This window comes from Schistocerca americana, chromosome 7, assembly GCF_021461395.2.
Source record: "Schistocerca americana isolate TAMUIC-IGC-003095 chromosome 7, iqSchAmer2.1, whole genome shotgun sequence".
Taxonomy (NCBI): domain Eukaryota; kingdom Metazoa; phylum Arthropoda; class Insecta; order Orthoptera; family Acrididae; genus Schistocerca; species Schistocerca americana.
Window position 1 is genome coordinate 602,995,108 of NC_060125.1, and position 72,089 is coordinate 603,067,196.

The window sequence follows — 72,089 nt, forward strand, 5'->3', positions numbered from 1 at the left end:
TTATTACATACATACTCCAAACAAAAAAAAAAAAAAAAAAAAAAAACACGCACCATTAAGGAGCTATGCAAATTGGTAACAAATTGATGCTGATGTTGATATCGACAGAAAATGCAAAATTGCACGCTTTGGCGGCCGATGGATGAATGCTTGACTTAGTTCTACCATGCAGCTGGTAAGGACAGGAAACAGAGGACATGTCGATAGAAGGGCGTGAAGTCTTTGGCAATTTCATTCCGTCTTCTCAGTTGGACAATAAGTACACAGTCGTGTGAAGTTAGCACCCCTTTTTCGAGAAATATACATTTTTTTCACAGTTCTTGATGGATGTAGCATAGTTCTAGAGTTCTTTGTACAAAATTTCAATAGTTCTGCAGAATTTAGCGACGAAAACAACAATACTCGAAAAAATTTTCGTATCGAAAATGTTCTTTGGCAGTTTTCGCAAAATGTAAATAAGTACAAGAGTTCTGAGCACAGTTCTGAACAGAGCTCCAAGAGTTCTTTCGAAAATCCAAGTAACATTTTTTTGTGCAGCTAATAGTTTACCAGATAATTGCATTTTAATGAGAAAATCTTTTCACTTACTGTGAAGTTGGCACCCTTTTTTTCAGAAATATATATTTTTTCAGAGTTCTTGATAGATATGGCATAGTTCTAGAGTTCTTTGTACAAAATTTCAATAGTTCTGCAGAATTTAGCGAAGAAAACAACTATATTCGAAAAATTTTTCGTATCGAAAATATTTTTTGTCAATTTTCGCAAAAATTAAACTTGCATAACAGTTCTGAGGACAGTTCGGAACAGAAACCCAAGAGCCCTATCGAAAATCCCAACAACATTTTTCTATGGCGATAATGGTTTGAGATAAATTGATTTAATGTGGGACACACTTTCTTTACGGATAATATAAATATACTCGTACAACAGTTCTGATGACAGTTCTGGACACCACGTGAAGAGTTCTATCGAAAATCCTACTGAAATTTTTTTGTGCAGGTAATAGTTTAAGAGGTAATTGCAACTTAATTAAGAATTCCATAAGAGCTCCTACTGTGAAGCTGGCACCCTTTTTTTCAGAAATATATATTTTTTTCAGAGCTCTTGATAGATAAGTCATAGTTCTAGAGTTCTTTGTACAAAATTTCAATAGTTCTGCAGAATTTAGCGACGAAAACAATATTAGAAAAAATTTCGTATCGAGAACATTCTTCGTCAATTTTCGCAAATTGTAAATAAGTACAACAGTTCTGAGCACAGTTCTGAACAGAACTCCAAGAGTTCTATCGAAAACCCAAGTAACATTTTTATGTGCAGCTAATAGTTTACGAGATAATTGCAATTTAAAGAGAAAAACTTTTCACTTACTGTGAAGTTGGCACCCTTTTTTTCAGAAATTTATATTTTTTTCAGAGTTCTTGATAGATATGGCATAGTTCTAGAGTTCTTTGTACAAAATTTCAATAGTTCTGCAGAATTTAGCGACGAAAACAATATTCGAAAAAATTTTCGTATCGAAAACATTCTTCGTCAATTTTCGCAAATTGTAAATAAGTACAACAGTTCTGAGGACAGTTCTGAACAGAACCCCAAGAGCTCTATCGAAAATCCCAACAACATTTTTCTATGGCGATAATGGTTTGAGATAAATTGATTTAATATGGGACACACTTTCTTTACGGAAAATATAAATATATTCGTACAACAGTTCTGATGACAGTTCTGGACAGAACCCCAATAGTTCTATCGAATATCCTAATTACAATTTTTTGTGCAGCTAACACGTTACGAGATAATTGCAATTTGAGGACGGAATCTCTTCACTTACTGTGAAGCTGGAATCCCTTTCTTGAGAAAGATATATTTTTTCAGAGTTCTTGATAGAAATGTCATAGTTCTAGAGTTATTTGTATAAAATTGGAATAGTCCTGCAGAATTTAGCGAGAAAAACAACTATACTCGAAAAATTTTTCTTATCGAATACATTCTTTGTCAATTTTCGCAAAAAGTAAATTCGTACAACAGTTCTGAACAGAACACCAAGAGCGCTATTGAAAATCCTAATAATATCTTTTTGTTGCGATGGTAGTTTATACGGTAACTGCTTTGATGTTAGACCCACTTTCTCCACAGAAAAAGTAAATTCGTTCAACAGTTTTGATGAACAGTTCTGGTTAACACCTCAAGACTTCTATCGATAATCATAATAACATTTTTTGTGGTTATAATAGTTTGTATGGTAATTGATTAATTGTGGGGCACTCTTACTAAAAAAAAAAAATTATGTCTGTTCGTATGCTCTGATGCCAGCTCTGGATAGCATTGTAAGAGCTCTATCGAAAATACTAGTAACATATTCTGTGCAGGTAATTGTTTACGTAGTAACTGCCTTTATTAAGGAATGCTTATGAGCATTTCCCGTGAAGTTTGAACCCCTTTTACGATAAATATAAATTTTTTTCACAGTTCTTGATTTATATGCAATAGTTCTAGATTTCCCTGCTCAAAACACGAATAGTTCTACAGAATTTCGGGAAGAAAACATTAACTCGGCAAAATTTTGGTATGGTAAAAAATTCTTTGTCAGTTTGGAAAAAATAAATTTGTATAACAGTTCTGTTGGCAGTTCTGGATAGCACCGGAAGAGTTGCATTGAAAATGATAAGAACATTTTTGTGGCGATAATAGTTTATACAATAATTGTTTTAATCTGATACTCACTTTATCTAATATAGCCAAATTCGTAGAATAGTTCTGATGACAGTTCTGAATATCACCCACAGAGTTCTACCAAAAACTATAATAACATTATTTGTGACGATGACATTTTATGAGATAATTAATGTGGGACTCACTTTTGTCATGTAAAAGTAATAAATTCGTACAAAAGATCTGATGGCATTTCTTAATACGACCCTAAGAGTTCTACCGACAACTGTAATAACATTTTTTGTGGGGATAACAGTTAATGAGATAATAGCATTTTCGAGAGACCCACTTGGTCTACATTATAATAAATTGGCACAACCCTTTTGCTGACAGTCCTGGATAGCACCGAAAGAGTTCTTTTAAAAACCCTCATAACATTTTTATGGTGCCAGTAGATTATGAAATAGATTGTGTGTTCACTCTGCAGTGGGTGTGCGCCGATGTGAAACTTACTGGCAGATAAAAACTGTGTGCCGGCCGGGTCTCTAACCTCAGGCTGTGACGAAAGAAGATCGTCACAATATCCTTTCGTCCAGGAGTGCTTCTTCTGCAATTTTCGTAGGACAACTTCTACGAAATTGGGAACGCAGGAGTTAAAGTACTGCTGGAAGTACAGCTATGAGTACGATCGTAAATTCTCACTTTTATTTTGAAAAACCGAAAATCGAAAACCCGGATGTATATTCTACTAAATACAAAAAGTCTAAATGTTCAGCACTATACAAATGCCAGTATACCTTCTTAAGACTGACTGTAGTAACTGTAGGTGGAAGCGTGGGATGTGCACGCTTAGATTATTCAAGGAGAGAAGGCTCGTCAGTGCAAAACAAACAGATGGCTGAGAGAGCAGATACATTCACACGCGCCACTAACCAGATGGTGTCACACCTGTCGAGAATCGCACCAGGGGCACAATGAGCTGTGGTGGAGTGCTGTTGGCGTGGTTACTATGCAACTTACTTGATGGGCATCAATACACCGTTATATTAATGTACAATACTTGAGAAACAATGTCATTCACACACTCCGAGTTCCTTATCACTCAGTACTAGACTAAATTACCGGCCTAGTGATAAGCAGCCTATGTACCTCACCGACTACACATCTTCGTGTTATAAGAAAAAAAGAGAAAAATACCAAGGGACACAAAATATGAATCCGGATAAACCGGAAATCCGGATTACTGAGGACCAAATAAACGAGGTTCTTATTTACAAATTTCGAACTTCTTATTAACTTTAATACTGTATCCCCTCAACATTATAACACCTCTATCAGTCATGTATTGAATTAGGATTTAAACATACTACTTAGTTCGTTTGTACGATATATTCAGTAAATATACTTACATTTCTATACATTGTAAAGACTTTTAACTCTCGCTGTAGTGTAACTCATCAAACTTCCACACTTCCTTTCTAACTAGAACAAATGCTTGCAACAATATTAACGACAGCAATTTCAAATTTATTCGTTACACACAGCACATGCTTTTATGTATCCTAGCGGCTGGTGATGTTGCCACATAATTGTCACCCATGAGGGTCCTGGGCATATTTTTAGCTGTTAGTGGGTCCTGGATGTCATGAGAGCCCAAAACAATTACTGTTTTACGTAATAAAATTCATCTGGTTCTTCCTGATTCTAAAAGTATACACTTCATGTGTGCCTTTCATTGTTGTATGATTCAGTATCGACGCTAATGCTCTCTTGATGAGATATGAGCCGATTGCTCGTTTTTATCCACTGTGCCCTTTCATATTTCATTTCAGCGATTAATTTATTTGTTTATCACCGTAGTAAGTAGTACAAAGCTAATCCAGAATGTAAACTGCACTTAAATTCTGTTTGAACTGTTTAATAGTCGGTGTCCGCTGTCTGAACGTCAAATTTCAGATCAATACACTGCGCGTGGTTACGTTATTTTATAGAAATTTTATTATTGTAAGTGGGAAGTACTAGATAGTGTTGAAGATCCAAAGCATATTGTTCGAAGAGCATAATATTATTCGAAATTTACCTGTACCAATAGGTGCAGCCAAAGCAGCATTTGTGATGCTGTAATTACCTCATAGATAACGATATTTGTCTATTGTAGTTTTGTATTCCAATCAGAATTTTAAGAGCATCAAACCCTCATTTCAACGTGAGAGAGGGGTAAAATCAATAGATGATATTGAATTGAAAGCCTTCATGAGTCTCTTGTTTCTAATTGTTGTTAACAAAAGTAACAGATAAAGCCTGGAAGATCTGTGTGGAACTGATGGTGATGGCATTGAAAAATTTCACCTCGCAAATGAACATAAAACGTTTCAAATTTATTCTGGAGAGCCTTAGATTTTACAGTCGCGCTATTCGTGATGAAAGGAGACAATTAGACAAGCTAACAGCTATTCGGGAAATATTTACTGTGTTTGTACGCAACTACCACAAATCTTACACCCTTGGAGAAAATGTTACAGTGGACAAGAAGCTGGAAGGATTCTGTGGAAGGTACAGTTTTCGCCAATATGTATCAATCAAAACAAACGAGTATGGATTCTTAAGTGTGGATTCTTAAGTATTTTACCTGTACAATTTGGAAATATACGCTGTGTTGCAACCAGAAGGATTTACCAACTGAGCAATAAACATTTTGATGTTGTTCTGTGACTGTGTGAACCTATATATCAGTCAGGTCGAAATGTGAAAGCGGACAACTGGTTTACTAGTACTGGAATGATAATAGAGCTATGAAGGGAGAATTTTTCTTTTGTTGGCATGATGAAGAAAAACAAGCGTGGAGATTTCTCTAGAGTTTGCTATCAGTAAAAGAAGGGATGCCCACATTTCTTTTTTTGGCTTCCACAAGACTGAACTCTAGTTTCCTCCGTACCTAAAAAGGGGACGTGTGTGATCCAGGCATCACGTTTGCATGAAGATAATTCGATAGATGCTGACATTGTAGATAAACGGGAGCCGTCCACCGTAAATTTTAAAATAGCGTTAAGCGTGGTATTTTCACAGCGGATAAGCCGAATGCTTTGTACAACGCTGCAAGAAATGTGCGCCGCTGGTCAATGGTTGTATTTTTGCAATGATCAGTACCGTTGGAATCTATGCACAAGTGATTTATTGCGGCAACAGTAAGAATTGTATCAGAAGGAAAGGGTTCCTGAATCAGCTATGTTATACAATGTTGTTTTCTTCGCTAAATTCTGCATAACTATTGAAATTTTGTACAGAGAACTCTATAACTATGACTTATCTATCAAGAACTCTGAAAAAAATATATATTTCTGAAAAAAAGGGTGCCAGCTTCACAGTAGGAGCTCTTATGGGGTTCTTAATTAAGTTGCAATTACCTCTTAAACTATTACCTGCACTAAAAAATTCTACTAGGAATTTCGATAGAACTCTTCACGTGGTGTCCAGAACTGTCATCAGAACTGTTGTACGAATATATTTATATTTTCTGTAGAGAAAGTGTGTCCCACATTAAATCAATTTATCACAAACTATTATCGCCATAGAAAAATGTTATTAGGATTTTCGATAGAGCTCTTGAGGTTCTGTTCAGAACTGTCCTCAGAACTGCAGTACAAGTTTAATTTTTGCGAAAATTGACAAAAAATGTTTTCGATAGAAACATTTTTTCGAATATAGTTGTTTTCTTCGCTAAATTCTGCAGAACTACTGAAATTTTGTACAAAGAACTCTAGAACTATGGCATACCGGTCAAGAACTGTGAAAGAAATACACATTTCTGAAAAAAAGGGTGCCAACTTCACAGTAAGTGAAAAGATTTTCTCCTTAAATTGCAATTATCTCGTAAGCTATTAGCTGCACATAAAAATGTTACTTGGGTTTTCGATAGAACTCTTGGAGTTCTGTTCAGAACTGTGCTCAGAACTGTTGTACTTATTTACAATTTGCGAAAATTGACGAAGAATGTTTTCGATACGAAAATTTTTTCGAGTATTGTTGTTTTCTTCGTTACATTTTGCAGAACTATTGAAATTTTGTGGAAAGAACTCTAGAACTATGGCACATCTAACAAGAACTGTGAAAAAAATGTATATTTCTCGAAAAAGGGGTGCTAACTTCACACGACTTAAGTACACCTCACAGACAGGAGCGTCAACAACATACGCAGACGTCAGCATTGGAGAGAGAATGTGTAGCTAGACCCAAAAAAGTCGGAAGGAGTAATGGCCAGATCGCTTGACATTTGGATAGGAGTGATACCACTATTTTGCCGGGAGTGGGTAAACCATGGCCGAACATAGCAAGAGGGTCGCCGAGCAGATGCGCAAAGCTACAGGCCTATATCTCTGACATCGATATGCTGTAGAATTTTAGAACATATTTTTTTGCTCGCGTATCATGTCGTTTCTGGAAACCCAGAATCTACTCTGTAGGAATCAACATAGATTCCGGAAACAACGATCGTGTGAGACCCAACTCGCTTTATTTGTTCATGAGACCCAGAAAATATTAGATACAGGCTCCCAGGTAGTACCATTTTCGTTGACTTCCGGAAGGCTTTCGATACAGTTCCGCACTGTCGCCTGATAAACAAAGTAAGAGCCTACGGAATAACAGACCAGCTGTGTGGCTGGACTGCAGAGCTTTTAGCAAACAGAACACAGCATGTTGTTCTCAATGGAGAGGTCTACAGACGTTAAAGAAACCTCTGGCGTGCCGCAGGTGAGTGTTATGGGACCATTGCTTTTTACAGTATATACACTCCTGGAAATTGAAATAAGAACACCGTGAATTCATTGTCCCAGGAAGGGGAAACTTTATTGACACATTCCTGGGGTCAGATACATCACATGATCACACTGACAGAACCACAGGCACATAGACACAGGCAACAGAGCATGCACAATGTCGGCACTAGTACAGTGTATATCCACCTTTCGCAGCAATGCAGGCTGCTATTCTCCCATGGAGACGATCGTAGAGATGCTGGATGTAGTCCTGTGGAACGGCTTGCCATGCCATTTCCACCTGGCGCCTCAGTTGGACCAGCGTTCGTGCTGGACGTGCAGACCGCGTGAGACGACGCTTCATCCAGTCCCAAACATGCTCAATGGGGGACAGATCCGGAGATCTTGCTGGCCAGGGTAGTTGACTTACACCTTCTAGAGCACGTTGGGTGGCACGGGATACATGCGGACGTGCATTGTCCTGTTGGAACAGCTGACATATTTAATTTTTCCCTCGTGAACGGAATATATCCTACTGCATGGAAAAGAAGCCTAATTCGACCCATCCCTAAGATCGAAAACCCGCAACTGCCTAGTGATTACCGACCAATTAGCATACTGCCTGCTGTTTCCAAAGCACTTGAATATATTGTTCATGACCAAATCACTGAACACTTGCATGAATTCAGCCTATATGACAAATTTCAATCCGGTTTCCGTAAACATCACAGCACAAACACTGCTCTAATTAAAGTAACTGATGACCTGAAATATACCATCGACAATCGAAAGGCAACAATATTGACGCTACTGGACTTCAGCAAAGCTTTTGACACTGTTAACTTTGACATATTGCTCAGAAAAATGCAACAGCTTAATTTCTCTGATAGTGCAATGAGATGGTTTGAAAGCTACTTAAAAGACAGACAGCAATGTGTTGTCTGCGTAAATGAAAAATCTTCCTGGAAACATGTTTCCTCGGGAGTGCCACAAGGATCAGTCTTAGGACCACTCTAGTTTTCTTTATATGTCAACGATATTTCGTCGGTTCTGTCCTCCTGTAAATATCCTTTCTATGCCGACGACCTCCAGCTCTACCTAAGCGTCAGACCTGAAGATGTAAACACTGCAATCGCTCAGATGAATGATGATCTGTCTTCAGTAGTGAGATGGGCGAAAAACCTGGGGCTTAAACTAAATGCAAAAAAGACGCAAGTAATCTTAATAGCCCATCAGAAATTAATAAGTTCAGATTTCCGCGAACGGCTACCTCCTATTCTGCTCGACGGTACTCCAATACCATATCAGAAAACAGTGAAGAACTTGGGCGTAACTTTGGATGAGCATCTCAACTGGGCGGAGAATACAGTCGCAGTGTGCCGAAAGACGTCTGCTTGTCTCTATGCTCTCAAAAAGTTTCGGAACATATTTCCACAGGACTTGAAACGCCAGCTCGTGCAAGCACTCGTTCTACCGAACCTCCACTATTGTGATGTGATTCAACAAGGCATGTGTAGTGAAAACAAAAGACGGCTAGAGCTAACCATGAATGCCTGTGTGCGTTACACCTGCAACATTCGCCGATGTGATCATGCTAGTGCTTCATACTCCGAGCTAGGGTGGCTGCGGCCGGACAAATTGCGTGACTACCACACTCTATGTCTACTCCACCGACTCCTCATCGCGCAAGCACCCCAGTACCTTGCTTCAGAGATTAAAAACCTGTCATGTCATCATAATCGAAACACGAGGTCACTCTTATTTGGTATCCTAACTGTGCCCACTCACAAAACAAAAACTTTTGCAAACTCCTTCTCAGTTGCCGCTGTCCGCCTATGGAACAAACTGCCCCTTACCTTGCGCAAAATTCGATCTCCTGCTGCTTTTAAGAAGAAGTTGAAGCATTTCCTACTATCATCCTCACAAAGTTCTCCACAAAATTAATGTACAAGGACAATCCCCTCATCTGTCAAATAGCAAAGCTAGCGTCTCCTATCTTGCTCCTGAGATGCCTTCCTCTTCATCTTTCTCTATTAGCCACGCAATCTTCTGTTCCTTTATATTTCCTTAATTATGTTTCATCATGTCTCTATTCTTCTCCTCCCTTCACCATGAGTCTCCCTCATACTCCGTGCTGCCGGCACTCCTATCTAAAATCTGTCTCTTCAATAATGTCTAATTATAACAGTACTTGTGACCTAAGAATATAAACTCTATATGTATGTATTTTTCCAGGTGTACCTTTCAAATTGTTTATTTCACTTTTTGTACTAGATGTAGTTTAACATGCCTACTAAAACATATGAATGTAAAATAAGTAGAATGCCTGGTTAGATGTAAGAGAGGGTCTGATGGCCCTAATCTTGCCAGGTTAAATAAATCAATAAATAAATAAATAAATAAAAGTTCCCTTGCCGGTCTAGGAATGGTAGAACGATGGGTTCGATGACGGTTTGGATGTACCGTGCACTATTCAGTGTCCCCTCGACGATCTCCAGTGGTGTACGGCCAGTGTAGGAGATCGCTCCCCACACCATGATGCCGGGTGTTGGCCCTGTGTGCCTCGGTCGTATGCAGTCCTGATTGTGGCGCTCACCTGCACGGCGCCAAACACGCATACGACCATCATTGGCACCAAGGCAGAAGCGACTCTCATCGCTGAAGACGACACGTCTCCATTCGTCCCTCCATTCACGCCTGTCGCGACACCACTGGAGGCGGGCTGCACGATGTTGGGGCGTGAGCGGAAGACGGCCTAACAGTGTGCGAGACCGTAGCCCAGCTTCATGGAGACGGTTGCGAATGGTCCTCGCCGATACCCCAGGAGCAACAGTGTCCCTAATTTGCTGGGAAGTGGCGGTGCGGTCCCCTACGGCACTGCGTAGGATCCTACGGTCTTGGCGTGCATCCGTGCGTCGCTGCGGTCCGGTCCCAGGTCGACGGGCACGTGCACCTTCCGCCGACCACTGGCGACAACATCGATGTACTGTGGAGACCTCACGCCCCACGTGTTGAGCAATTCGGCGGTACGTCCACCCGGCCTCCCGCATGCCCACTATACGCCCTCGCTCAAAGTCCGTCAACTGCACATACGGTTCACGTCCACGCTGTCGCGGCATGCTTCCAGTGTTAAAGACTGCGATGGAGCTCCGTATGCCACGGCAAACTGCCTGACACTGACGGCGGCGGTGCACAAATGCTGCGCAGCTAGCGCCATTCGACAGCCAACACCGCGGTTTCTGGTGTGTCCGCTGTGCCGTGCGTGTGATCATTGCTTGTACAGCCCTCTCGCAGTGTCCGGAGCAAGTATGGTGGGTCTGACACACCGGTGTCAATGTGTTCTTTTTTCCATTTCCAGGAGTGTATAAATGACCTAGTAGATAGTGTCGAAAGATCTATGCGGCTTTTCGCGGATGATGCTGTAGTATACAGAGAAGTTGCAGCATTAGAAAACTGGAGTAAAACGCAGGAAGATCTGCAGCGGATAGGCACTTGGTGAAGGGAGTGGCAACTGACACTTAACGTAAAAGAAGGATCCTTTATTGTATGATTATATGATAGCGGAACAAACAATGGTAGCAGTTGCTTCTGTAAAATATCTGGGAGTATGCGTACGGAACGATTTGAAGTGGAATGAGAGGGTGCGTTTCTGGATGAGGTATCGAATATATTGCTTCCCCCTACTTATACCTCCCGAGGAGATTACGAATGTAAAATTAGATAGATTCAAGCGCGCACGGAGGCTTTCCGGCAGTTGTTCTTCCCCCCGAAGCATACGCGACTGGAACAGGAAAGGGAGGTAATGACAGTGGCACGTAAATTGCCCTCCGCCCCACACCGTTGGGTGGCTTGCGGAGTATAAATGCAGATGTAGATGTAGAAGAACGAACAAGCAGTCAACCTAAGGAGACGACAGAACGAGGGGATTCAACAATCGTCAGAGAGGCACTCAGAGCCCCGAATTCGTCATCAACATCGACCCAACGTGCAACTGCAGCTTCGGTGAGCACAAGGACCAGTAGTAGGCGGCTCACAGAGGAGAGGCTGAGCTGACGGCGCCTGTTGCGCCGACTAGCGTTGATCTCTGAGCACCAGCAAGCCCGGTTGCAGGGGTGTCGGGGGCATTCGACCTCGAATCTCAGTGGCTGGGGTGGTATTCTCTTCAGTGAAGAGTCCCACTACGAACCGAGCCCCCGCGGAGACGTGCCTCGAGACGCTCCTGACAGTGCTGGGACGCGAGTCTTACTGTCTCCCGCCATACGGCCTATAACGATATGTTTACGTAATGTGTATACATAAACATACAGTTGTCCCCGGTCGTAGTCGCTAATTATAACAATATGTTTACTTTTGTGCTGTAACATATAGCTATAATCAGCGGTGGAAATATATTTGCAAACGCCGACCGTGTGCGGCTGTTTCTTGTTGAATCGTCTGATCAGTCGGAAGTTGCATTGCAGAGGAGAGTAAATGCTTATTCAAAATATAATTATTTTTTGGTTAGCTCGACATGAATTTCCTAAGGGACCGTAGTTTATCATGCATTTACCAGTAGAATATGGCGCGGAGAAAATATTTCGCCGCATACAACTTCCGTCCGATTTCGACGAAAGAATTCGTGACTGTGAACTCTCTATTTGGCAGAAACATAAAGAAAATTAAATAACTTCATGAAGGAGTGAGACATAGGTTCTATATTAAATAAATAGTCCATACACCAATTCCATTTAAATCTGAATTTATGGCAATTAATAGATGAACTTACACTACAATGAAAGATTTAACAAGGATGCCGTTTTGACTGGCACTTCTCTTCTCGTAATAAAATTAATTCCTTTGACGTTTTCACATACACGTCACACAATAAATCTACTGCTATGCAGTATTGCACTTTTAGTATTGCACATTTACTTTACACTAAAATAGTATTACTTTTAACGATAATAATACGGCGGCAAGACATGCGCGTCCGACACAAGTTACAAGAGACAAGAGAAGAATGAGTAACTGTTCATCGAGAATATCTCGTGCATCAAAAAAAATGTGTAAAAGTGTTCTTCTTCTGTCCGTTTTTCGCGCCGCGGTTTTCAAAGTCAATAACTCACTGCATCTCTGACGGTACTTCGACAATAAACAAGTTACGTCACGGGTCGTTCACCTTTTACATTCTCGCAACATTATTTGCTAACTGTAGCTGTTGCCGAACCACTGCTCGATTAGTAAATGATTTAAAATGATAAGGCAATCACATAATGTTACAGGTCCGATAACCACCAGTGACGGTCTGGTGTGCTACTGTATTTCTTTTCATAGCAGGACCTCTTCGCTTGTCATCCGTGGCACCCTTACAGCCATGGAGGTAAAAATAAGTGGAGTTGTCATGACGTCACAAACTTGAAGCCGACTCAAGTGAAGATCCACCATGTTTTCTACCCAAAACATTCGCTTCTGGTAGTTTGATTCCGTGTAGTCCTGAAGTGTTTTGATAAAAAATGCCGGCTTGCGTCGCTTACTAGTGTAATAATCGTTCTGATTGTAGTCTAAAGTTTAAACAAATCTCATTTCATTCGTAAGTGGACTTATTTAAGCGCTTTTTTCTTATATATACTTGAAATTCTAATGCACTGTAAAGTTTTACAGTATGGGTTTAGTTCTGTGATTTGACTTTAGATTTCGTTCAAAAGGGCTCTGAGCACTATGCGACTTAACTTCTGAGGTCATCAGTCCCCTAGAACGTAGAACTAATTAAACCTAACTAACCTACGGACGTTACACACATCCATGCCCGAGGCAGGATTCGAACCTGCGGCCGTAGCGATCGCTCGGTTCCAGACTGCAGCGCCTAGAACCACACGGCCTCTACGGCCGGCTTAAATTTCGTATCAATCCAACGCGAAGACCTCTCTGGAGTTGAGCAATATACTTGGTTTTCATTGTTTGCTTATTCTCAAGTAACTGAAAAGTCCTGGCAAGAAATATCCTGGAAATGGTGACTAACGTTTTAAAATGCGATAATTTAATATAAAAGTAATGTAATTACATGTAGTTAATTAAATCTTCAGTAACCTGTTACAGTCGTTAAATTATAAGTACTTAAAGGGCTACATATTTCTTAAATCAAAGTTCCCTATCTAAGTCCAGGCTATTTAGATCATTTCATTAATCACTGTGTTGTCGTGTTACCCTGCAAGTTGCTGTTATCTGCCGCACGGAATGTCACTTGGTAGGTACAGTTTAAAAACAAAGCAGATGTGTAAACTACAATGGACCTGACAATCTTAAATTCCGTTTTCCTTCGTAATTTAACGAATCTTTCACTTTGTTGACATGACAGCTGGCTTGTTTATATCATCCCTGCATACAACTATGGGACACAAAAGGAAATAACGCAAGTTTCTTGCAAACTTGAGAATTTAAAATTTGCATTTGACTTGAAAATGCAACGAATACAAAATCGGTGCCTCTAAACTATCAGTCATTGCTTTTGGAGTTCTGGCTTTATCAATTATCGACACAAACACAATGAAAGTGAACAGAAATGGATTACGAAAGCACGCTTTTCATAGCACATACTTCTCTTCTCGGTTATTCGAAGTGTATAAACAAAAAGGAATTACAGTACTGAGGCCGGAACCGTCACATTTTCGTGTCGTATTACTGCATCGAATACGCATTTAAGACCAGAAAAACGTTTGAAGTTGCATTCCTTATACTGTGTTGTTCACTAAAACAGTGTAACATTTACTATATACAGAAATAACGAACGAGAAGGAATTGTAAACACTCGACTCCTAATGTTTTGGGGGATCCAAGATGGCGACAAGCCCCACCCACTGGCTTCAAAACAACGTACAGCGTAAGTCTGTAGCGCCATCTCCCCTTATTCTACCTCCATGTTTACAGCGCAGCAAAATAACGCCCGCCCGCACAGAGTCAGAGTTTGTACTGCTTGTCTCCGTTCTTGTCAAACCTTAGTCTGGCCAGCTAGATCGCCGGATCTCTCCCGAATTGAGAACGGTTGAAGCATTATACGAGGGTAAGTCATTTATTATCTGCAATTTAGTTATATATTTGTTTATTTTGATAGTACTGTATTTTTACGTTGATGACCCATGCTTTGTTTAGTTGTCGTTATATCTTTGCAATTTTCAAGCACCTAGGTTAGTTTCGTTATCGCTGCCGTGCTGTTAATCATGGCTGCTCCGCTTTCTATTTGCACCAAAGAAGAGCAACGTTCAGTGATCCGTTTTTCGTGGTCGCAAGGCATATCAGGGGCCGAAATTCATCGACGACTTTCGGTACAGTTCGGGAAGAGTGTTTTGCCACAACGGAGTGTCTACGAATGGATTGAAAAATTCCGAAATGGTCGCACAAGTGTTACGCACGATGAAGGAGCCGGACGACAGTTTACCGCCACAAATGAAGAAACCATTGAGCGCTCACGTGAAATGATTCTCTTGGACACACGATTAACTATTGACGAAGTGGCACGTCGTCCGCAAATTAGTCACGGTTCTGCCTACGAATTCTTTACAGACGAATGGAATAACTGGTAGAAGCCGACCTCGGGGAAGATCAGTTTGGATTTCGTAGAAATGTTGGAACACGTGATGCAATACTGACCCTACGACTTATCTTAGAAAATAGGTTAAGGAAAGACAAACCTACGTTTCTAGCATTTGTAGACTTAGAGAAAGCTTTTGACTATGTTGACTAGAATACTCATTTTCAAATTCTGAGGGTGGAAGGGGTAAAATACAGGGAGCGAAAGGCTATTTACAATTTGTACAGAAACCAGATGGCAGTTATAAGAGTCGAGGGGCACGAAAGGGAGGCAATCCTTGGGAAGGGAGTGAGACATGGTTCTAGCCTATCCGTGGTGTTATTCAATCTGTATATTGAGCAAGCAGTAAAGGAAACAAAAGAAAAGTTCGGAGTAGGAATTAAAATCCATGGAGAAGAAATAAAAACTTTGAGGTTTGCCGATGACATTGTAATTCTGTCAGAGACAGCAAAGGACCTGGAAGACCAGGTGAACGGAATGTACAGTGTCTTGAAAGGACGATATAAGATGAGCATCAACAAAAGCAAAACGAGGATAATGGAATGTAGTCGAATTATATCGGGTGGTGCTGAGGGAATTAGATTAGGAAATGAGACGCTTAAAGTAGTAAATGAGTTCTGCTATTTGGGGACAAAATAACTGATGGTGATCGAAGTAGAGAGGATAGAAAATGTAAGCTGGCAATGGCAAGGAAAGCGTTTCTGAAGAATAGAAATTTGTTAACATCGAGTATAGATTTAAGTGTCAGGACGTCGTTTCTGAAAGTGTTTGTATGGAGTGTAGCCATGTATGGAAGTGAAACGTGGACGATAAATAGTTTAGACAAGAAGAGAATAGAAGCTTTCGAAATGTGGTGCTACAGATGAATGTTGAAGATTAGATGGATAGATCACATAACTAATGAGGAGGTATTGAATAGAATTGGGGAGAAGAGAAATTTTTGGCACAATTTGATTAGAAGAAGGGATCGGTTGGTAGGACATGTTCTGAGGCATCAAGGGATCACCAGTTTAGTATTGGAGGGCAGCGTGGAGGGGAAAAATCGTAGAGAGAGACACTAAACAGGTTCAGAAGGATGTAGGTTGCAGTAGGTACTGGGAAATAAAGAAACTTGCACAGGATAGAGTAGTATGGAGAGCTGCATCAAACCAGTCTCTGGACTGAAGACCACAACAACAACAATAACTGCCTACGAAATCATCCACAACAGACTTGGGTTTCATAAAGTTAGTGCAAGATCGATCCCAAAACAACTCACACAGTTGTATAAACAAACGCGCTTGAGCATCTGCAAAACACATTTGGATCTATGGGAACGAAGGGGACAACTTTTTAGACAGGATCATTACTGGTTACGAAACATGGATCCATCATTACGAGCCAGAGAGTGAACGGCAGATTATGGAATGGGAACATCCAAATCCACCGTGCAAGAAAAAGTTCAAGATCCAACCGACCGCAGGAAAGCTGATGATTACGGTATTTTGGGACGCACAACGTCCAGTACTGGAACATTAGGGGTAAAGGGGCACAACAATAAACAGTGTACGTCACAGGCAGACGCTTACTGCCAGGCTAAAGCCTGCAATTCGAAACAAACGCCGAGGATTGCTGTCAAAAGGTGTTGTGTTGTTGCACGACAACGCCCGTCCGCATACTGCTGCCCACACTGCTGAAACGCTCCAGAAACTCAAATTTGAAGTAGTGGATCATCCTCCGTATACTATCGATCTTGCCCCTTCTGACTATCACTTGTCTGGTCCACTCAAACAGGCATTAAGGGGCCTTCGATTTCGCTCGGACGAAGCAGTGAAAGAAGCGGTGCATTCCTGGCTCGTAGCTCAACCTAGAACCTTCTTTTATGAGGGCATCTGGAAGCTTGGACAACGATGAACCAACTGCGTTGAAACGCAAGGAGACAATCTCGAAAAATGATGTTCTTGTAACTTTCCTATTTGATTACAATAAAATTTTATAACTACTTTGCGGATAATAATTGATCTACCCTCGCGCACAGGGCGATCGGGATTTTGACGATCTAGACCCACTCGCCAGAAACGCTTTCGTTCAAACTTTTAGACGCTGAATCGATGGAAAATTTTAAGAACGATTAGACAGGCGTCGTCTCTCCTGTCTTCTGATTGGAGGAGGTGGATGGTGCCGTTAAAGAAGCCGTCTTGTTGACTGATCAGTCAGTTCACCGCCTCCAGGTTTTTTCGGTCTGTGTGCTCGGAGGCGAGGCAGTTTGGTTTTATGTCAGAACAACAATATGGGAGTTGAGAGTCCTCCTTGACCAAAACACTTTGTTATTTGATTATTTATTTATTCCTCAAACAAGTTTCAGCAGTGGGTTCTTTAAATCTAAAACATGCAGAAAAGTAGTATAGTTATAGAAACACTGTAACACATAACGTTTTTTTACTGTTCGTTTTCTGAAATATTGTTTTCTTTGGATATTTTCATACTACCTTATTTATTGTACGTTATGGCATGTTTTTAAGATTAGATTAGATTTACTTTCATTCCAATTGATCCGTAGTAAGGATGTGTCCTCCAGGACGTAGAACACATCATAAAAACAATACTACATGACAAATATTTACAACTGAAACAAATAAGCTAATTTACCTTCCACAGGTCCCAAGTGGAATGATCGTCATTTTTTTAATGAACACTATATAAAGAATCATTTTACAAACACTAATGCACTGAATTTAAAATAAAAAAGTTTTTTTTATTTATAAGGTAATAAACATGTAATGGAACTACTATAATACTTATTTACGATGAACACATTACTGCACTGAAACGGTGCAGAAGTTAGATTGTACTTACACACACACACACACACACACACACACACACATACACATAGACATACACATACACACACTTATTTACAATGAACACATTACCGCACTGAAATTGTGCAGAAGTTATATTGCACTTATACAAATCAGTTGGTTCTTCTGAGAAATTCATCAATGGAGTAGAAGGAGTTGGCCACCAATAAATCCTTTAGGCTTCTTTTAAAGTGAATTTCATTGGTTATTAAGCTTTTTATGGCTGCTGGCAAGTTATTGAAAATGTGTGTTCCTGATTAATGCACACCTATTTGTACAAGAGTAAGTGACTTTAAATCCTTGTGAAGGTTATTCTTATTTCTAGTATTGATTCCATGAATTGAGCTGTTGGTTTGGAAAAGTGATATATTTTTAATGATACATTTCATTAAGGAATAAATATATTGCGAAGCAGTAGTTAGTATCCCTAGTTCCCTAAACAGGCTTCTGCAGGATGTTCTTGAGTTCACACCACATATAACTCTTACTGCACGTTTTGTGCCCAGAAAACTTTAGCTTGGCTTCATGAATTACTCAAAAAATAATCCCATATGACATTATGGAATGAAAGTAAGCATAGTATGCCAGCTTTTTCATTTTTATATCCCCTATGTCTGACACAATTCGCATTGCAAATAGAGATTTGTTAAGATGCTTCAGCAGTTCTGTGGTGTGCTCCTCCCAGTTGAATTTATTATCAAGCTGTAATCCCAAGAATTTAACGCTGTCCGATTCTTCTATCTGCTTGTCATCGTATGTTAGGAGTATATTTGAGGTACACACAATTCTGAACTGCATGTAGTGTGTTTTTTCAAAGTTTAGTGACAAAGAATTAGCTAGGAACCAGTGATTAATGTCCACAAATATGTTATTAGCCAATCTTTCTAAGACTACACTTGATTTGCTATTTATTGCATAAGAATTGTTGGAGCTGTTTGCGGCATATTTTCTGTGCATTTTCTGTTGCCGTTTTTCTCAGTGTACATCATGTCATCTGCAACGGTGTGTGCGGTTGTTAGTAAACAAATACTAAAACGTGGGCTTACGTATGTTAGCGTTATACACTTGGAGTTGCGGTAGTGTTGTAGATACAGATTTGGTGTGTACTGGGCTGTTACTTAGTTAGTCGTGTAGTCACGTTCGTTGGACGGCGTGCGGCTAATTCTATGCACAGAATAACCAAACTTTCGCACTTTGTTTGTGATCCAAAAACATTACGCCATCTTCCTATTCGCGTGTGTCGTGAGAAATGTATCGCATGTTGGGAGAACTGTAGTGGGAGTTCTGACGACTTCTGTTCCTTATTTATGTCTCCGTTGGTGATGGGTAACTGGTTCTTTTGCATGTGTGTGCTTTCTGTTTTGTGTCCTGAGTCAGTTCTCTCAAAGCGGTAAAGAGTGTTTTGTTGCAAAGTGTTGGGTTTTCGTTTATTACGTTTTTCCCTTCCACTGTATGTTGTAATTTTCTCCTATTGCTGGTTGTCGATATAGACTGTTGCTGAGTTTCACTAGGTGTAGATCGCTTTCGATATTAGTAGGGTATTGGTTTTTGTTCATTAGGTGTTCTGCGAAGGTCGAATGTGTGCTGTCACCCTTTACAGCTCTCATTTGCTCTGTGTACCTCGTTCCAAAATTTCTGCTTGTTTATCCTTTGTATTGGGCCTGACAGCAGTTACATGTGAGTCAATATATTCCAGCATTCCTGATTTTTTTTGTCTGGTCTTAGCCTTTTTTGAACTGTGTTGTTTGTTCTGAATGTTTCAAGATGTTTACAATTGTTTTGTGCTATTTTGTTATTGTATGTTAGTGTTTACCAACTGTCTCTTTTTCCTGGTGTGGTGTGGTCTTCTGTGTTGTCTGTGAGTTCTACCTCTGGGTTTGCGTTTAACTATACTCAGATGGGACAGAACTTGCTTTTACCTGGTCGTTATTTTCTTCTTGCATTGTGATTTTGTTTGCATTTCGTGTTTACTTTCCGCTGCGAGACACAAGCCAGTTTTGCCCATTCAACTTTGGCTAGGAAGTCGTGTATTTTATCTTCGCTAATTCTGTGAATGTCTGAGATTTTGCGTGTGAGCGTATGTTCGTCCCTGTTGAGCCCATGATACAGTCTACTTCCCGTTCACTAATAATGATTAATACTAGAATGACATTTTCACTCTGCAGTGGGGTGTGCGCTGATATGAAACTTCCTGGCAGATTAAAACTGTGTCCGGACCGAGACTCGAACTCGGGAACTTTGCCTTACGCGGGCAAGTGCTGTACCATCTGAGCTACTCAAGAACGACTCACGCTCCGTCGTCACAGCTTTACTTTTGCCAGTACCTCGTCTCCTACCTTCCAAACTTTACAGAAGCTCTCCTGAGAACCATGCAGAACTAGCACTCCTGAAAGAAAGGATACTGCGGAGACATGGCTTACCCGTAGCCTTGGGGATATTTCCAGAATGAGATTTTCACTCTGCAGCGGAGTGTGCGCTGATATGAAACTTTCTGGCAGATTAAAACTGTGTGCCGGACCGAGACTCGAACGTAGGAGACGAGGTACTGTCTGAAGTAAAGCTGTGAGGACGAGGCGTGAGTCGTGCTTGGGTAGCTCAGATGGTACAGCACTTGCCCGCGTAAGGCAAAGGTCCCGAGTTCGAGTGTCAGTCTGGCACATAGTTTTAATCTGCCAGGACGTTTCATGATTAATACTGTTTGTTCTTACGACACCAAATCGTTAGAATCTTATTCACTTTCCATGTTCAATGCAGTCAATGTGTACGCTCTATTTTGTAAATAGATGTCCTCACGGTTATAATTTAGTTCGTTCAACTTCGCATCAACGAACACACCTGCAAGCCATCCTTCCCCCTGACCTCACGCATCCTGTAATAGAAATGTTGCTGGGCAGTACCGAGTAAAATTCTTTCCTTGATGAGTCGATTTGACTACCGGTAGTTACGTTACCGTTGCGCGCTTTACCTTGTGAAAAGAGCTGGGCCTATAGTCAATCAATATTTCTGGAACTCGATGCCACTTGGCACTCAGGACAAGGTAGAGAGTGTTAAGCACTGTATTTGTTGAATAGGAAACTCGCGGCTGTGGGAAACCGCATAGTAGGACGAAAGATCTTCCTACTGAAAAATTAACTATCAATATTCAAACGTTTCGGAAAGCCAATAAACAGTAGGAGTCTTTCAACGTAGTGGTGAGTTAACGTACATTTAACGACAAACTATACGACTAACAACTAACATTATGAAAGACGAGACAGCAAGTTGCCATTATCTCCCTCACAAAATTTTGGTAGTTTTAGCATCTACGATGGAAAGTTATGACTTTCAAAAACGTATCAGGAATATAACAGAATAAGTCGTATTAAACCGCAGTTCTTATCGGCTGCTACATTCATAACCTGTGGAATGTAAATTGCCAAATTACGCGGTCTACCTTCATGTGCATACTCGACAAACTACTGTACAAAGCACAACGGACCACTAATCGTAACAGCATTACGAACTTTTTTTCCTGTTCCGCTCGCGTATCGAGAGATGGAAGAATAACTGACTGTATGGCTCTCGACACCCCTTGGGTCCCTCATCTTATCCTGACAATCCCTACGCCACGAGGTGGGAGCATAATTCGCGAACAGTCTTGTTCGACTACAGTTTGTTCTAATTAAGCTACATTTCCTCTAAAACTACATCTCTTTCTTTCAAGGATACTCATTTCCATTACCCGAACACTTCTGTTAAACTTAGGTATGGGCTATACAGACCTGTTGCAACCGTAAAAGCGCATCTCTGAATTCGATCGATCGATGTCTCTTGTCAGAAAAGGACTCCAAACACTGGACCAATATTCTAAAGTGGTTCCCCCAGCATCTTGCGTGTTATTTTCCACAGAGGCGCACCCTGCTTTCCCAGAACCCTCTCAAGTCACTCTAAATCTCCCAGTCATCTTCCCTAACACTGACATTACGTGATCGTCCCATTTTATATCACTTCTTAACATTACCCCTGAACAGCTATACCATGTGCCTTGCACAAATAGTAAACTAGTAATCAGACGCTATCGTGTCATTTCTCTTTGTTTCATTTATCCACATTTAAAGACAGCCGCCATTAATCTCACCAAGTCTTTCTGCAATTTCTTACGACCGATTAAACAACGATATTTTCCAGTTTTTCTCTGGATTGATAGGGCTCGCCACGATTCCTCTCCCGTGCCAACCTGTGCATCTGAGGGTAGCACTAGCAACCTACATCCTCAATTGTTTGCTCGACGTATCCCAGTCTCTGTCTTTCTCTACATAGCTTTTACCCTCAATCGCTCCCTCTAGTACCATGGAAGTTATTCGCTGATGTTTTAACAGATGTCTATCATCCTGTTCCTTCTTCTTTTCGATGTTTGCCGTATATTTCTTTCTTCGCCGATTCTCCGGAGACCCTCTTCATTCCATGCCTTATCAATCCACCTAATAATAATAGAGTAAGTTAGGTTAAGTTATGTTAAGTAGTGTGTTAGCTTAGGGACCGATGACCTAAGCAGTTTGGTCCCGCAAGATCTTACCACAAATTTACAATTTTTTTAAAGTAGTTTTTGGTAACTGCTTTGGAGTTCAGGGTAAACACGGGTCTACAGAATGTGTGTGCTCGGGAAAATAATACGATCTGACGCAATGTCCGGCGATTTCGAAGTTTTTGTCTGGGGTCAGCAAATTAAGTGTTGGTAGGCATACCCGGCATATTTAGCTTTCTTGATTATTGTAAGTGGTACTCGTACACTAATATAAATCCAATGTATAGTAATAAATAATAAGATGCCCATTTTAAGTTAAATGATGCGTATTGGTTTAGATAGTAAGCTATTTGCCGCTCTTATCCTTTTGTTAAAATGTGTTTGAAATACATTGCAACCTATATTACTACATAATTTTACAAAGGCTGGTTGAATCTGTTGAAGTAATATATCCGCTTATTTCTGAAGTAATTTTATCCAGTGTAATATGATATTCCATTGGGGAGGGGGGAGGTGTTATAACCCCCATACCCCCCCCCCCCCTCCTTGCCACTGCCCCTGATGACGGGCATTATTAAATGCTGTGGTTATTAAATGCCGTGGTTAACTTTGGAAGCGATCAGTCCCAACCACTCTGATCTCTACTATGATAAGCTGTAAGAACAGACATCAAGTTTCTATTAATAGACATAGCACACGAGAGATTTGGATACTAAGGTGTAGTTGTTATACGTTCGTTTCCGATCCGAAAACGGACTTCTTTAAAACTATGGGCCATAAAAGAAGTAGCATTATCAGTTACCAAACAATGGGCTGGTCCGAAGGAACCAAAAATACATCGCAAGTTTTGTATTACCACTTGAGACATAGCACCCTTAGTAGATAGCAGCCATGCAAAACCTACATTGCTATTTTCGGCCAGCTCACTAGCGGCACAGATACTATAATTCTACTCTCTGTACCTTGACAAATAAATTGCTCGAGAATATTTTCATGCTTTTCATACATACCTAAATGTCCACCAACCGGTGGCTCGTAACAACATCAAAATACCAAACAAAACAATTCCTTCAGGAACACCTACCTTATATTTATTAACAGTGTGTGACTTACTGTAGATGAACTTCCCTCTTAAAATATAGGACTTTACCTGCTCCCCTATCTCTAATTTATCATTAATTTCCCTGAGTTACTCATCCTGATATTGAAATTCTCCTATAACATGCAATAACTTGGGAATTTGCATTAAAATCGGACTTACCGGAGGAATCTGACCTCTATCTTCCATGGCCTTATCATTCACTTGGTTATCTTTACCCTGAACGAACGTTCAGCTCAAGCTATCTTCCACAAAATTATCTGACCCCTTGCACTTGTGCACCTCAAATTTCAAACTTAGACTGTGGGTTGCCCACCAGACGATATCCGCAGTTTTTCGTGGCCTAGAAGGTACAGAGCGGAGATGTTGGTTGTCCATCATAATGTTCCGAACAGTAGCAAAATTTGTCGATTTCGAATAAAACTGCTAATATTTTACTTCATTAACAGAGTATTTGGTTTCTAAATTACTCATTGCCCTTGAGGCATGCGTAACGACCTTACCACCTTCTTGTTTCTGAAGCAAAACAGCTGTTACACCCAATGCTGATGCATCAGTTTGTGGAATAGATTCGCCGTTGAAGTATTTCAGCGCTAAAATGAATGCTGATTTCAAGGCTTCCTTCAATGCCAAGAAATAGAATTTCTGTGAGGGACCCCGGAGATATTTGCAACGTTTCTTACATAATTCATTCTGCAGTGCGCCTTATCAGCAAAACTGCCAATGAACTTTCTAAAACAACCAGAGGTAGCCACAAATCTGGCAACTTGTTTAACAATTTGTGGGCTAGAAAATTGAGTAATTACGCCCACTCTTTACAGATAAATTAGAATTTCCTCCCCAGAAAATATACGCCGTAAAAGCTTCATGGATAAACAGGCAGAATCTACCTTCTGCAGGTTAATCATCAGGCCCGCCTTTCTTAAACGTCCATAAACCTCATGGATACCATCGATATGCCCTTGAATGGACCTCCTATACTCGTATATCACCAGGTCGTCAAGATTGTGGTAGAGTTAAACAAATTTAAAGTCAGAAAACACGTTGTTGTTGTTGTGGTCTTCAGTCCTGAGACTGGTTTGATGCAGCTCTCCATGCTACTCTATCCTGTGCAAGCGTCTTCATCTCCCAGTACTCACTGCAACCTACATCCATCTGAATCTGCTTAGTGTATTCATCTCTTGGTCTCCCTCTACGATTTTTACCATCCACGCTGCCCTCCAATGCTAAATTTGTGATCCCTTGATGCCTCAAAACATGTCCTAGCAAACGATCCCTTCTTCTACTCAAGTTGTACCACAAACTTCTCTTCTCCCCAATCCTATTCAATACCTCCTCATTAGTTACGTGATCTACCCACCTTATCTTCAGCATTCTTCTGTAGCACCACATTTCGAAAGCTTCTATTCTCTTCTTGTCCAAACTAGTTATCGTCTATGTTTCACTTCCATACATGGCTACACTCCATACAAATACCTTCAGAAACGACTTCCTGACACTTAAATCTATACTCGACGTTAACAAATTTCTCTTCTTCAGAAACGATTTCCTTGCCATTGCCAGTCTACATTTTATATCCTCTCTACTTCGACCATCATCAGTTATTTTACTCCCTAAATAGCAAAACTCCTTTACTACTTTAAGTGTCTCATTTCCTAATGTAATTCCCTCAGCATCACCCGATTTAATTTGACTACATTCCATTATCCTCGTTTTGCTTTTGTTGATGTTCATCTTATATCCTCCTTTCAAGACACTGTCCATTCCGTTCAACTGCTCTTCCAAGTCCTTTGCTGTCTCTGACAGAATTACAATGTCATTGGCGAACCTCAAAGTTTTTACTTCTTCTCCATGAATTTTAATACCTACTTCAAATTTTTCTTTTGTTTCCTTTACTGCTTGCTCAATATACAGATTGAATAACATGGGGGAGAGGCTACAACCCTGTCTCACTCCTTTCCCAACCACTGCTTCCCTTTCATGCCCCACGACTCTTATAACTGCCACCTGGTTTCTGTACAAATTGCAAATAGCCTTTCGCTCCCTGTATTTTACCCCTTCCACCTTCAGAATTTGAAACAGAGTATTCCAGTTAACATTGTCAAAAGCTTTCTCTAAGTCTACAAATGCTAGAAACGTAGGTTTGCCTTTTCTTAATCTTTCTTCTAAGATAAATCGTAGGGTTAGTATTGCCTCACGTGTTCCAACATTTCTACGTAATCCAAACTGATCTTCCCCGAGGTCCGCTTCAACCAGTTTTTCCATTCGTCTGTAAAGAATTCGCGTTAGTATTTTGCAGCCATGACTTATTAAACTGATAGTTCGGTAATTTTCACATCTGTCAACACCAGCTTTCTTTGGGATTGGAATTATTATATTCTTCTTGAAGTCTGAGGGTATTTCGCCTGTCTCATACATCTTGCTCACCAGATGGTAGAGTTTTGTCATGACTGGCTCTCCCAAGGCCATGGAATGTTGTCTACTCCCGGGGCCTTGTTTCGACTCAGGTCTTTCAGTGCTCTGTCAAACTCTTCACGCAGTATCTTATCTCCCATTTCGTCTTTATCTACATCTCTTCCATTTCCATAATATTGTCCTCAAGTACATCGCCCTTGTATAAACTCTCTATATACTCCCTCCACCTTACTGCCTTCCCTTCTTTGCTTAGAACTGGGTTGCCATCTGAGCTCTTGATATTCATTCAAGTAGTTCTCTCCAAAGGTCTCTTTAATTTTCCTGTAGGCAGTATCTATCTTACCCCTAGTGAGACAAGCCTCTACATCCTTACATTTGTCCTCTAGCCATCCCTGCTTAGCCATTTTGCACTTCCTGTCAATCTCATTTTTGAGACGTTTGTATTCCTTTTTGCCTGCTTCATTTACTGCATTTACTGCATTTTCTCCTTTCATCAATTAAATTCAATATTTCTTCTGTTACCCAAGGATTTCTATTAGCCCTCGTCTTTTTACCTACTTGATCGTCTGCTGCCTTCACTACTTCATCCCTCAGAGCTACCCATTCTTCTTCTACTGTATTTCTTTCCCCCATTCCTGTCAATTGTTCCCTTATGCTCTCCCTGAAACTCTCTACAACCTCTCGTTCTTTCAGTTTATCCAGGTCCCATCTCCTTAAATTCCCACCTTTTTGCAGTTTCTTCAGTTTCAATCTGCAGTTCATAACCAATAGATTGTGGTCAGAGTCCACATCTGCCCCTGGAAATGTCTTACAATTTAAAACCTGGTTCCTAAATCTCTGTCTTGCCATTATATAATCTATCTGATACCTTTTAGTATCTCCAGGATTCTTCCAGGTATACAACCTTCTTTTATGATTCTTGAACCAAGTGTTAGCTATGATTAAGTAATGCTTTGTGCAAAATTCTACAAGGCGGCTTCCTCTTTCATTTCTTCCCCCCAATCCATATTCTCCTACTATGTTTCCTTCTCTCCCTTTTCCTACTGACGAATTCCAGTCACCCATGATTATTAAATTTTCGTCTCCCTTCACTACCTGAATAATTTCCTTTATCTCGTCATACATTTCATCTATTTCTTCATCATCTGCAGAGCTAGTTGGCATATTTTAAACTTGTACTACTGTAGTAGGCATGGGCTTTGTGTCTATCTTGGCCACAATAATGCGTTCACTATGCTGTTTGTAGGAGCTTACCCGCACTCCTATTTTTTTATTCATTATTAAACCTACTCCTGCATTACCCCTATTTGAATTTGTATTTATAACCCTGTATTCACCTGACCAAAAGTCTTGTTCCTCCTGCCACCGAACTTCACTAATTCCCACTATATCTAACTTTAACCTATCCATTTCCCTTTTTAAATTTTCTAACCTACCTGCCCGATTAAGGGATCTGACATTCCACGGTCCGATCCGTAGAACACCAGTTTTCTTTCTCCTGATAACGACGTCCTCTTGAGTAGTCCCCGCCCGGAGATCCGAATGGGGGACTATTTTACCTCCGGAATATTTTACCCAAGAGGACGCCATCATTATTTAATCATACAGTAAAGCTGCATGTCCTCGGGAAAAATTACGGCTGTAGTTTCCCCTTGCTTTCAGCCGTTCGCAGTACCAGCACAGCAAGGCCGTTTTGGTTAATGTTAGAAGGCCAGATCAGTCAATCATCCAGACTGTTGCCCCTGCAACTACTGAAAAGGCTGCTGCCCCTCTTCAGGAACCACATGTTTGTCTGGCCTCTCAACAGATACCCCTCCGTTGTGGTTGCACCTACGGTACGGCCATCTGTATTGCTGAGGCACGCAAGCCTCCCCACCAACGGCAAGGTCCATGGTTCATGGAGGGTTCAGAAAACATATTGTCGTTTAAATGACAGAGCACCGCCGCATCTGAGGTCAAACTAAAGCGGACGCCACTGAGCTAAAAAAAAGAAAATAAATAAATAAAGTACCATTCAGTTGCAAATGTCGTAACAGACTCTGACCGTTCCTCCACCAGTGTGTGATTATACGCTTTATTAGGGCCAAAAATAGTAAAGGCACGCGCTTCTTTAAAGCACACAGTGTAGGAGTGCAAGTCGGGCAGCAGAACAGATCTTAGCGCGACCTTTTCGTTCAGATCCCGGAAGTCCACCAACGGCTGAGACTCACCTTCAGATTTCGGAACTAGAAAAATCTGAACAGCTTAAGGAAATTTCAAAGACCAAATTACTCCTCGTCGTATCACATTATCCACCAGCTCTTTTAATATCTTCATCCTAGAGGATGACTGCCTACACGGGGCTTTCTTCACCAGGACATTGCCATTCAAATGAATCTGATATTCTGAAAGATTGGTGACTCCCAATTCTTGCATTAAAACATTCGGGAATTCAGTACAAACTGCGCTGATCTGCACATTAACAAACTCATCTAAATCTACTAACTACTTGTATAACGCCGGCCGGAGTGGCCGTGCGGTTCTAGGCGCTATAGTCTGGAACCGAGCGACCGCTACGGTCGAAGGTTCGAATCCTGCATCGGGCATAGATGTGTGTAATGTACTTAGGTTAGTTAGGTTTAATTAGTTCTAAGTTGTAGGCTTCTGATGACATCAGAAGTTAAGTCGCATAGTGCTCAGAGCCATTTTGCTTGTATAACACATCCAGCTCCTCCATAGTAATTACACCTGAGCTAGTTTTCTTATAAGCAACGATTACCATACCCTTTGCCCATTCGGGCACAACTGAAACTGAACTTCTGGTATAAACTTAAGGAAAAATTTGCTTACAGTCTAACCAGGAATCAAACTAACCTTGGCGATGAAACCAGCCCCGAAAACACAATTGATGATGAATTCTCCACCACCTTAATACAGACCTTCCACACATAAACATCAATAGTCATCTTGACCACACCTTTACACTCAGGCTGGCTTTATCCGTTGTACAATGCCATATCGTATCAAACTATACCCCCACCCGTCAAGAACCATGGGCCTTGCCGTTGCCGTGATGTGGCTTACATGCCTCCCCAACAAAGTAGCCGTACCGTAGGTGCAATCACAACGGATGGATATCTGTTGAGAGGCCAGACAAACGTGTGGTTCCTGAAGAGGGGCAGCAGCCTTTTCAGTAGTTGCAGGGGCAACAGTCTGGGTGATTGACTGATCTGGCCTTGTAACAGCTACGAAAGCGGCCTTGTTATGATGGTACTGTGAGCGGCTGAAAGCAAGGGGAAACTACAGCCGTAATTTTCCCAAGGGCATGCAGCATATCTCTTGGGTAAAATATTCCAGAGGTAAGATAGTCCCCCATTCTGATCTCTGGCCCTGGACTACTCACAAGGATGTCGTCATCAGGAGAAACAAAACTGGCGTTCTACAGATCGGAATGTGGAATGTCAGATCCCTTAAGCAGCAATTAGGCTAGAAAATTTGAAAAGGAAAATGGATATGTTGAAGTCAGATATAGTGGCAATTAGTGAAGATCGGTGGCAGGAGGAAAGCGACTTCTGGTCAGATGAAAACAGGGTTATAAATATAAAATAAAACAGGGGTAATGCAGTAGTAGCTTTAATGATGAATCAGAAAATAGGAATACGGGTAAGCTACTACGAACAGTATAGTGAACGCATTATTGCAGCCAAGATAGATGTGAAACCCACACGCACTACAGTGGTACAAGTTTACATGCCAGCTAGCTAAGCAGACGACGAAGGGAGTTTACATGCCAACTACCTCCGCAGACAATGAAGAGAAAATGTATGATGAGATAAAAAAGAATTACCCAGACAGTTAAACCAGACGAAAATTTAATTGTGATGAGAGACTGGAATTTGACAGTAGCAAAAGGGAGAGAATGAAAAGCAGTAGTTGAATATGGACTGGAGAAAGGAATAAAAGAGGAAGCCACCTGGTAGAATTTTAGACAGAGTATAATTTAATAATCGCTGACACTTGCTTTAAGAATAATGAAAGAAAGTTGTGTACGTGAAAGAGACATAGAGACTCGGAAAGTTTCAGATTGCTTGTATAATGATAATACACAGATTTGGGAACCAGATTTTAAATTGTAGGACATTTTCAGCTGAAGATGTGGACTCTGATCACACTTTATTGCTTATGAACTGTAGATTAAAACTGAAGAAATTGGAAAGAGGTAGGAAATTACGGAGATGGAGCTTCGGTAAGTTGAAAGAACCAGATGTTGTTCCCAGATTTAGAGGGAGCATTAGACAACATTTGTCTAGAAAAGGAGAAGGAATACATTAGAAGAAGAATGGGTAGCTTGGAGAGATGAAATAGGGAAGGCAGCAGAGGATAAAATAGGTAAAGAGAAGGCCTAGCAGTAATCCTTGAATAACACAGGACATATTGAATTTTATTGCTCCAAGGAGAAAATATAAAAATCCAGCAAACAAAGCAGATGAATGGAAATACAAACATATAAAAAATGAGATTGACAGGAATTGCATTTTTTTCTTCAAAATTCTTTATTGAACATAATGAGAATTACACACACGAAAGAATGGTGTTTTATCTACACAACCTACTTTTTCCACGTAATCTCCATCCCGTTCTATGGCCTTCCTCCAACGCGAATCAAGGGCGTGCATGTCCTGTCGGTAGCAATCCTTGTCCTGGTGGCGGAGCCAGTGCTTCACTGTGTGAATCACCTCCTCATTGTCTTCAAAATGTCTACCATGATTGGCACCCTTTAATTGCTCAAAAAAGTGGACGTCCGAGGGGGCTAGGTCAGGGCTGTGGTGTGGATGAGGTAACACTGTCTGCTTCACGATGCGTTCAGCGTCCTCAGACTTGTGTGGGGCCGACCATTATCGTGTTGGAGCATAACATCTCCTGGGTTACTGTGACGCCTAAGTCGCTGGAAGCGCGTCTCGAGTTTTGTTAATGTGTTGATACATCTTCTGAATCAATGGTACAGCCTCTTGGGATCACGTCAATGAGAATCACACCTTCACAGTCCCAGAACACAGTCATCATGACCTTACCAGTGGAAGCAATTGCTTTTAATATTTATCCGTGCGGAGTGCGAATGGCGCCATTCCATCGACTGTCGTTTTGTTTCGGGCTCAAAGTGGTGAACCCAGGTTTCATCATCTGTTTCAGTCCGGGACAAGAAGGACTCCCACTCAGCTTCAAAACGTTGCAACAGATCAAGACAAACGTATTTTCTGTGCCATTTGTGATCCACCGTTTGACACTGCCGGACTGATCTTGTGCACATTTTTGAATATCCAAGAGTGTGGATAATTGCATCCACACTTCCTTTGCCGATTGACAGATGCAGTGACAACTACCGCGCGATTGACGTCATCACTTCGCTGCAGCATGCCAGGTGTGGCAGCCGTGGATGGTCTCCCGTGGTGGAGCTTCGCCTGCTGATGACCTCACCCTCCGTGCCCAGCGACTAACTGTACTTCTGTCGACAGCAGATGCTACATAGACTTTGCACAAGCGTTTGTGAATGTTCCCCACAGTTTCTTCCTCTACAGTGAGGAATTCAATGACGGCGCGTTGCTTGTAACGTACATCACCTACACACGCCATTTTGAAATGCAGCTACGCTATCTGTCGGAAGTGACGGAAACTTGACGCGCTCGCTGAGGAGACTTCAAATAATACAGACGTAACGTTCCGCATTCGTAGAATTGTTTTCGGCTGAGAAAAAAAATGCGGTGCATTACTTTCCGGGCAACCGTCTTATCATTCGGAGAAAGATGGATACCGCCTACAGGAAAATTACAGAGGCCTATGGAGAAAAGAAGAGGAAGTGTATGAATATCAAGCACTCAGACGGTAAACCAGTCCTAAAGAAAGAAGGGAAATCTGAAAGGTGTAAGGAATATATAAATGGTCTGTACAAGAGAGACGAATTTTAAGGCAATATTATAGAAATGGTAGAGGACGAAGATGAAGATGAGGCGAGACATACGGTACTGCGATAAAAATTTGACAGAGCACTGAAAGACCTGAGTCGAAGCGACCTATTTTGAGTTACCTGTGTGGATACTAATTTACTTTTAGTTTAATTTCTTGCGTGTTTGTGTGATTACTAGACAAACTTACGTATTACACTACTGGCCATTAAAATTGCTACACCACGAAGACGACGGACTACAGAGGCAAAATTTAACCGACAGGAAGAAGATGCTGCGATATGCAAATGATTAGCTTTTCAGAGCATTCACACAAGGTTGGTGCCGGTGGCGACACCTACAACGTGCTGACATCAGGAAAGTTCCCAACCGATTTCTCATTACAAAAAGCAGTTGACCGGCGTTGCCTGGTGAAACGTTGTTGTGATGCCTCGTTAAGGAGGAGAAATGCGTACCATCACGTTTCCTACTTTGATAAAGGTCGGATTGTAGCCTATTGCGATTGCGGTTTATCGTATCGCAACATTGCTGCTCGCGTTGGTCCAGATCCGATGACTATTAGCAAAATATGGAATCGGTGAGTTCAGGAGGGTAATACGGAACGCCGTGCTGGATCCCAACGGTCTCGTATCACTAGCAGTCGAGATGACACGCGTCTTATCCCCATGGCTGTAACGGATCGTGCAGCCACGTCTCGATCTCTGAGTCAACAGATGGGGACGTTTGCAAGACAACAACCATCTGCACGAACAGTTCGACGACGTTTGCAGCAGCATGGACTATCAGCTCGGAGACCGTGGCTGCGGTTCCCCTTGACGCTGCATCACAGACAGGAGCGCCTGCGATGGTGTACTCAACGACGAACCTGCGTGCACGAATGGCAAAACGTCATTTTTTCGGATGAATCCAGGTTCTGTTTACAGCATCATGATGGTCGCATCCGTGTTTGGCGACATCGCGGTGAACGCACATTGGAAGCGTCATCGCCATATTGGCGTATCACCCGGCGTGATGGTATGGGGTGCCATTGGTTACATGTCTCGGTCACCTCTTGTTCGCAGTGACGGCACTTTGAACAGTGGACTTTACATTTCAGATGTGTTACGACTCGTGGGTCTACCCTTCATTCGATCCCTGCGAAACCCCACACTTCAGCAGGATAATGCACGACCGAATGTTTCAGGTAATGTACGGGCCTTTCTGGATACAGAAAATGTTCGACTGCTGCCTTCGCCAGCACATTCTCCAGATCTCTCACCAATTGAAAACGTCTGGTCAATGGTGGCCGAGCAACTGGCTCTTCACAATACACCAATCACTACTCTTGATGAACTGTGGTATCGTGTTGAAGCTGCATGGACAGCTGTACGTGTACACGCCATCGAAGCTCTGTTTGACTCAATGCCCAGGCTTATCAAGGCCGTTATTACGGCCAGAGGTGGTTGTTCTGGGTGCTGATTTCTCAGGATGTATGCACCCAAATTGCGTGAAAATGTAATCACATGTCAGTTGTAGTATAATATATTTGTCCAATGAATACCCATTTATCATCTTGCATTTCTTCTTGGTACAGCAATTTTAATGACCAGTAGTGTAATAGCAATGTAGTATTACGTACCCGCACTTGTATCGACGTTTGTTTTCAAACCTTGTATCATACAGGTCTTTTTTATTTGTTTTGGCTACATCAGGCTATTGTCGGCTAGACGCTCAGTGAGAGAGGACCTGCATTCCTGCTGCAGATAAAGGCGAATACCCAGTTTGTTTGAAAGTTATGTTTACGGGTACTGTGAGATGACACAGATTCTCATAAAAAGTGACTTACCTTACATTTTGTCAGTGTTCTTTAGGTTCAACTCTCATATTTCGTGCATGTCTGTGTATTTATAAGGCTGTATTTGGTATGGATGGCAACTGTGATTGCTGTGTTTAGATGAGAGCAGAGTTGGTGACCTTACGGTCACAGCTCCAGGCGGCATTGGCTTCAGCCACACAGCTTGAGGCTACTTCCTATGGGCATCGCTGTGGGGGGCCAGGTGGGCCAATCCAAGGCTGTCCAGCATGACCCATGTGTCCCCCTGATCGGTCCACTACTGTGGCCACTCCAGGTACTGGCCACACTGAGGTTGATGCCTCACATGTGATCGAATGGGCGGTCGTTCTAAGGTGAGGCCAACCATGAAAGGCTTTCTTGGGGTCGGATGGGAAGGCTTCCCTGGTTCGTCTGAGGAACAGGTATCGCGCGCTATTTGTGGCTGACCAGGTCCCTCGTCCAGATGAAGTCTCCTACCCTGTTCCAGAGGAATCCTGTCCGCCAGCAAAGTTTGGACATTCACAGACAGTTGGATTACTGTCAGTTGTGAGCTCCATCGTTAGGCTTCTAATGAGACTTCTTACGAATATGGCTGTGAAGGAGGAGATGGAATCCAATGTGCACTCTGTGTGCATACAGGGAGGAGTCATTCCAGATGTGGAGTGGGTGCTTCCAGATGCCATGAAGAGCACAGCTTCGAGCCAACTGCAGGTGGTGGTTCGTGTTGGTACCAACGATGTGTGTCGCTTCAGCTGCCAGAGACTGTTATCGTGTGTGTTTGAGTTGCATTTGAGTGATTGACGAAGGCCTTGTTGGACGAAAACTTATGATAATCTTTTTGTTGTGCCTATCTGCGACTCAGCATCTCCGCTATATGGTGAGTAGCAAGTTATCTTTTGATTATATACACTTATATGGATGTTCTTTCGGACATGTCTGAAAGAACAGACACCATTGATGACCTGCAGCCGTCTAGAACGAAATTAAAATTAATTTTTAATACCTTCAGCTGCTGACGGGCGTTGATGTATATCAACGGGGACAGGTGCAAATGTGTGCCCCAACCGGGACTCGAATGCGGGATATCAACGCCCGTTTGCAGCTGATGTATATCAACGGGGACAGGTGCAAATGTGTGCCCCAACCGGGACTCGAATGCGGGATATCAACGCCCGTTTGCAGCTGAAGGTATTAAAAATTTATTTTAATTTTCATAATATATTACGTCCTGGATTTTCCATTGTATGATTTATGGACAAATAGACAACACAGATACAGAAAGCATCGCTCTTGCGAAATACTACTAGCTCTTTACTCACACAAAGTGTTGGGTACTGCTGAGAAGGGATTTTAAATTGATTCCATATTTCTAGATTTCCAGAAGGCTGTTGACACTGGACCTCACGAGCGGCTTGTCATATTGCGTGCTTGTGGAATACCGTCTCAGTTATGTTGAGAGGCACCCACATGCCTTGCTCATACTGTGGCATCAAGCAGTCAGGCCTGCAAGATGAGTGGTCTGCCAAGCGAGTGGATTCATTCTTATTTATCGCGTGACATGAACTCTCGTACTCACAATTAAGTTACAAATTATCCTCCTGTATGAATAATACGCAACAGAAACGCACATCTGACTATCAGTGATTTACAGAACTCTGACTGTTCACTACGCACTGGCAATACCACATTTTCTTTTTGTCTTTTATTTAACGGCTTTATCAACACATATGAATGGCGCACACATTATAAATTCGAGACATCATGACAACATACAATTCGAAGGAAAAGTCCACCAATCTTTTTCTTTTCACTATTCCGATAAATTCTACAACCTAAACACACAAATTCTATAACCTACACCAATAACACATGAGAAATTCCGCCCAGTGGGCATGGCTTTACATTGGTGATTCTCTACCTTATGGTCTCGTAATTATTTAACGCTACAGTGCACTTTCTGGATAGGATGGTGGATCTTTTATTATATCTCACACTTCGACTCTCACAATCATCGTCACGAAACTTTCCTCCAGATCGAGCGGTACAGAAGGAACAAGCATAACCCACTAATCTTTTGAAACTACCTTGCTACTCTCCCATGCAAACCACACATACCCAAATTACATGACATACACCACACTACAACATGGAATACAATACAATAAATAGTCAGAACACTATCACTTTCAGCTTTCCCACTTCAATTAGTATTTATCCCAGTTTCACACGACACTGCCCCACTTTGTAATTCTACTTTCCTACTATGAACTCTGGAGGTATATGCACGTCTTCCTGTACAATGCAAGCCAAGTGGCGTTGCTGGATAGATGGCCGACTCACCTTGCTTCTCTCTCAGAGTTTGAATCTAGCGTCACACGGAATCATATCACGCAAAGTAATATTAAGAACATATTCATCACACACGCGAGTCCTCAACTGATACCATGGACGAGTACTTCTCTTTATCCTTCGTCTCATACACAGATTGAGACTCACACAGTACTCACCACGTGGAAGTACTCGTCTCTAATTTCAAGTCCTGCACACGCCATTACTTAAATATTTCAACTTATTCTACACACGCTATTTCTTAAATATTTCAACTTATTGTACACACGCTAGTAATTCAGCTTAACTTAAGCACACGGAAGTATTTCAACTTATTGCTACACGTGGTTTCATTGTGACTGTTGGTCACTTCTGAAGATTATTACAATCCCATTAATATTACCTGCCTGACATTTAATTCTCCCCACAAAAGTTCCTGAAATAGAGAAATTATTATTTCAAACTACTCTTAAATATTCCACATGTATACCATGTCCCCACTCTTTTGTCTTTACGGAGCACAACTAAAACAGGTCTTAACAGCACAAGATCCAGCGGCAGAGTCCCGAAAACATGGCCGTTCTTCAGGTCCTCTCGCACCTCTGCTGAAGTGGGGGAGCACCTTGCTACCGTATTGGTCAGCCACATTTCAGGCACTCAAAGCTCAGGTAAATTTCATCTCTTTGGTCCCACCAAAGGTGGCCAAAGGATCGTCTCAAAGATGATCATATATTCACATTCACTATCTGCGGTTAGCAGACGACCATACATTCATTCATTTCACAGATCTCACCAAACTGGATGTAGGGATTTACTTTGTGGGAGTGTACATGTGATCAATTAAATAAATAAATTGTCATTATTTCCCACACTGGTATCCGGCTTCGCTGTATTAATTGAAATTGAGTTATTTTACAAAAAAAAAAGTGTTGTTCTGACAAAAATAATGAAGTATGTTGTACCTATTTTCAATGTCGGGCGGTACTGCACCCTTTCAATATGAATGGATTGATTTCCTGTCAGAGAGGTCACAGTTCGTAGTAATTCACGGAAAGCCATCGACTAAAACAAAAGTCATTTCCCAGGGTAGTGCTCTGCTGTTCCTTACCTATAATCGTATAAACGATTTAGGAGGCAATCTGAGCAGCCGCCTTAGGTTGTTTGCAGATGATGCCGTCATTTATCGTCCAAAAAAGTCATCAGAAGATCATAACAAACTGCAAAACCATTTCGACAATACATCTATCTGGTGCAAAAATTGGCAGTTGACCCTAAATAATTAAAAGTGTGAGGTTCTACACATGAGTGCAAAACGTAACCCATTAAACTTCGGTTACACGATAAATCAGTCTAATGTAAAGGCTGTGAATACTACTAAATACCTTAGAAGTACGAACAACTTAAATTGGAAAGAACACATAGAACATGTCGTGGGGAAGATGAACCAAGGACTGTGTTTTATTGGGAGAACACTTAGAAAATGTAACACATCTGTTAAAGAGACAGCCTACACTACGGTTTTGGAGTATAGCTGCGCGGTCTGGGTTCCTTACCAGACTGGATTAACCGAGTACATCGAGGAAGTTCAAAGAAGGGCAACACCTTTTGTATTGTATAGGGGAGAGAGCGTCCCGGAAATGGTACAGCATTTGGGGTGGACATCACTAAATCAGAGGCGTTTCTCGTTGCAGCGGGATCTTCTCACGAAATTTCAATTACCAACTTTCTCCTCCGAATGCGAAAATATTTTGTTGAAGCCAACCAACATAAGAACAAATGAGCACCATAAAGTAAGGGAAATCAGAGCTCGCAAGGAAAGATATATGTGTTTTATTCCGCGTGCTGTCAGCGAGTGCAACAACAGAGAATAATTGTGGAGGTGGTTCGATGAACTTTCTGCGAGGTACTCAATTGTGATGTGCGGAGTATCCACGTAGATGTAGATGTGGATGGAGATGTAGAAGTGGCTGAACGTGGGGATTCCACCCCTCCACTCTCCTGCACACCTAGAGAATCTTGACGCGATCCATCTTCCCCTATGCAGATTTGCCTGGATATCAGCTCCTCCCAAGTTTTATCAATCCCTACAAATCCTAGAGCGCCATGCACTCCACCTCAGCCACACCGAACACCTATGCATGTCCTACGTTATCATTAAACTTGATTCCAATAACCCAGCTGTCTCCTCTACAATCACCTCTCCTGGTACGCAGTCGCATCGCTACAAACTCATCCCACCTTCTCTGCACCAACACACCTTCCATATCTTATCCCAACCAATTTTAACCAACTTCCTCTACCACACAGTGAAATCTGTTCCGATATTTGTCTATCCTGCCGACTGTAATCCTTTCCCGCACATCCCACTTCGCATCAGGGCTCTCGTCTCCTATTTTCCTCTATACCACTACCCTTCCCTCCCCCTATTGTTTCCGTAGCCCTGCCTGCATACCAAACTGAGGGTTGGGTTCTTTGGGGAAGGAGACCAGACAGCGAGGTCATCGGTCTCATCGGCTTAGGGAAGGATGGGGAGGGAAGTCGGGGAAGAATGGGGAGGGAAGTCGGCCGTGCCCTATCAAAGGAACCATCCCGGCATTTGCCTGGAGTGCTTTAGGGAAATCACGAAAAACCTAAATCAGGATGGCCGGACGCGGGATTGAACCGTCGTCCTCCCGAATGCGAGTCCAGTGTGCTAACCACTGCGCTACTCGGTTACCAAACTGATCCTGACCATCTGTCCACCCCACCATCTACCCCAGTATCTACCATCATCTACGTAGTTCCTCGTTACCAGACCTCCATTCGTTCCCACCGACGCACGTCCACCGTTTAGAACATATTATTTTCCCATCCGCAAACACTTTCTCCGGAACAGGTCTTTCAGCTTGAAGTGAAAGTTCAGTGCTGCTTTTTAGAAGAGTGTCACCATTCCACGATGTGGTTTTCAAATTTATATATATTGTTTTTGCTTTTTATCTTCTTGTCTCTCGCTTGTTTATTGAAAAATCAACAGTCTTATTATTTTTAATGCAAACGGCAAAGAATTCACCCTTTTAGTATTTTTAAATCTGTATGTAAATTTTTACATTTAAATATTTGGTTTGCCTTTGTTCATATTTTTAAAAGCTCGTGGCTGAAGAAGAGTACTGTGCCGCTGGGAGCCCACCCCCACCCATTTCGGGCGAAGGGGATGAAATATCAATAAAGGAAAAAAAACTGTGTTGCTAGGTATTGTCATAGTTGTTTGAATTGTACTTTCGATCTAGTTAAAGAGAATCTAGAAAGTAAAATGCTTCCTACATCTGTTTTGTTTTTTATATATATTAAGGGGCTCCGGAAAGGCTCAAAATCATGAAAAGTTCAATTTTTACTTTTTTGCGTTTTCTGAATCTGCAGACTATTACCTTTTAATAGATATACAATTTATTCAATTCCGAAGACTACAACTATTTTTAAATTTTTTTTAAAATGTGTTCTACATGGGCGTGACCCACTGTGGCGCTGTTAAACTGCTGTCAAATGGTGTTATTATTAACGTCCGCGTTCATCAGGTACGTTTTAGTGATGTGAGATAAAGTATGTGTTGTGGCTAACCTGTGATGGTTCAATATATATCGCTGGTGTGATTGTCGATTGTTTCATGTTTATTTACTCTGTCGTTATCTCGAAAATATTCGTAATTAATTCTGTTTCTTGAGTCTCTGTTTTGTTGAAGTATAATAATGAGTAAAAGTAAAGTTATTAGAAATCCTCTGAAGGCTTTTAAGAAAAGGAGAAATGTTGGAAAGCCAAAGGTATGTGTTATTACTGTAAACAATAAAGACGATAACCAAGTGAGTGAACCTAACCTCTCAAGTACACCTGCCCATAGCAGTCAAAGTGGGAAAGAAAATACTTCACAGAAGAAGCTTGGTTCAATGAGTGAAAACTATGAATGTTTTATGGGCGAATCGGATGTGAATGAAATATTTGATATGTCGGTTCTCAAAGGAATTTTTTCAAACTGTGTAAGATGTATTCATTGTAGTGAAGTTGGTCTGGAACTCTCCATAATAAAGCACGTAGGACTTGCTAGTGAAATGCAACTGAAATGTGATAAGTGTTCATACATGACCACCTTTTGGAACAGTGTTGCAGTAACTGCAACTGAAGAAAATGGTAGCAAAATCTACGAACACAACAACGAGCGATGCTTGCTTCAGACAAGGAACGCCTTCGGGCTGCAGACAGGGCTGTAAAGAGTCTAGAAATACAAGCAAGAGTAAACAGGAGGAGGAACAAGAGGAAGCTGGAGGAGGAGTTTGCAGAGGATGAAGATAATCCATCCTATGGACCTGGAATGCACTAAAAAGGTAATCCAATCTTTGTCGCTCGATTCCCAAAACTTTTATTTTCTCATACTAATTACATGTTTTCTAAGGATCTTCCAAACATATTTGTTTGAAACTTTTAGTAAATGTTACACAGTACCTTCTGCATAATTTAACACAGCCTTTTCCCAAAAAACTGTATATTTTTGAACATATAAGTAAAAAATTGCAAAAAAAATGTTGTGAATTTTCATTACAACTGAAAAAAAATCATCTTTAATAACTGAACTAAAATTTTGTAAAATCCCTGTGTTAAGTTGTAGCCCATATTCCAATAAATAATCTGTAAAAAGTTCAACTTCCTATCTCAAATACTTTGTGAGGAAAGATGTAATTTATAAGCGTTATTTTAACATTGCAAGTATAGGGTGTTCCGGAGCCCCTTAACACTGGAAGTATTGTCTCTGTCTGTACTGTTTCCTATTTGTCATTTGTCACTGCTGTTTACTTCGGCCGTGCACAACTAACCCATCATTTTGGTACAGGGTGCGCTGTGTCATACATGACACGCATTGCCGGACTTTCAGTATTACTGTTTGTCTTGAGACTTATATTACTCTCCCTACTTGTCCTCTCCACCGTCCCTCCCCCCCTTTCCTTTATTGACATGTCGTCGTAATTTAAACTGACTTTAACGATTACAGTACTATGTCATTACAGAGTGTTGTGAAACGGTAGGGAGCTATTTGGAGGGTGGAAACGTACACTACCACGAAGTAAGGTACACCACCGGAAAAAAATTAGTACAGCTGGAAAGATGACGTCAGTTTTGATGCGATGACAGCATATGCCACCTGGTTGACAGTAGATGTACTGATAATGGTTTCGCCGTCGTCCGCCAACAGATAGCGTGCTGGGATAGCTACCAGAGCGCCATCTCTGTGTACGCTTTAATAGGGAATGCCGACACCCAGATGGCTGAATGTGGTGGAAACATGTGAAGCAAGCTGGCAACGACGCCACGGAGACGCGCTCGTGCTTCCTACAGCCAAGTGAGCGAACTTGAAACGAGTCAGATTGTGGCCTTCCAAGCAGCGGGATGGAACTTTTCCGAGAACTGGCATACACAAGTTGGATGTGTTGCGTCAGTTGCTCAAAGTTGCTGGTACCATTGGTCCTGTGAACATTCTCACACCTGTAGAAGGAGTTCTGGACGTCCACGCAGCACAGGTGCTCGCCAGGACCGTCGTATTATAAGGGCAGCAGTGGCAGATCATACAGCTACCACAGCACAGATGAGAGGGCTTTTGAGCCCAGACGTGTCAACATGAACTGTAGCGAACCGGTTATTAGCAATGGGACTATGGGCATGCACAACTATAGCCTGTCTTCCACTCATACCATGGCATCAACGTGCGCTCCAACTGGTACCGTCAGAGGATCACTTGGAAGATTGACTGGAGCGCCGTTCTTCAGCGATGATAGCAGATTCTGCCTGCACGTAAGTAATGGTCGCTTGCGCTTACGACACAGACCTGGTGAGTACCGCCTCTCAGAGTGCATTCGTCCCAGACACACTGGTCACAGCCCGGGCCTAATGGTCTGGGGTGCGGTAAGCTGCAACTCTCGTTCACCTTTGGTGTTTCTGGAGGGGACGCTAACTAGCGCTCGGTACATGCAGAATGTTATTAAATGGTTCAAATGGCTCCAAGCACTATGGGACTTAACATCTGAGGTCATCAGTCCACTAGAACTTAGAACTAGTTAAACATGACTAACCTAAGGACATCACACACATCCATGCACAAGGCAGGATTTGAACATGCGACTGTAGCAGCAGCGCAGTTCCAGACTGAAGAGCCTAGAACCGCTCGGCCACAGTGGCTGGCAGAATGTTATTAAACCAGGTCTTTGGTTGTTGTTGCAACAGGAAGGTGATGTGTTGTCGCCCAGACACAACCTGTGAAACCCAAAGTGTTTTGCAAGACATGCAGCAACTTCCCTGGCCAGCGCAATCTCCGGACTTGTCTCCAGTGAGCATGTGTGGGGTACGATGGGATGAGAAGGGACTCGTGCAACTAGTCAACCAAGCACTCTGACATAAATACATGTACAGGCCCAGCAGGGGTGGCATAACGTATCCCAGATCAGTATTCTTCATCTGTACGATCGACTGGGTCTCACAGTCAGCGCTTGGAGCCTACAACATGTACTAATATGGATGTTTCAGAATGCCTCAGAACTGCTTGTGCTATTTTTCTGTAAATGTGCACTGTTGCAACAATAAATCTTGAGTGAAATGAAAACCTCTAAAATGGTGAACAATTTTTTTGGAGAAGAGCATATTTCAACATCATGTTATTAAAAACGATCGAAAACTTTAAAAACAGAAAAATACACCAACGACGGAAAAATTTTGAAGTTCAAGATAATTTACAGTAGAAGTAGTGATCAGAGCATAACAACTAAAAAATAAAGACTTAATCACAATTATTCAACAGTGGCTGTTAAATACATTGATAAACTTATCAACTACAAAACTGCCTTAAGGCCGAATTAAAGGTATGTTTCATCGGTAGCCAAAAAACAGTACAACACAGTACAGTACAGTTTAGAAGGCAACCTTGCAAGGCAAATCGAAAGTATTCTTAGCAGCTGCACCAACGTCTTTTCACAGTGATGTAAGTGGTGGCAGGGAGACAACCAAGATCAGTCACAAATTAAGAATTATAGCCAGAAGCAAAAGTCAAAATTTTTCTTACAACAGTACTTTAAAGGAATGCGGTATTGAATTAACGGCCGATGGACACGCAAACACGTTTAACAATAGGTGAAGGCGCTTTAAGGCTTGCTTGAAGCTCGCCTTCTAAGACGCGAGAAATCGATTAATAACTATATAGTAACACAATAAAATGGCCAAAGTATAGACAGAACTTACATTACAGGTCGCCTCTAAGCGACGTTTCTTAACTTAATATTTAAAGAGAAAAACATTTCCATACAGTCGTGTACAAATTAGATAATGAAAAATTTTCAGATGAGGTGCGCCGTCATTCTCGGGGTGACAGGGAAGCAAACAATGCCAGTAGCCAACCAAATACACTAACAGAATCGGCCAGGACCGGCGGGTGGCAAGGTGAACACGGACACGGCGAATAGTGTCACTGGGGCGGCTAGGTTTACAAGGCAGCAAATGACAAGTGGAACGGACCTGAGGTAGGCAGGTGGACAGTTGCCTTACCGAAATGTGTTTTCTCTATCAGTCGTGGTGCAAAACTGTTTGGTAAAGGGCACAGTGAAGTCGCTGAGAAATAATTCATGTAATAATGGCCGATTCTGCAACACATACATATAAACAGGATTAAACATTGTAATCTCCTACGTCCTTCCTTCTTCCAGCTATTGTCCACATTAAACAATATCCAGTCCAAGAAATTAATAAGCAAAGTCTTTATGAAGATTTTGAGAGGAGAAACTTTCAAGTTTACGTAGGTTGCCAGGTTGAGATTCATTGGGAGAGTCCTTTGTAGTCCACCAACAAAGGAGGTGGCGTGCAAAACACTCGTTCGACCTATACTTGAGTATTGCTCATCAGCATGGGATCCATACCAGGTCGGGTTTACAGAGGAGATGGAGAAGATCCAAAGAAGAGCGGCACGTTTTGTCACAGGGTTATTTGGTAAGCGTGATAGCGTTACGGAGATGTTTAGCAAACTCAAGTGGCAGACTCTGCAAGAGAGGCGCTCTGCATCGCGGTGTAGCTTGCTGTCCAGGTTTCGAGAGGGAGCGTTTCTGGATGAGGTATCGAATATATTGCTTCCCCCTACTTATACCTCCCAAGGAGATCACGAATGTAAAATTAGAGGGATTCGAGCGCGCACGGAGGCTTTCCGGCAGTCGTTCTTCCCGCGAACCATAAGCGACTGGAAGAGGAAAGGGAGGTAATGACAGTGGCACGTAAAGTGCCCTCCGCCACACACCGTTGGGTGGCTTGCGGAGTATAAATGTAGATGAATGAAGATGTAGATGTAGCTTGTGATGTTGAATGGCTGGGCAGGCTCTGAGCACTATGGGACTTAACATCTGTGGTCATCAGTCCCCTAGAACTTAGAACTACTTAAACCTAACTAACCTAAGGACAGCACACAACACCCAGTCATCACGAGGCAGAGAAAATCCCTGACCCCGCCGGGAATCGAACCCGGGAACCCTGGCGTGGGAAGCGAGAACGCTACCGCACGACCACGAGCTGCGGACTTGTGATGTTGAGATGGCTCCATTTCTTCTTGTCCAGGGGTCTAATTCTTGATGCTGAAAATCTCACATCAGGTCTTCACGGTTAGTTTAAATAAATTTGAAGACTGTTGTTGCAGAATTTTATTTACGTAAATATGTTTTCTCACATTTTAGTATATCATACAGTGTTTTGATTTTTCACATTAACAAAACCGAAATTACATTGTTCGCACCTATTATACCAAAATACGTCCAATCGCATCAGAGACAAGCTTATTACTCAACATCACTCAACTTAGATACAAGCCAATACACGAGCTTGAGTAGGCCAAAATACAGAGTCAACTGGTCCAGCATTAAGAGTTAAATGTAAATGAAATTCCAATATGAGTACAGACTGCGTTAGTTAACACTATTTTCGTTACAATGCAAGGCATTACCGTAAAGAAAACTGGCAGACGTGAAGTTTTTAAAAAACATCACGACTAGAAATTCACAGAGCAAAATTAGGAAAAGCGTCTTAAGGACATTAGCAGTCGTTCGCGCCGCTCAGTAACGCAGCGGGTACAGAACAAACGCATTGCCTTCGCGACAATTTACAAAAACATTAATAACACCAGCGAGCAGCTTTAGCTCACAGTAACAGTCTGGAGTAAACCACAAACACTAAACAGTCGCGGCAGGAACCAGGATGCCGCAATAGAGCACAATTTCCTGTTGCCTTGTATCTCACCATAGTCCGCAACACGGGCAGGCAACAGTTCTCCACGCAGGCTCACTTCCTCCAGCGGTCGGGTAGGTGACAGTCAAGTTCCACACCGGAGTGCTGGCGCCATTAACACTACCACTAGCAAGGAGAGGCAGCCCCCTTCCAGTAATGATCAGCCAGCGTGGACCTGGAACTGTTGCGACCCAGCAAGCCGAGCACGGGCGTGCAGTATGTCACCCCGTCTCCTAGCAACGGGTCAGAAGCACGCCTAGCGTATAACGATACTAATCGCGGGCGCACGTGACACGTTGCATGTTATGGTAATTGATAATTTCTTGTTAATTTTTTATACTGCACCATCTTACGACTGACGTTAGCTCGGCGTATTGGGAATGGCCCTCAGTTTGCATGTGTTGTACCTATGTTGTCATGGACACTTGGCTCCTACGATATTTCGGTTTTTACGTTTGCAGGATTCATATCAGGTTCATCTTCTATTCTGACACCATCTCATGATTACACGACCAATACTACTGTGTTCAGTCTTTTATCTTTTCCCGATTTTACGAATGGCACGATATGTTTGTCATTTTATGATAGGGTGATTTTACTGGCTATACTTGGCCCTGATATATTGGGCATAGCATAGCTTCGTATTTACATTTTCAACATAGCTTATTTGTAAGTTTTCAGTAAGTTCTACTATCAGTTTATTTTTGGCCATTTTATGTTTCAACATTTGATATATCACTCGCTTTTACGGTACACGTGTTCGCTCACCTTTCCACTATTTCATCCCCTTGGGTTAAAGAAAGTTCCCAATGTTAACTGCTTATGAAACTATTTCATTCTATGTCGTAATCGTTTATCGAAGTTTATCGTAATGTTTCTGTATTTATATCTTGTACTTGTATTTACTTCACGTTTCATAAAATGATTACTGTGCGTTTTATAATTTTCAAGCTCACATTCTGCATGAAGTCTATGAATTTTATTGCATTTATTTATTTTTCAATCTGTACATTATTCATTGTATGCTTTCGTAATGGTCACGTTCTTAGGTAGGTGACTATTGCCTAACGCCTTTGAAGGCAGATGTCTTCCTTACCACTACCTCTCTCGACATACAGTCAGCTGGGCACCTGGCTCCACGTATTTGAGAGCTACATTTTCAGTACCTTACGTGCCCACTTCAGAGTTGTTTGTTTTTGTACTTCATTATAATTATTGATGCAAAATGCGGCCTACTTTGCATATATTTGTCCTGAGGCATTTTTTATATTGTATTTTTCTTTTGTTTTTGTCAAAGCTATGTCTATGATTTAGCGAAATACGTCAACAAATTAATTTGCGACAAAGACCTTCCACAATACATTATGCAGCAGCCACTCAAAAGTGCAATAATGGCAGCAGCAGCGAACATAGCTCTCATGGGCCGGCAATCCGTTGTGCTACAGGCTTGTGACTAAATCCCGAAAACTGCCTTTCGGTTTTATATTCCTTCCTTGCACTTCGTAGAGAATCTCCCCTCTGCAAAGGAACGTCGGGTACTTCACATCACCGGGCATTCACAAAGGTAACTCCAACGTAGCAACGGCATCTCGATTAGTTTATAAAGCAACACAACTCAGCCAGTGGAGTGCCACTCTTGGAACAAATTTCCTCTAGTTCACCTCTCTGGTCACAATTTTTTTTTTCATCACACTGCCGGTTCCAGTCTATGATGAACATCTTCAGATCTGTTTTATAAAAACATATCGTAATATACTGTAGCCATAGTGCCATCGTCAGTATATTACGACGTGTTTTTATAAAACAGATCTGAAGATCATCATTATAGACCGGAACCGGTGGTCTGATGACAAAAAATTTGTGACTGTAGACGTGAACTAAAGGAAATTTATTCTATTTTCGAGTCATTATTGAATCCGTGATCACGTCGCAGGTTGTGAAACCCTTGGAATAAAAGTAAAATATATTTATTTATCTGACAAATAAATTCTCATTCAGTGTGAAGTATGGTGGGGATTACGTCAGGGCCTGGTGACTAGTTCAGTTCAAGGGGTTAGAACTCTGAATATTTCAAGAAACCGATTCTGTTTGCTCAAAATGTTATCTTTTGTTGTGACTAGACGAAACTACTTTCATGCGGCCATAACTGTGGGTTCTTTGATTGCTCTAGGAGAAGGCTCATCAAACTAGAACATATGAAAAATAAGTTCACTATATTACGTAAATAAATAAAAGATTTACTTAACTTCGACGCAGTTCTTTACCATACGTATTCTTGATGATATAGACTGCCATTGACCACGAAAGCATCATTAGCTGCACAGATTAACAAACTGTTCCTTTGCCACATAAAACGCAACTTTTACGGTACACATGTCATCAGAGACTTTAACTATCACCGTCCTACAGGATGACGGTGCCTGCTGCAGCTCAGGTCTCCAACTGGGGCTGAGCTCTTTGTGCTCGAAACTATATTGACCTCAGCGTGAGGGCGCTGCTGCTGTTCAAAGGGAAGGCATTGTGGTCTTGAGGAGCACCTGCCGTACGTCGTGGCGGATTGTAGCGTGGCCACGCTAATATCTGTGGCGTCGATTCGCTTTGCCCACTTCGCAGTGCCACCGCGATCTCTGGACGACGACACGTCTGGGATGTTCACTTTATTGCAGCGTTCATCCTAAAGTCGCCAGAAACTCCCTTTTGGTGTCACAAGGCAATTTGTTGAAAAGTGTCACAGTGCGACAGAACAGTCGACACCGCCTCCATTCAACGACGGCCTCACAGGTGTTATGGAAGTGCTCGAACTTGAAATCGGACCACCTGTTACGACTTCTGCACAAAAGTATACGAAAAGCGTATCGAACGAGCAGAGCAGGATCGCCACGACCACGAAGACGATGCAGCAGTACGGTCCAGAGATCGCTGACTGGAAGTTGGTTAACCCACCTAAAAAAAAATGCAATCCAAAACTTTTAAACGCGCTCTCCTCGAAGCCGTGTTTTTCCTATTGGCGGGAAACATGACGTGAGAAGGTTACACACGGTTTTGATGAGAGTTTAACGTCGGCATTACACAGGGTGATTCAAAAAGAATACCACAACTTTAGGAATTTAAAACTCTGCAACGACAAAAGGCAGAGCTAAGCACTATCTGCCGGCGAATTAAGGGAGCTATAAAGTTTCATTGAGTTGTACATTTGCTCGCTTGAGGCGCTGTTGACTAGGCGTCAGCGTCAGTTGATGCTAAGATGGCGACCGCTCAACAGAAAGCTTTTTGTGTTATTGAGTACGGCAGAAGTGAATCGACGCCAGTTGTTCAGCGTACATTTCGAACGAAGTATGGTGTTAAACCTCCTGATAGGTGGTGTATTAAACGTTGGTATAAACAGTTTACAGAGAATGGGTGTTTGCGCAAAGGGAAAAGTTCTGGACGGCCGAGAACGAGTGATGAAAATGTAGCACGCATCCAGCAAGCATTTGTTCGCAGCCCAGGAAAATCGACTCGCAGAGCTAGCAGAGAGCTGCAAATTCCACAATCAACTGTGTGGAGAGTCCACATTGGCACTTATCTGTCCGTAACTACCTGAACGTCAACTACCCGAGGCGATGGATCGGCCGCCAGGCAGCCCGTGACAGAGCACTTCATCACTGGCCTCCAAGAAGCCCTGGTCTTACCCCCTGCGATTTTTTCTTATGGGGGTATGTTAAGGATATGGTGTTTCGGCCACCTCTCCCAGCCACCATTGATGATTTGAAACGAGAAATAACAGCAGCTATCCAAACTGTTACGCCTGATATGCTACAGAGAGTGTGGAACGAGTTGGAGTATCGGGTTGATATTGCTCGAGTGTCTGGAGGGGGCCATATTGAACATCTCTGAACTTGTTTCTGAGTGAAATAAAACCTTTTTAAATACTCTTTGTAATGATGTATAACAGAAGGTTATATTATGTTTCTTTCATTAAATACACATTTTTAAAGTTGTGGTAATCTTTTTGAATCACCCTGTAAATTGAATTATGTTTCAGCGTGCACAGTCGTTTTGCGATTTCTTCAAAAGTCTTTTTTCGGTACGCACTTTGGTCTCGATTTTTTGGACGAAGAAAATGACATTTTGTTCAACACATCATCATTTTGTTGGAACTTAATATTCTTCATTTATTCTGCGTATGCTGGTGGAAAATAAATTGAAAATGGCTCATACATATTTTTTTTCTTTATCGAGTTGAGCCTCTATGGACTGCGTGGTAACAACCGTGGCAACAACCAATTTCATTTTAGTGTCTAGGTCTTGTTCTTGTTCCAGCTTTTACTTTCTGCTAGTATTTTCTGAGCCCACCAAGAAGTATCTGTTTATGCTCTTCAGACAAAGGTCCTCTCCATCTTTTGGACGTTGATGCCACTTTAAAACTTTGGTAGTTGTTAACCAATCTTCTAAACTTATTCCTGTCAGGAATTTCTCTCGCTGAGATACCAAACTGCCTAAGCTCTTTTTCAAATTCTTCTGTATTAAAATTAATACCAAGATATTGCAAATATTGGGAAAAGCGTTGTTAGAAATGAGACTCCTTAACGTTTGTAAATTCAAATTTATTACAATTATTGACATTTCAAGAACGTTATTCCTCTCATTAGTATCTGTGACAACTAATTCCAGTCACTCACGTTTCGAATTCACAAGGGAGTAGGAGTGGCGTAATTTGCATGTGAATTGTTTTCAAATGCAAACAGGCACTAACCCGTTCCACATACCAGTTTTCCATTTCTTCCTTCACCCACGCTCTCGATCCGGCTTTCGGCTTTCCAGGTCATCGTGACACAGTGCAAGGTTTAAAGACACGTTGTGTTGACGGTCTACTCACACTGAAGTTGCCTGTCGGTGACCTTGTAAGGCGTGAATCAGTTAGTCATCCTTAGTGTTTGGAAGTACTGTCAGAGAAGATTCGCTAGGCAAAACAAATTTAATTTACTGTCAGGCTCAAAATTTTCCGAATTACCTGATCTGATTTCCACCTGATTTGCACGCAGCCCGCTTGACTTAACTGACTTGTAGGTCATCTAATCAGCTTTCAGTAAGTCATTTGACTACACAACATGGTTTGCAGGAGGAACCACGAGGGTTCATTGTTCTGTATGCAATTATTCAAATTCTTCGAACCATCTCGGCCTTGTTTTCTTAGACTGGATGAAACTCCATATTCTTTTTGTTAATCGATCACCGTCCATCCTCATGAGATGACCGTAAAATAACAATCGTCTATTCTTAAAGGATGCTGTGATAGAGAGTTATTTTATTACAAGTACACAAGGAGGGCTTCGGGAATTCCCGGGGGTGACAGATGTTGCGGCTACCAGAACTCCTCTCACTTAGTACAAGTGCTACACGAAGCGTTCAGTGTGGACACAAAAATGATGTCTTAGAGGCATATAAACTATATCCGCAGATTTAGCATTAATTTTACTTAAAGCAAAACATAAAAATCATAAAAGCCATCTATTTTCACGACTTTTAAGTAGTGATCTGTGCGGTAGTATTTTCCTGATATGTAAATACATTTTTGCTAAACCATATAATATTTCAGCTTTCTGTTAATGAACTAACCGGGTGAAAAAACGGTGATCAAGCGCTCTGCTGAAACGTCAATGTCGACAGCATGTTGCCATCAGTAACGTTGCTGTAATCACTATAGCACGTGCACCTGTCTACAGTTCCAAAGTCACCTATCGCGCTTGTTAAGCAGCACAAACTCGTTACATTCCAGCATGTATACGAAACCAGCACCTGTAGCTAATGTTAATGAAACAAAACTTTCGTATCTGACCGAGACTCGAACGCAGCACCGCCCTTTTATTGCTGAATATGCATAAATAAACGTGAAATATCTGATTTTTGGTCAGTATCAATAATTAGCAAAATATTACGCAGAATCATGCCAACAGAAGGAGAAAATTGGAGGCATTACCAACTTAGTAATTCTGCAATATCATATGTTTCTTCATCCATACTAGTTACAGAGCACAGAAAAGCTATATACGAAATAAAACAGTTCTTCATGTCTCTCAAAGTTTAAATAAGTGCAGAACTAGCTGCTCACGAACCTCTTAGATATTTAATGCTACTTTGTGCTAGTTAACAAGGGTGATAGATGACTTTCGAACCGCACATAGAACCACATGCCATTATGCGTACAGTGAAATTACTTTAAGACACTGTCGATATTGGTATTTCTATAGAGCGCTCTACGCTGTTAATTGCGGTTTTTCTAACTATGCAGTCAGTTAGCCAGTTTACGCAAGACTATTCGCTAAGGGAACGACGGTTAATATTTGGTGAGAAAACCTTTCAGGCACCAGTAATACTTCGAACTGTCGTAGTACTTTTGGAGTCCTGATGTTCCTGCAAAAGGTCTTATTCACAAAAAAGATTTAGATTCGACTAAGGAGGAAGCCAGTTCACAACAAAGCACGAAATAAATGTTATTGTGAAACATCAGTATTGTGAAGATGAGTTTTTAATATGTCTGTGTCCCTCCAAGAACCAACAGCATATTTCAGAAATGATAGCACCATCCATCTTTGTTACTGGGTTTATTACATTCTTCCTGAATTCTGAATCGTACTGGGATATATAAGATTAGCCGCGCGGGGTAGCCGCTCGGTCTGAGGCGTCTTGTCACGGTCCGCGCGTCTTACCCCGTCGGAGGTTCGAGTCCTCCCTCGGGCATGGGTGTGTGTGTCGTCCTTAGCGTAAGTTACTTTAAGTTGGATTAAGTAGTGTGTAAGCTTAGGGACCGATGACCTCAGCAGTTTGGTCCCATGAGACCTTACTACAAATTTCCAAATAAGATTAAAAAAAAACGTAATAATCCTAACTATATAAGGAAAATGAAGTGTATGTTGTCTGGGGTGCTTTTAACTTATTAGATACAAGGTGAAACCATAAATATGCATAAACGTAGTTATAGTTTTTACCACTCAGTCTTCCCACTATTGCCGGCCGGTGTGGCCGAGCGGTTCTAGGCGCTTCAGTCTGGAACCGCGCGACCGCTACGGTCGCAGGTTCGAATCCTGCCTCGGGCATGGATGTTTGTGATGTCTTTAGGTTAGTTAGGTTTAAGTAGTTCTAAGTTCTAGGGGACTGATGACCTCAGATGTTAAGTCCCATAGTGCTCAGAGCCATTTGAACCTTCCCACTATTCCTTCACGACTCAGTGTGTGTTCCATCAACAGATCCCTTCTTTTAAACAAATTTTATCAGTTCGATTCAGTACCTCCTCATTATTCGACATATGCATTTAGTCTTCGGAAATTTTCTGCAGCACCACCTTTCAAAAATTTCTATTCTCTTCAGATATGAATTGTTTGTCATTCAAGCTTTGCTTCATTTCAAGACCACACTCCAGACAAATATCCGCAGAAAAGGCTTCCAAACACATACGTTTATATTCGATGTTAAAAAATTCCTTTTTTTTCAAAATATTTATCGGCCTATATTCGTTCTGCTTTTTACGTCCTCTCTGCTTCAGCCACCACAAGTGAACTTGCGGCCCAAATAGTAAAACTTTGCCTTTCAGAGTCTCATTTACTAATCTAATTCCTTCAGCATCACCTGATTTCACTCAACAACATTCCATTACCATTCATTTACTGTTGTTGACGTTCTTTCTGTAACCTCTTCTCTTTCATCCTACGGGTCCTCCAAGTCCTTCGCTGGATGGGACAGAATTACAGCGTCGTCGGCAAAGTTAAAAGTTTTTATTTTTATTTTTGAACTCTAATTCACTTTCCGTATTCTTCCTTGGTTTTCTTTACTGCTTGCTGAATGTACAGACTGACTAACATCGGAGATAGGCTACAGCCCTGTCTCACTCACTTCTCAACCAATGCTACCCTTGTTATTGTATTTATAATTTATTTGGTAAGTGTTTGTGTGACGTGCCATGTCGTATCAATCAGGAATCTGCAAGAAATTTCGTAAGACTGTAAATGATAACGCTGTCATCAACCCGTAAGTCAGTATGAAAACCACAGTGCTTTCTGGACATGCTCCTATTGCAGGTCGTACGCCCTCCCATTTTCCGACCTTTTGGAACTGACCTATCAAGGCATTTAGAAGGGGGTCTACAGTTTATTTTAGGTACTGCAGCACGGAATAAGTTAAGATTTTTCATACCGACAAATCATTCACAGAGCTCAAATAATATACAGAAGGCAAAAAGTTTTCAGTGACCGACCGAGGCTTGACCGCCTGACCTGTGGATCTATGTGTCTGTTGCCCAGTTAGTTACTTATTTTTACAGAATGACACTTCTTGGGAACTACACACAAATTTTTCTGTAACAGTTCATAAAGTAATACGTTCTACAGAACTTGTATACACTTCAGCAGGACCATTTTATCAGAGACCATGAATAAATAGACTCAAAACAGTGCCTCCTTGATCTGCAGCTGTACTTTAATGTCAGCCACTATTGTTTTAAATGAAGTCCGTAGTAAGATTTTTTCTGACTTGGCAGTGTTCTAAGAGTTTATGTTGAACACTAAAAAATTCAAAACAAGTTAGTAATGTAACTTGCAGGGTTGGATGTGGAAGTTATCTTTTACTGAAATACTTTTACCAGTGATGCACCATTCAAGCTGAATATTTTTAAGCATAATTCTAATACACTTCGCGTGGATGGCACAAATATTCCTGTCTTGGTAGAAATCTCTTTGGCAGCTTACACGTACTGCCTGAAGAGCTCCAATTTCATCCTGCTGGAAGCGAAAGGCCGTCTTGAAATCCTGATCGATTTCTCCCACCAAACTTTGTAAAGGTAGCCCTCAAATCACTAATTCCATCTGATTCTGATAAATGTGTGAGTTTTCTAAATGCCACATTTCCTGGTCTCCGGTTATAGGTGCCCTTTTACTGATTATTTTTTGCCACCAACTGCTACCTCAACGTTTTTCCATCAGACGACGTTCTGTGGTTTGTTTCAAACGAGCCGTTTCCTACAATTTCTTCGAACACCAGCACCAGGGACTTACTCTCACCACTAATGGATACACAGTATTTACTCAGCACGACAGCCAGAGAGCGAAACTAAAAACGTCTGTAAAGCGTTCTCTTCCAGGAACTTTATTTATTTATTATTTATTTATTGATTTATTTAACCTGGCAAGATTAGGGCCATCAGGCCCTCTCTTACATCTAACCAGGCATTCTACTGATTTTACATTCATACGTTTTAGTAGGCATGTAAAACTACATCTAGTACAAAAAGTGAAATAAACAATTAGAAAGGTACACCTGGAAAAATACATACATATAGAGTTTATATTCGTAGATCATAAGTACTGTTATAATTAGACATTATTGAAGAGACAAATTTTAGAAAGGAGTGCTGGCAGCAGGGAGTATGAGGGAGACTCATGGTGAAGGGAGGAGAAGAATAGACATGATGGAACATAATTAAGGATATATAAAGGAAAAGAAGATTCCCTGGCTAATAGAGATAGATGAAGGAGAAGGCATCTCAGGAGCAAGATAGGAGACGCTAGCTTTGCTATTTGACAGATGAGAGGATTGGCCTGGTACATTAATTTTGTGGAGAACTTTATGAGGATGATAGTAGGAAATGCTTCAACTTCTTCTTAAAAGCAGCAGGAGATTGAATTTTGGGCAAGGTAAGGGGCAGTTTGTTCCAGAGGCGGACAGCGGCAACTGAGAAGGAGTTTGCAAAAGTTTTTGTTTTGTGAGTGGGCACAGTTAGGATACCAAATAAGAGTGACCTCGTGTTTCGATTATGATGGCATGACAGGTTTTTAATCTCTGAAGCAAGGTGCTGGGGTGCTTGCGCGACGAGGAGTCTGTGAAGTAGACATAGAGTGTGGCAGTCACGCAATTTGTCCGGCCGCAGCCACTTTAGCTCGGAGTATGAAGCACTAACATGATCATATCGGCGAATGTTGCAGGTGTAACGCATACAGGCATTCATGGTTAGCTCTAGCCGTCTTTTGTTTTCACTACTCGTACCTTGTTGAATCACATCACAATAGTGGAGGTTCGGTAGACGAGTGCTTGCACGAGCTGGCGTTTCAAGTCCTGTGGAAATATGTTCCGAAACTTTTTGAGAGCATAGAGACAAGCAGACGTCTTTCGGCACACTGCGACTGTATTCTCCGCCCAGTTGAGATGCTCATCCAAAGTTACACCCAAGTTCTTCACTGTTTTCTGATATGGTATTGGAGTACCGTCGAGCAGAATAGGAAGTAGCCATTCGCGGAAATCTGAACTTATTAATTTCTGATGGGCTATTACGATTACTTGCGTCTTTTTTGCATTTAGTTTAAGCCCCAGGCTTTTCGCCCATGTCACTACCGAAGACAGATCATCATTCATCTGAGCGATTGCAGTGTTTACGTCTTCAGGTCTGACGCTTAGGTAGAGCTGGAGGTCGTCGGCATAGAAATGATATTTACAGGACGACAGAACCGACGAAATATCGTTGACATATAAAGAAAACAAAAGTGGTCCTAAGACTGATCCTTGTGGCACTCCCGAGGAAACATGTTTCCAGGAAAATTTTTCATTTATGCAGACAACACATTGCTGTCTGTCTTTTAAGTAGCTTTCAAACCATCTCATTGCACTATCAGAGAAATTAAGCTGTTGCATTTTTCTGAGCAATATGTCAAAGTTAACAGTGTCAAAAGCTTTGCTGAAGTCCAGTAGCGTCAATATTGTTGCCTTTCGATTGTCGATGGCACATTTCAGGTCATCTGTTACTTTAATTAGAGCAGTGTTTGTGCTGTGATGTTTACGGAAACCGGATTGAAATTTGTTATATAGGCTGAATTCATGCAAGTGTTCAGTGATTTGGTCATGAACAATATATTCGAGTGCTTTGGAAACAGCATGCTAATTGGTCGGTAATCACTAGGCAGTTGCGGGTTTTCGATCTTAGGGATGGGTCGAATTATGCTTCTTTTCCATGCAGTGGGGTATATTCCGTTCACGAGGGAAAAATTAAATATGTCAGTTAAGACAGGTACTAATATATCGGCAACATTCTTAATCATGGTTATACCGATACTGTCGTTGCCTATTGCATCAGAAGAGATTCTCATTATTGCTTTTCTTGCCGTATTTGTTGTTACATGTTTTAGATGGAAGCTATCGTTGTTAGTTATCCTGTTTGGGGATTCTTGTGGACGGTAATTATCAGCCGTGCTGGTATTCAGAGGTGCAGAGAAGAAATCATTTAATTCGTTAGCTGACGCATGAAAAGTAGTTTCCGATTTTGCCTTTCCGACCCCCAAGCTACGGAGATTCTTCCATAGAGTCGTGGGCGTCAGATCGCTGCATACATATAGGCTGAATTCATGCAAGTGTTCAGTGATTTGGTCATGAACAATATATTCGAGTGCTTTGGAAACAGCATGCTAATTGGTCGGTAATCACTAGGCAGTTGCGGGTTTTCGATCTTAGGGATGGGTCGAATTATGCTTCTTTTCCATGCAGTGGGGTATATTCCGTTCACGAGGGAAAAATTAAATATGTCAGTTAAGACAGGTACTAATATATCGGCAACATTCTTAATCATGGTTATACCGATACTGTCGTTGCCTATTGCATCAGAAGAGATTCTCATTATTGCTTTTCTTGCCGTATTTGTTGTTACATGTTTTAGATGGAAGCTATCGTTGTTAGTTATCCTGTTTGGGGATTCTTGTGGACGGTAATTATCAGCCGTGCTGGTATTCAGTGGTGCAGAGAAGAAATCATTTAATTCGTTAGCTGACGCATGAAAAGTAGTTTCCGATTTTGCCTTTCCGACCCCCAAGCTACGGAGATTCTTCCATAGAGTCGTGGGCTTCAGATCGCTGCATACAAGGGAGCGAGCGTGCCTGATTTTACCATTGTGAATGCATAGTTTCACTCTGTTCCGTAGCTTTCTGTATTCTTCGAAACGCTCGGGTTTCGGATCTGCCTTGAAACGCCTGTGGGCAGCATCCCTATTAGTCATCATTTGACGTAATTCAGCTGTCAGCCATGGAGCAGGAGATTTTCTTACACGGATTGTGCGCACAGGTGCATGTTTGTCATAGAGGGCAGTGAGTTTATCACCAAGTTCATTAATTTTGCCGTCGATTGTAGGTTCTCTGATTATTTGATGCCATGAGATTTCTGAGCAATCGGCTGTTAGAGCGTCAAGGTCAATACGTTTCATGTTCCTACATGTTATGTAATGCGATTTGATCCTTGGGGGCTGCACAGAGTAGGCCAGGAATATTACATCATGTGCTGAGAGGCCAGGGGCCGATGTTTGACCAACATCTCTAACTTTGTCAGTCTGTTTCGTTGCGATTACGTCTATAAGAGTATGACTGTGCGCCGTTTGGTGTGTAGGTTGTAATGGAAGAATGTTCATGCTATTGCAACTAAACAATCTTCTCAGGTTTATTGCGGAGGGAGTGTCTCTCAGCAGGTCTACGTTCAAGTCACCCATTACGATGACATGTTCGTATTGACACTGGAGTGAATGTAATTCCGACTGGAAGGAACTCATTGAGTTTATTTTTGGCGGCTTGTACACGACGCCAGTCAAGAATTTCCGACTTTGTATATTTATTTCAATGAACATGAATTCAGCCTCTTTTTCTTCAGCAGGATTTGACGTACATAAGACTTTCGCTTTGAGATCTGTTCGTATATACGCGCCGACCCCGCCACCTCGCTTTTTGATCTGTCTGCCCTAAGAAATGTGTACCCTGGGAGATGAATAGATGCAGAGGATATGTGTGGTTTCAACCACGTTTCGGATAAGAGGATTCCGTGGTAGTTTAGTTGGTTGAAGAGGAGGCTAAGTTCTTCGTGATGTGCAGGTAAAGACTGGATGTTGCAGTGAGCTGCTAAAAGCTCTGACGCGTTCCGCTGAGCAGCCTGGAGTAGGGTGGCAGACTGGTTTGTCCCTTTGTTAGGCACTACCTGCCGCGAGGGGCACTGGCCGGTGCCTCCGCCAAGTGACATAACACAGGGGTGTCCGAGATTTTGCGCGCCCTGTTTGTGACTCCGCGAGTGCCGAAAGAAAGGCGACTGCAAGAGATTTCCTGAGGTTGCGGGAGTATAGAAAATGGATTAGTGGTATTCGGTGCAAGGAGAATATGACCAATAATAGTGACGGCTGTGTGTCACTGTGTATCCTATGTCGTAAGAGGAGAAATGTAATTAGCGTATTTGAAACAGGTTAGGGTGGAAATAAGGGAAAGGGGAGTGATTTGAGAGGCCGATGCTGCCAGCAGAGAGAAGTAAGCTTAATAATTAATAGATTATCGTAGGAAGCTAGAATTAAATTGAAATTTACTAAAGTGATACTGGTAGTAATTATCGTAGGAAGCTACAATTTGATTGAAATTTGCTAAAGTGATACTGATGGTGATTTTTGTTATGAACAATTTAAACCGAAGAGATGGGTGATTAATGAACTAAAGGAGAGACTAATAATTGCAATAGAACTATTACAGAATGGAAGAGAATAAACTGAGAAAATGAAAAAAGTATTAGCAGTAACTAAAATTAAGTAATGGTTAGAGCTACAGACACAAAAAAATAGTGAAAAGTTAACACAGTTACAAAAACAATTAGTTGAAGGTACAAATATGGGTATAATTGAAAAGTTAATACAGTTACAAGACTATATCTGAGTATAGGGCTGTTACAATTTGCAAATGGTGTTAAGTTTGCACTTTTGGCTCGAGTAGCTTCACTTAATACTATTCAGTTCTGTCATGTTTGTGACTGTCTTCTTTCCAGCTGCTGTCTTAATGATTACTCTGCCATCCTGAGTCCACACATTCTGAAGACCGAAATGGGATATGGCACTGTTTAAAATCTTTAGCCGTTCATGTGTCAGATCTTCCCTTATTGTAAGCCCTGTCCTTGCTAACTTGTTCTTCTGGGTAAAGATCTCTGTCCTTTTCCGGTACGAGAGAAATTTAATTATTATTGGACGTGGTTTGGTAGCACCTGGTAGTTTTCGTCCTACCCGATGGCTCCTGTCAATGTCTGCCTTGGTCACTTCAACACCTAATTTTTCACGCGCAACCTCTATAAGCAGGTTGTCTGTGTCTTCTTCCTTATTTTCTGCTACTCCAAACAGTCGTAGACTGTTTCGCCTTTGGTACTGTTCTAGCTCGTCTGTTGCGGCAGATAGTTTCACTTCTAACTCTCGTGTCTTTTTCTCGTATTCAGACACAGACTTTTTTAGTGCTGTAATTTCGGCAGTATTGGCCTCAACAGTTTCACGCATTTTGGCCAATACTGCTGCCGTTACAGTATCTGATATAGTGCCTGCTATCAGATCGAGATAGCAGTTGAATTACATATTACGAAAATACACTACTGGCCATTAAAATTGCTGCACCAAGAAGAAATGCAGATGAAAAACGGGTATTCATTCGACAAGTATGTTATACTAGAACTGACATGTGATTACATATCTGTGAATGCCAACTTAAGTCGTAGGGGGCCGAGCTATGTCAATGAAGACACAAAAGATAGCATATGCAGAAAGACAACACACTGTAAAAAACTGTCACTACCACACAACTAAGGGCGACCAACTTCAGAGGCTGTCAGCAGCGAATATTAGTTAACAGCGATGACCAAGTACAGCTAGCTGCGCCTGTGTTTGACCCTGGAGAAAGCACGATTCCGTGCAGAATTTAAGCAAATACCTGCGTCTCTATATTGCCTTGCGAAATACCGGGGAGAACTTTCTACTTGATCTGCATCAGTGAGCCTGCTCATCAAAATTCAAATGGTAAACAAAAGTTACGCAGTGGATCGAACTAACTCAATTAGTGAAAAAAGGGTGGACGTAGCATTGAATTTCAGGTACCGGTATTCCCATACCTCACTTCATGAAGGATTTTACTGAATACAGATCTAAAGCTCGGTCTACGTAAATCACAATATTTATTACCAATTCTTAGTGTGCACAAACTGATGAAGCACATTAAAAGATTTCTAAAGGAGCACACAACAAAACATCAAAGTGAGAAACGAAACTAAATTGTAATAGGCAATGGTACGGTTGGCAAAGTTAATTTAACGGGTAAACTACACTACTGGCCATTAAAATTGCTACACCTCGAAGATGACGTGCTACAGACACGAAATTTAACCAACAGGAAGAAGATGCTGTGATATGCAAATGATTAGCTTTTCAGAGCATTCACACAAGGTTGCTGACATGAGGAGAGTTTCCAACCGATTTCTGATACACAAACAGCAGTTGACCGGCGTTACCTGGTGAAACGTTGTTGTGAACCTCGTGTAAAGAACAGAAATGCATACCACCACGTTTCCGACTTTGATAAAGGTCGGATTGTAGTCTATCGCGATTGCGGTTTATCGTATCGCGACATTGCTGTTCGCCTTGGTAAAGATCCAATGACTGTTAGCAGAATATGGAATCGGTGGGTTCAGGAGGGTAATACGGAACGCCGTGCTGGATCCTAACGGCCTCGTATCACTAGCAGTCGAGATGACAGGCATCTTATCCGCATCGCTTTAACGGATCGTGCAGCCACGTCTCGATCCCTGAGTCAACATATGGGGACGTTTACAAGACAACAACCATCTGCACGAACAGTTCAACGATGTTTGCAGCAGCATGGAGTATCAGCTCGGAGACTCTGGCTGCTGTTACCCTTGACGCTGCATCACAGACAGGAGCGCCTGCGATGGTGTATTCAACGACGATATAGAAAATGTTCAACTGCTGCCTTGGCCAGCACATTCTCCAGATCTCTCAGCAATTGAAAACGTGTGGTCAATGGTGGCCGAGCAACTGGATCGTCATAATACGCCAGTCACTACTCTTGATGAACTGTGGTATCGTGTTGAAGCTGCATGGGTAGCTGTACCTGTACACGCCATCCAAGCTCTGTTTGACTCAACGCCCAGGCGTATGAAGGCCGTTATTACGGCCAGAGGTCGTTGTTCTGGGTACTGATTTCTCAGGATCTATGCACCCAAATTGCGTGAAAATGTAATCACATGTCATTTCTAGTATTATATATTTGTCCAATGAATACCCGCTTATCATCTGCATTTCTTCTTGGTGCAGCAATTTTAATGGCCAGTAGTGTAGTTTCACGTAGACCACCTTCCTGACGTACTAAGACCGGACGAAAGCCGCGAAATGAAACAAGTGATTACATGGTTGCGCCGGAACAAGAAAATTATGTTATGTGCAACTTTGCCCGTCCGCCTGAACATGAAAAGCCAGCTTAAATTTTGCTGAAACGGTAGCAAGCATTTAGCTGTGTTTCCCTATAACCAGCCGATATCTGTAGATATTCTCTCCACTGTCTACACGCAGAGTAAACGGAGTGCTGTGGCAGCTGACTGGCCCCACCCTGCTCCGCAAGCGGCCTCCGCCTTCCCACACCTACGAGTAAGTCTGCCGGTAGTGGTGTCTGCAACCAGAGTGGCGTCGTGAAGACGTCTCCTTCCAGAGTGAAACGTGCTTCCAGAGTGATTGCCTCTTACTGCACTGGTTTGTTCGACGAGTACGAAACGAGAAGAACACGTGTCTGCTGTGCTTGCTCAGAGAAAACAGCGCCAACCAGCGAGCACAAAGATCGCTAGACGCTAGCTCGCCCACAGTGTAACTTCCCACACTGTTAAATTCTCCCTCGATGGACTGCACAAGAATCGTCCTCCAGTCGTTCGCTCGTTCTGTTCCAATACTCGTGCGGAAGTGGACGTACATCAGAGTCTCTTGCCTTCAACTTCCAAACAGCAGTCTCCTCTGAAAAATGTTTTGGACAACGGTCAGTGACCTCCATTTCTAACCTGCCCTTTTTCGGAACACCCAAGTGATAGCTTTTACGACCATGGGATGGAAACGTTTTCCCTCAGTCCACATCATTTTTGGAAACTTGCCGGCCAACGCACAGTGCCCGTTGCAGAAAGGATGTTGCCGGAATGGACACATTGAAAACGCCGATTATTGCTGGACATTAGTCGCCGCGGCTCTCTTTTTAGAATGCTCACTGGGTCCACGTACCGTCCTTCGCTTTCCAAATTTCTCGGAAGAAAGCTGCTGCACCCGCCAGCGCAGAACCAGAAGGATGAAGCAGTTCTGCATACCTGCCTTGCATGAAGATTGCCTCTGCCGTCGGTCAGCGCCCTCGGTCTTTTAAGTTGCCCAAGTGTCCCCCGGAAACAGCGCGGCAGGCTGGGGCACTGCCCCTCGCACCCCGTCTACGATGGGTCTTCACGGCCTCAGCTCGTTAGCGATTCCCATTAACTAGGCAAAAAAGAGATCAGTAAGTACAGCTTGATCTATACAGTCACTATTGTAATCCTCATCATCTGAATAACAAAAAATGAGTTGATGAGTCTAAACATGACTAATCAGTGTCAGATGTGATTGCCTTATCGGAAAAATGGAAAGTGCCAGGCTGGGAATAACCTGACACCTTTCAATCCCATTACAAGTATTCGGACAGCCTCGTGCAATGAGTAAATAACCACCAGACGACAGGAGAGGAGGTCTTGTCAGTTTAAAAGGAAGTGGGGAGTTCCGTAGAGAAGCAGTGACAGCTGAATTCGTTGGCCAGGATAGCTCAGTGACTTCAAACGTGGACTAGTAATTGGATGTCACCTGAGTAACGAATCAACCTTTCTAAAGCTGCCGCGGCTGGTCCTGGTGGAGGTTCGAGTCCTCCCTCGGGCATGGGTGTGTGTGTTTGTCCTTAGGATAGTTCAGGTTAAGTAGTGTGTAAGCTTAGGGACTGACGACGTTAGCAGTTAAGTCCCATAAGATTTCACACACATTTGAACATTTGCTAAAGCTGCCCAAGTCGACTGTTCTGCTGTTACTGACGTGGAACTGCAAAGGAACCACCACAACTAAATCAACTCAACACAGATCTCATACTCCGTAAAAATTCGCATGCAATCAATGGAACGCATCACTCGTGATTTTCAAAGTGCTTCCAGCAATCCAGCTAGTAATTATTGTACACAGGGAGTTAAAAAGAATGGCCAGCCGCTGTGGCCGAGCGGTTGTAGGCGCTTCAGTCTGTGATGTGTGTGATGTCCTTGGGTTAGTTAGGTTTAAGAAGTTCTAAGTTTAGGGGACTGATGACTTCAGATGTTAAATCCCATAGTGCTCAGAACCATTTGGACCATTTTTAAAAAGAATGGGGTACAATGGTCGAACAGCTCCTCATCAGCCACACTTTTCTGTGTCAACGCTAAGCGACGCTTGATGTGATGGTACACCACTGGGCCACCCCACACTGTCATACCAGCTCTTGAGCAATAAAGTTTGATGACCAATGGTATAAACGGTCCCTTGTAGGACTTTCCCTACTATTGGAACTTGTAGTGTAACGACGTAAGTTTTTTATAACCGATTTTCGTTTGGTATATGACCATGTGCAGACTTCGTCACCTACGTCAGTTACAACCCACTTCAAAAATGATTTATATGCTTTTTAAATTGTCATAGAATGGTTCTTGAACGAAACTGTAAAACATCAGTTGAGTCGTATGCAAAGAATTACATCACTAGGGCCAATTGGTTTCCATAAACTTTTTCGATTTAAATTTCGTTTGTTTCTCCTCAGAAATTATATTGACACACGTTATCTTGATCTAATCGATATCAGAATCACACATTAAATAAACTTTTGAGATTCAAAGTTTCGGTGAACGCTGTAAGAATCACTAATCTTGTCAAATATATTATTAATCCGTTCACATAATTCTTCATAAATAAATCCTCAGAACACGTGTTTCAACTTTAGTAGCATACACTATTTTATTAGCTTCCTACACATACAGATGTGAACTTGACCGTTGACAAAATAGGACTGACTTTTAATAAGATTAAGCTCTATATGACGTCATTTTTGTACAAAAAGAGTACAAAAAATTCATTTTTAATTTTTAGAAGCACGACGCAACAACTCGGTTCCAGGATCTTCTGTTGCTCCTTGGCTGTCGACCCGCGACTTATAGCGGCCAGCAATTTCCTCAATTTCCTCTCTGGTCGCGGCAACGAAGATGCTGTCTCCGTTCGTTGCGCCGCCCTCTCCGTACATGAAACACATAAAAAAAAATACAAAACTTTTAGATAATTCACATCTATTACAAATATTAAGAAAAATACATAAACAAAACTAAATTAAACTTATAGTCACCTGCAAACTGGGCCGACATTGGTGGATGGGTGACGCTTAATTTCGTCCCACTACAAACTCAGATTTAGAACCTCGATAAACCTGTCCTAGAGTGATGGCTGTTTACTTACTAGAAAGTACCCTTTTGACAGGAATCTGGCATTTTGCTTTATTGGTTAGCATAGCAGAAAAGAAGTCTACTTTATATTCCGTGCTTCACACTCACTCATCTCCTGCCATCATGTACGAACTGAGGTGCAATGAGTTTCTGTCTGTGAAACTTTGTGGTAACTGTATCGTCAATGTACTGGTGCCTTAAGTTCTTTCTGTGGTATTGCGTATCGACACCACCCCAAGGGCAACGTTACGTGGGTAACGGAATGGCGAGTTTGTGTCGAGCGCCATTAGGGGTCGTGCGGGTTTGGGCGGACCCGATGCTGTTATCCCACAAAGCCACGCCACACCTCCGGCGGCTCTGTAGCGCGAGTGCCCCCTGCCACAGCAATACAGGGCTGCCGGTGATAGCCCACTCGACCTCAGAGCCACTTCGCCACAGGATGTACATGCCATCTAGTCACGGCACCAACTCCATTGTTCATGCATCGGTACAGGGAGACTGTCCATCATTCTGTAGCCCATCTCTCCTCACCGTTGTAAACAAAGTCGTACACGACACTTTGAGCCGAGAATTACTCTAATCTTTGGCGGTTGCTCCCACTACAGCTCCTCGGGAAGTGTTGGTGCATTGGCATCTGTATTCCAGAGCCTGACAGATATTGTCGTCCGACAAGCAGAGCTGTACGGTGCTGTGGAGTCACAAATACTGCACAACATGTTGACTCACTTCTTCCATTTTGGTGTTTCCAATAGGTCATACACAGTTACAGTTTTTAAAAATTTGTATATTCCAACAGCGAAATATTATTTTTATACTAACTTGCGACTAATCAGGGCCATATAACGAAAAGGAATTAAACCTTAATGTGCGTTGAGGCACCCTGGATTTATGGATTATTATATTTTGATCTGATGATTCAGGTGAAGCTACTATAGGCACCTCCCTCCACTCTGGTGGAAACTAAATTTTTTACAGGTTGTTATCCAGAGTTATACCGGCACTTCTGCAACGACTCTTTCAAATCAGGGGCGACAAAGTGTGCAGACTCCACAAGGCTGTGCGTTATTAAATAAAATATGGCGTTTCAGTCTTCGATCGCTATTCTTTATTTTCAGTTACCGGTTTCGGGCTAGCTGCCCATCTTCAGATTATATATTGTAGTTACAGAGTAACTTGTCCGTACAGAACTCTCGGTTCGCTGTTGACAGCGAACCGAGTGTTCTGTACGGACAAGTTAGTCTGTAACTACAGTATATGATCTGAAGATGGGGAGCTAGCCCGAAACCGGTAATTGAAAATAAAGAATAGCGATCGAAGACTGAAACGCCGTATTTTATTTAATGAACGATCGCGGAATTCCCATTGAGACAATCATGTCTAGTTTTGATAAGCCTGTGCGTTATTCACTAAACAGCTAACATTATACGAAATTCAGAATGAACTGCTTTGTTTCAAATCTTGGCATTTTAGAGTAAATTTTATTGATGTGAGAACGGAATTCATAAAGGTGACATAATTTAAGACAGGATTTGTATATCAGCTTAAAACTTCGGAGCACATGGTGGGAACAGTTGAGTCCATCTGTGCGCCCAGTACCACCTCCTACCGGAGAAACTTCTCCAGATGTGATACTCGAGACTGTCCGGTGCAGTCACCTCGGTGAATTTAAAGACTCTGCCTGCCTACACTATCGGAGCCTAGTGGCTCTGTCTGCCCTGGTTACTCCGAAATAAAAAAAAAGTGTCATCCTCTCTTAATTTTGTAACTCACCTACAACAAATAAAGTCTATAAAGCCTATGTTCGTCAGTGAAAATGGACTGGATAAGCAACCTGAACTATCAGTAATACGAATCTAGCCTGCATTACACTGTGTGGCTGTTGTGTGAGTGTCAGTTTCACCGTCATTTAAGCCCTCAACAGATCGTTACATGACAAACTTAAAACTAACATTTGGATAACTATCTGACTGCGTATTTGAATATGAAAAACTACACGAACGAATGAACCTGTCACAATGAATACCTAAGCTATCTGACTGCGTATTTGAATAAGAAATTTACAACTGATACAGAATCTGGCTCGTGCAACGGAATTTACTGGATTGGAGTACATGACATATTGTAGTGCATCAGTGTCTCTGTTTTGGACCGAAGTTTTTCACTCACGTCTTTAGATGGCTGCCTTTTACCAAGTAGTTTACAGCAATTCGCAGCAGCAGTTAGAGCTTATTGTTATTAAGAATGAATTTAATAAAAAGGAGTTTGTTTGGGTCATGTTAACTACTAAATAACTTGTAAGAAGGTATTTCATAAATTACGTCTACTTAAAAACTTAAGAACTCATCATGACCAATAATAGTTTGACGAGTATTAATAATGGCGAAATGTCTGACAATGACCTTATAACTATCAACAATGGCTGAGTGCCAGATTAACAAATTATTTCAGTTTCAAATTTACATTAACATTTAATAACCACATCATATTTATGAATTACATGTGGAGTTAATTATTACTATTTGGAGGATAAGTAGGCTTCTTTAAATGACAAGCAAAACATGGGGTTGTTGAAAACTTAGACTAACAAACACGAGCCTAACGCTGCAATTACGCTTTACGCTATGGTTGCGAATTTTACCTTGAATTCCATCTTCAAGAGTAATTAAGCCATCTAAATCTCTCCTGGTCATATAAATGAAATCAGGCCTAGGGTGTGGTAAGGTCTGCCATCACCGACGTGAGGACAGCGTGACACGGCTTCTGTCTCCGAGCTGTCGACCGACGCTACTGAAATTTTACTCTCGCAGACAGACCTCGTCTCTCAACAATGATTAGAAACGCGCCCTCATGTTTCGCCCTCGAATTGTTGATATCGGTATCTGAGTGCTTATTTATTTCCAGTCTTACACAAGGCAAAGGATAACCTTAAGTTGGCTATATTGTTTGCGATACTCAATGTAATATTTAATCAATGTAATGGAGAGTTCTGACATACTCCTTACAATTTTCTTTCTTTTATCGATACATCGCATCGGCACGCTATCATACCACATCTCTCTAGCAGCGTCAGTCGTTTATTTCCAGATTTCTTCCTACTTCGCTAGTGCTTTATGCTACATATATATCTGCAAACGAAAACTAATCATTTATTTTACACGATGTGGTGTCTAGTGCAATGCTGTCTCCATTTTTCGACGTATAGTCATCACAGTTTGTCGAGTGACCGATTTGTGCAAACAGTCCATTACAACAGGTTTGCTGTAAAAATTCTTAAAACGTTCTACCTTGTCAGTTTCGGTACACCGTACTGGCATATTTTGATTGTCACTTCTGATACTCCCTATTTCGACAAGGCTGACTTTTGGTACACTGAAGCGCATTAAAAAAAAAAAAAATGGCTCTGAGCACTACGCGACTTAACTTCTGCGGTCATCAGTCGCCTAGAACTTAGAACTAATTAAACCTAACTAACCTAAGGACATCACACACATCCATGCCCGAGGCAGGATTCGAACCTGCGACCGTAGCGGTCGCTCGGTTCCAGACTGTAGCGCCTAGAACCCCACGGCCACTCCGGCCGGCGAAGCGCATTAATAATCATTCGTAAAATTGTATAGTATCACTGCTGAAAGTCGTCTTCGTACTATGGGTACGTTTTCGTGCAATGTAGTAACCTTACCCATCACTCCGCCTATTTATTCGTAGATACGTAACTCACAACAACTCATTCAATATGTAAACAGAACAAACTGAGGCTAGTAATTTGCGTAACTATCATAACAAAGGCACAGGAAGAGTGTCTTTTACGAATACTGCAGTAGACTGCTAGAAGGCAAGCAAGTACTTGGTGGTCACTGGGCGACAGCTGTGCGGTTCTTGCGGGACAGACCGCTTCCCGAAGCGAGAGGGCTCCCTGCTCTTCTGTTTACAGACCGAGTGTACCAAATGTGTTGTATAATGTTCATTTCAGTCACCAGTGTGCTTCTGATTCTTGCAGTTTGCATTAAAGGCATTTTTTTCCTGGATAATGATTTGTAATTACATTATAGACGGCAGAGTTGGAGTTATTACTGAGACTCTTGACAGTCAGGACTTCTCCGCGACTGGCAAAATTCCAATAGTTAATTCTGAAAGAGAATTCTAAAAATATTTCGTTCCCGGTCACATTCTGGTCGCTTAAAGAGGACAGACAAGCGGCCAGTGATAACGGCTGCACACGAAAGTCCCGAGCGTACGACGAAGAAAAATGCTCCAACTGTTCTCCTACGTACTGCAATAGATTAAACGATCTCCACCGTTTAACCGGTACAGTTAAAAGCTTACTTCCAATTCTTTAAATGGATCCCTCTTCTTACTTTTGTAAAGCATGTTTTTCTATGCTTGAGTCATCGTCAGTGAGCGTTTACTTTTTTTTTCTTCTAAAGCGTAGTGGCAGAAAATGTATCAATTGGTTCCTCTGTCGAGACTAAATGTATCGCTAATGTACTTAAACCGTGCTATACGGGGGCGTTCAATAAGTAATGCGACACATTTTTTTCTCAGCCAGTTTTGGTTGAAAAAACTGCGGAATTTGTTGTGAGACATAGTGGAGTATTCCCGCTTCAGCCCCTAAAGTTTTATGAAGTGCGAACGCAGCCTTCAATATGACGTCTGTAACGGTAGTGCTTTCCAGACAGACGGCTTGTCATTGAGTTTCTTCTTTCCACAGTAATTCATAGACGCTTGCAGAATGTCTACGGATACCTGGCAGTGAACAAAAGCACAGTGAATCGTCGGGCGAGGCTTCTGCAATCATGGCAAAAATGTCGCTCAAACCTGTCCGACTGCCCGCGTGACGGCCGGACACACACAGCTGTGCTACCCCCAGGAAATTGAAGAAACGACCACAGCATGTTCGTCGCTACAAAAATGCAAACGAACTACTCCTTGTCCGTGACAACGCAAGGCCTCACGCAAGTCTGCTCACCCGGCAGGAGCTTACAAAATTTCAATCGACTCATCCACCCTGCAGTCCAGTTCTCGAACCCCCCCGCCCCCCCCCCCCCCCCAACACGCACACACACATTCCCACACCCAATCTGTTTGTCCTCAGTGAAGGATACACTCCGCGGGAAGCAGTACGTGGGTGATTGGGAGGTTGTAGCAAGACGCTGGCTCCGGCATCGACTAGAGTGGTACCATGTGGGCCTCCCAGTAATGTGGCGTAAGGTCGTCGCACTGAACGGAGATTGTGTTGAAGAATAGATTTTTGTAGCTGAAAGAGTGCGGAATAATATGGTGTATCGGAATCGTCAATAAAACCAACCTGCTGTCAGAAAACAGGTGTTGCACTACTTACTGAACGCCCGTCATATTTTAATGTTTCTTGCGATGGCCTACCCAATTCACCTACAGTTCTGCACTAGATACAGCATGCCATCAATAACACACGCAGACTCATACAAACTGTGTATCAAAAATTAGGTGTAAATCGTAACAATGGGAAATGTGTAAAAGATTAAGATACTACGGTGTGTGGCAACTACGACAGTGGTACAAAGCAAGGAATGACTCAAGTCTGCGAACCTTCAACTTCATGGCATTGTTCTTCCTGATCTCACATTGTGGACCTAAACTGTGGCATCCTGCACTACTGGCTATAAAAATTGCTACACCAAGAAGAAATACAGATGATAAACGGGTATTAATTGGACAAATATACAGGGTGATTCAAAAAGAATACCACAACTTTAAAAATGTGTATTTAATGAAAGAAACATAATATAACCTTCTGTTATACATCATTACAAAGAGTATTTAAAAAGGTTTTTTTTTTCACTCAAAAACAAGTCCAGAGATGTTCAATATGGCCCCCTCCAGACACTCGAGCAATATCAACCCAATACTCCAACTCGTTCCACACTCTCTGTAGCATATCAGGCGTAACAGTTTAGATAGCTGCTGTTATTTCTCGTTTCAAATCATCAATGGTGGCTGGAAAAGGTGGCCGAAACACCATATCCTTAACATACCCCCATAAGAAAAATCACAGGGGGTAAGTCAGGGCCGGCCGCAGTGGCCGCGCGGTTCTGGCGCTGCAGTCTGGAACCGCGAGACCGCTACGGTCGCAGGTTCGAATCCTGCCTCGGGCATGGATGTGTGTGATGTCCTTAGGTTAGTTAGGTTTAACTAGTTCTAAGTTCTAGGGGACTAATGACCTCAGCAGTTGAGTCCCATAGTGCTCAGAACCTTTTGAACCATTTGGTAAGTCAGGGCTTCTTGGAGGCCAGTGATGAAGTGCTCTGTCACGGGCTGCCTTTTTCGTAGGACTCTCCATACAGTTGATTGTGGAATTTGCAGCTCTCTGGTAGCTCTGTGAGTCGATTTTCCTGGGCTGCGAACAAATGCTTGCTGGATGCGTGCTACATTTTCATCACTCGTTCTCGGCCGTCCAGAACTTTTCCCTTTGCACAAACACCCATTCTCTGTAAACTGTTTATACCAACGTTTAATACACCACCTATCAGGAGGTTTAACACCATACTTCGTTCGAAATGCACGCTGAACAACTGTCGTCGATTCACTTCTGCCGTACTCAATAACACAAAAAGCTTTCTGTTGAGCGGTCGCCATCTTAGCATCAACTGACGCTGACGCCTAGTCAACAGCGCCTCAAGCGAACAAATGTACAACTATATGAAACTTTATATCCCTTAATTCGCCGACAGATAGTGCTTAGCTCTGCCTTTTGTCGTTGCAGAGTTTTAAATTCCTAAAGTTGTGGTATTCTTTTTGAATCACCCTGTATTATACCAGAACTGACATGTGATTACATTTTCACGCCATTTGGGTGCATAGATCCTGAGAAATCAGTAACCAGAACAAACACCTCTGGCCGTAATAACGGCCTTGATACGCCTGGGCATTGAGTCAAACAGAGCTTGGATGGCGGGTACAGGTACAGCTACCCATGCAGCTTCAACACGATACCACAGTTCATCAAGAGTAGTGACTGGCGTATTGTGACGAGCCAGTTGCTCTCCCACCATTGACCAGACATTTTCAATTGGTGAGAGATCTGCAGAATGTGCTTGCAGTCGAACATTTTCTGTATCCAGAAAGGGCCGTAAAGGAACTGCAACATACCGTCGTGCATTATCCTGCTGAAATGTAGGGTTTCTCAGGGATCCAATGAAGGGTAGAGCCACGGGTCGTAACAAATCTGAAATGTAACGTCCACTGTTCAAAGTTCCGTCAACGCGAACAAGAGGTGACCGAGATGTGTAAACAATGGCACCCCATACCATCACGCCGGGTGATACGCCAGTATGGCGATGACGAATACACACTTCCAACATGCGTTCACCGGATGCGACCATCGTGATGCTGTAAACAGAACCTGGATTCATCCGACGTTTTGCCATTCGCGCACCCAGGTTCATCGTCGAGTACAGCATCGCAGGCGCTCCTGTCTGTGATGCAGCGTCAAGGGTAACCGCAGCCATGGTCTCCGAGCTGATAGTCCATGCTGCTGCAAACGTCGTCGAACTGTTCATACGGATGGTTGTTGTCTTGCAAACGTCCCCATATGTTAACTCAGGGATCGAGACGTGGCTGCACGATCCGTTACAGC